Source organism: Aristolochia californica, unplaced genomic scaffold, assembly GCF_029961685.1.
Source record: "Aristolochia californica isolate CCGP_79_NKW_82.1479 unplaced genomic scaffold, dmAriCali1.0.hap1 SCAF_10, whole genome shotgun sequence".
In the NCBI taxonomy this organism is placed as follows: Eukaryota; Viridiplantae; Streptophyta; class Magnoliopsida; order Piperales; family Aristolochiaceae; genus Aristolochia; species Aristolochia californica.
Window position 1 is genome coordinate 5,189,829 of NW_027181771.1, and position 55,871 is coordinate 5,245,699.

At 38.0% G+C, this 55,871-nt stretch overlaps 3 protein-coding genes across 5 annotated transcripts in view; 2 read left to right on the plus strand and 1 right to left on the minus strand.

Moving 5' to 3' along the window:
• Positions 1-3,551: 3,551 nt before the first annotated feature.
• LOC137934422 (uncharacterized) lies at positions 3,552-26,020 on the minus strand. 2 transcript variants are annotated; one of them, XM_068778754.1, is made up of 11 exons: positions 25,842-26,020; positions 25,151-25,250; positions 19,821-20,848; positions 18,936-19,052; positions 18,683-18,847; positions 17,626-18,586; positions 10,819-11,292; positions 10,410-10,735; positions 6,638-6,748; positions 6,384-6,509; positions 3,552-5,988 (listed from the first exon to the last, which is right to left on the minus strand). In XM_068778754.1, the coding sequence occupies exons 1-11, from the start codon at positions 25,974-25,976 to the stop codon at positions 4,228-4,230; spliced, it is 5,304 nt and encodes a 1,767-aa protein (XP_068634855.1). In that variant the 5' UTR covers positions 25,977-26,020; the 3' UTR covers positions 3,552-4,227. The 2 variants fall into 2 exon arrangements, with proteins under 2 accessions (XP_068634855.1, XP_068634848.1); XM_068778747.1 differs by having other exon boundaries at positions 10,819-11,307.
• Positions 26,021-26,521: 501 nt separating this feature from the next.
• LOC137934436 (THO complex subunit 4A) lies at positions 26,522-31,474 on the plus strand. Its single transcript, XM_068778766.1, has 5 exons — positions 26,522-26,888; positions 27,083-27,238; positions 28,869-28,937; positions 29,031-29,218; positions 30,727-31,474. Exons 1-5 carry the CDS (start codon positions 26,727-26,729, stop codon positions 30,902-30,904), a joined length of 753 nt encoding a protein of 250 aa, XP_068634867.1. The 5' UTR covers positions 26,522-26,726; the 3' UTR covers positions 30,905-31,474.
• A 20,075-nt stretch (positions 31,475-51,549) lies between these two features.
• LOC137934444 (SNF1-related protein kinase catalytic subunit alpha KIN10-like) overlaps positions 51,550-55,871 on the plus strand; it is a 6,531-nt gene continuing 2,209 nt past the window's right edge. The window contains exons 1-4 of one of the 2 annotated variants that reach the window (XM_068778780.1): positions 51,550-51,730; positions 53,145-53,338; positions 54,705-54,889; positions 55,525-55,707. In XM_068778780.1, the coding sequence (XP_068634881.1) occupies positions 53,149-53,338; positions 54,705-54,889; positions 55,525-55,707 (558 nt within the window). In that variant the 5' untranslated portion in view covers positions 51,550-51,730; positions 53,145-53,148. The remainder of the gene's footprint in view (positions 51,731-53,144; positions 53,339-54,704; positions 54,890-55,524; positions 55,708-55,871) is intronic. The other variant, XM_068778789.1, reaches the window with a different exon arrangement.

Sequence of the window (55,871 nt, forward strand, 5' to 3'; positions counted from 1 at the left end):
TTTACCTTCCTACTTCCTCCAATGATTTCATTGCCCTGTGCCTTGTTCTTCTTCTCTCCATTAAGAATTTTTTTAGCTAATAGTGTTAATCTTAAAATTTGTTGTTTATATAATGAAAGAAATAATAGTGTTCTCATGAAAATCATATTTTCTAGAGGGAAAGTGTATCTTATCCTTTTTTAGGCGAACACTTCAATGAGTTTGAAGGTCTTCATACTTACATAAAGTTAAAGTAGAAAGAGGTTGTAATTTTGTCTTCCTTTGATGTCATGAAGAAAATAACTTGGAATTATTTTCATATAATGTTTATTAAGTTTAAATTTGATGGAAGTGCATCGGGTTGTTTTCATTCAACTGGTATGACAATCTCATAGTATGAGAGCCATTCCCTCTACAATACTTTCTACAAGAAAAGGATTTAAACAAGAACAAGCACACTAGAATTTTCCATATGCCAAATGAGCACATAAATACACCACACTTATGAGTTCCGAGGATTTGAATATGATTTTTGATATTGTAAGCATGTGCTTCAACAACTGTTTGAACAAGAAAAGATTTATGAAATGGAAGTGGGTTCAAGAATGTGAAATCTCTTGGTCCCTTACAACCTTTAACATGAAGCAAGGTTTCCTTTGCTATGTGGAACAAGAGTAGAGGAATGAGAGTTAGTTTGAGAACTTTTTGAGGAGGTTAGTGATGAAAGGGAGAAAGTGCATATCCTAGCATGTTTGATCTCATTTGTTCATCATCCTGTTGATTGAGTTGTTTGACAAAAAAAATAGGATTAGCCATTGTTGGTCTCAAAATCTCCATTCTCATATTTTGATGCAAATAAACAACTTGAAAAATAAATGTGATTAAAAAATAATAAAATAAAATAAAAATAATAAAATCTCCTTTCTCAGATTTTGTGGCACTATTTTGGTGTCCTCGTTATGGTATCTAGAAGTTTCTCCTACTTCTAATTTCGTCTTTTCTTCCATAGGAAACACATTTTAAAAAACCACAAAATCATCGAATTCTTTAATAGCATTTATGAAAATTTTTATGTAAATTTGAATGTATTACTAAGAACCAATGTGCATGATTGTTTTTTGTGTACCCTATGAAAGTTGTATAATAGGTTTCAGGACTCAGTGTTTTCATCTTGCTAAAGTTAATTTTAACTTTAGGAAGGCAACCCTAGACATTATATTGAAGATTAGGTCTTGTACCCAACCATAACACATATGGTGTTTTCAAATTATCCTTGTAAGGTATGCAATTAAGTACTTTACATGCGAAAGTAAAGTTTCTCGCACAAATTGTTGGTAACACAAAAACTACATAACATGGAGTTAATCTTATCTAAAAGTGCTCTATTTTTCCTTTAGAGACTCCATTGGACAGCGGAGAATAAAGAGACGTGGTCTCATGAATGATACCATGTGCCTCAAAGAATTTTCCAAATTTATTCTCCTTGTCTATCTTATCTAAGTCTTTTTATGGTTTTTTGAGTTTGAATTTCAACTTACATTTCATAAATTTTAATTTTTTTTTTGTGTTTTATCTTTAGTCTTGACTAAATACATGTAGCAGTATTTTGACATAGCATCTATAAAGGTAATAAAATATATTTTCCTCCTCAGGTTAAAATACCACTCATCTCGAAGATTCACTATATATAAGCTGTAATAAGTCAGAGACTCTACTAGTTGACTCATGTTGTTTTTAGGACTCCATTATCTATGATCTTGAGGCTCACGTATGATAGAGGAAAGGAAGAAAAAGGAGAGAATAAAGAAGAAGAAGAAGGAGAATTGAAGAAGAGAAGACGAAGGAAAAGAGGGGACAACTAGAATGGAGAAGGAGGAGCACATAGAGGAGAGGTGGGAGAGAGATTATGGCTCGTTGGAATTACGTAATCCTCCCCCTTAAGCTCTATTTATAGTAGTCAAGAATACAACAAGTATACTCTTCACCCTACAAGGTGTGAATAAGTGATAAAAATAAAGGGTTATTACATTAATGCCATTGAAGCTAAACCATATCTTCTAACAACTTAAATGGTTCTTTAGGTTGTCTCAATTAGAGACACCTTTCATAGTTATTTTGTAAATAACTAAAGCCATGTTATTTTTAATAATTGATCCAATTTCATCATTCTTTTTTAAAGTATTCATATTTATTTGTCTATGTCTTCCATGTCACAAGTCAAAGAATCTACTAATATGACATAGATGGAGTTTAATTAACATTAATACTCTTGACAAAAATTATATTTAATTTAAATAATCCATAAAAAACATAGCCCTCTACAAAAAATCCACCATTGATGATTACAACCCTGTTTGACTCAAATGCTAATTTTTAGCCTAATTGACTCAGAAGGAAACTGTTAAAGAATTTTTTTTGTGCTTCTAGCATGTAGTGCACATTATGGAGGGTAAGAATATTCTCAAATGTAAATTTTAATTCTACTTGTCCTTCACTGATTACTTGAGCAACACTGGAATTGCCCATTGTCACAAATCTTCCTTTGACCACATAGTAGAAAGAAAAAGAGGAAATATCACAACAACATTTGTGTCAATCCACCAATCAGTTGGGTTAAATGCTATGTTTTACTCTAAGTTAGTTGTAACTAACCTGTCATCGGCTCCAACTGAGCTAATCCCAATTATCATGTTCACCTAAAGAGTCATATTAGCACCTTAAACATTATCTTTACCTTTTTTGTGTTTATATTGTTTAGTAAAGTGACCCAATTTTCCATAGACATAGCAAACTTTCTTATTTTGTTCCTTCTGAATCTTTTATTTAGGCTTTCCAATGTGTTTCTTGGGTTTGCTTTCTTGGTCTTCTTAGATTCTATCAAATTTGTTTTACTCTTAACTTCAGAGTCATTTCTATGTTTTTCTTAAATCTAGATTAAAACCAACACTTTGTCTAACAAGGGAAGTTCTCTTTTATGCTTCATCTCGAGTTTAAAGTCTTAACCAAGAATGATAACAAATACTTGAATTTTATCATCTATTAGATTACTCTTGGTGATGATCTTAGGAACAATGTTTCGAACCTCATGTGCTTGATCAATTATTGATTTTCCATCTATCATTAGGTAGGTGAAATACTTTCCTATAAAAAAACTTCTATTCTAAAAACTCAATTATAAAAAACATGAATGCTTACACGGATGACATTCTTGTTCAAATTGCAATAATGCATCTTGTTCTTAGTGTAGCAACCAGATTTGGTGGTCTATTCACTAGTTGAATGCCAAAGATGCCTTTTAGCATAAAGTAATCTGAAGAGAATGTTTACATGAAATAGCTTCGAGTGGTTGAAATAGATTTAAAAATCTCTATCTGATATTACATGTATATAGTATAGTATGATTATCCCACCATTAGTATTCAACCCTGACATCATATGATTATCTGATTTATCCCCGTCAAAGAAAAGAAATGCTAGTTTGACTCACATAGGTTGTGTCGATATTCCCCAGTTACGTGTTGGATCATCCAAGTAATTAAATAAACAGAGGTTAAGATCATAGAATTAAAAAAAAAATAATCCAATTTGAAACTCTCTCGTCATGCTTAGCAGCCAGACGACTTGTGAATTTGAAAGGATAATAGTGAGCTTCAACCACGTTATCAACTAACAAAATTACAAAATTCAAGTATTAAAATATTCCTTTACAACTTTCCCTCTAACAGTCTAACCTAATATCCTACAACCATCCCAGACCTAAAAATGGGTTATCAACAAACGACACCATTTAACCCACAATAGCCAATACTAGAATATACAAGATGAAGCCACACAGTACAGAAAACCCACCCTACTTACAAGCAACTTGGTGCCGTGGATTTGCACTACTCTGTATCAGCAGCAGTAATTACGAGTTGTGAGTCTGTACATGCCATTCAGTAAATCTTAGAAGTGCACAATTAGCTTCCCCAAAAAACCTCATCAATCCCACTATTAAAATCCAAACTTTGGGTCCAAAACTTTCTCTTCCTTCTTGTATGTCTCTCTCTACCAAATTCCCATGAGAAATCTCTCAGATGTGACCGAAAAATAAGGCTCCTGAGCCTCAGAATTTGGTTGCATGCAAGAAACACCCAGTATGATCTCTCTTATCCTGGTGCGACATGTCGAGCCATCCTTTCCTGGATCCAAAGAACAAAACCTCATTCCAGCTTTTGCATCTGGTTTCTGAAATAATTTCAGAGAAAATCAACCCAAGATGATGCCTCTTTCTCTAGCTGCTTCTATAATAGAGTCCTCGTTTCCACTTCTCTTGCGAAATTTATAGTAAGATTGCCACAGCTTCACAGAGAAAGGATATACCAAAACAGCCAGTTCATGAAACTTGTCAGGAAAACTCCCCATGTCTAGCCTACTTAAAACATCAGCAGCCTCAACCCAAACCTGCTCTGGCGCAACTGGGATGGCCTGAAAGATCGAGTTAACCAACAATGAACTTAACCAAAATTTAAAAGATGCAGAAGCAACCCCAACAAATTTCTGACTTTGGATCAACTTGCACACTGACAGACCTAACCTGTAGTTGGCCGGTAGAATTAACATCAAGGCCTCAACAACATCAACCAAATTTTCAAGTTTATCGAAATTGTCAGGCAACAAAGACGGGCCATACAATATTTCCAGCATTGAATTAATTACAGAAGAGTCAACGGATGCTGGACCCAAGAAGTTCTCTACTAGGACTCGATTTCTAGACCTTTTTATGCTTCTCAGGAATCTTCTAGACAACAGTTCATATTTAGCAGAAGCTCTTGTATCTGTCAAGTAACCAATAATAAAAGCAGGATTGTCCTTGATCAAATCAAATGCATAAAAAATTTGAAATATGGCACGTGCTTTTATGCAGAGGATAAAATCCACCCCTAGAGCGAGTTTAAAAGCTTTATCCAGAGCCACTTGCGCTTCGGTTAGATTGTCGTGTAAAACCTGATAAAGAGAGAGATTGAGAAGCCCAAACATCTCATCTCTCTTCATGAAGTGAAAGCCACTACTGTGATTTGCTAAGGAAGGTGCCACTGATGGTCCATCAAAATCTTCCTCTCTCTCAATAAACTCTTTGTTTTCTATATTTTGAACTGTGTGGAAAGTTTTAAACCAGCGAACCATCAGATTTTTAACCAAAGTTACAGTTGCATTCTCCAGAGCAAATTCTGCATACTGATTCCAGATACACTGGATGCCAGGCTCTCCTTTAGGCCAGTTCTGGAGAACTTCTTCAAACCCTTCAAAACCTGCAACCTGTTCCAAGCAATCTTTCTGCATACGGGCCCGCATAAGTGAAAGTTCAAAGCAAGTTGGGTACAACTCTATATATCTGACCAACAAATCCTTAGAGCAACAGAAGTCTTCAAGAGCAGCAACACATCTAACATGATTAACAGTCAGCAATTGCACTGCCCAAACAGCAGCTTCTTCAACATTGTCCCCCGCACTTGAGCCACCATTAACTGACACCACTGAGTGCACCGCCTTTTTCATCAAATTTAGAGCCTGACCCTTCTCCTCTACTGTTAATTGAATGGGAGGCCATTCTATCCCAGATGGAAGTTCTTGCTTGAACTCAAACTTTTGCAGAACTGCTTCAGGCAATTTCTTGTACACCACTAAGTAGACCAAACAGACCCACAATGTACATTTCTCAGGTACAGTCACACAATCAAGGATCTCGGATATCGCAGTTTGACTAGAGCTATCGCTTGGTGCCGGACAGAGGAGTTCATTAATTCTCAAGATGGCTTTGTCCACATTACCAGACATGCATAAGAAATCAAGCATTTGTAGCATTAGGTCAACAAGGCAAGAACTAGTGTGTTTACTGTCTTTGGAACTATGTGGTTTGCTAATAAATTCTTTAAGTGCAGTATCATACGCTTCCAACCGACTATGTAGCTGCATGCGACTATTAATGTACAAAAGCCAGAGCTCATAGGAATCGCCATTATACTGTATCTGGAGGAACACAAAAACACAGTTTATCAAACTGATACAAAAATTCTAAACCACCAGCAGGTGGAATAAGAAATTGATTTTTGTTAATATAATAAGAAGAGTGTTTTTAAAAAAATTTCTTTTAAAAACAAAAGAATTTGTCCTACTAAGCTAAATGCAGCAAAAGAGGACACTTGATTATTAGTAGCAGTCCAGTTATTCAACTTTTGAAATAACTTCCCTTTACAGTGATTTATTTAAGAGAGATGTTAGAAATCAACAAACACACCAAATTGAACCTTTTATCGCCTCAGATCCAAGGAAAAGAATGAAATACTCTCCTCTCGGAAAGCAACAAATCCAATTGAATCTTTCTTCACCTTAGGTCCAAGCAAAAGAATGAAGTAGCAACATACCGCAAGTTGAAACATATCATCCTTCCCTAAACTCTTTCCTTTCCTATAAAACATATGCAGGTAAACAACCCACAGGACTACAGATTTCGGATCAGCCTCCAGACATCGTGATAGAACAGCTAAAGCCTGTAAAACATGAGATGGTGAATAACGAACAATTTTGGTATTGAACAACGACAAATTAAAATACTAGCCATGGAATAAAATTGAGGACCAAGGCCATGTATCATCTGGACAAGTTTAACAAGAATAACCTTTTCCTTTTCCTTTTCCTTCTCCTCAAGTTTATGGGCACTTTTGTTAAACATATCAATTGCCAGCTCTAAACATCGTTCAGAATCGTTTGAACCTTGCATAAGTTGTTTCTAGCAAAAAAAATAACATAAGTGAGAAAAGGTTGCATGTGAAAATCAAGATGTAACTAGATAAGTAAATTCAATACATCCTGAAATGTGAAACAAGATGATTAACTTACAATTTATCAGCATCGCTGGATAAAAAAAACTAAATACATGTTAAATAACAAAAAGCTAAATACATTTTAAATAACAAAAAGCTAGAGAAGCATCAAAGTTCATTAGTTACCATGTTACAAGTTGCTAGAATTTTTTATTTTATTTTGACACAAACAATATGCTACTTTTTTTAACATAGAAAACGATTATCATTTCTAGACTTATTCCATAAGCAAGGAGAACTTATCTAAGAAATGCAAGAGTTGGCTTTCTCTGTATCATGGTGTTGTGGAAGAAAAGTCAACACTATGACAAAACAGAATTTCACGTCATTATTCAAAGCAAATGCAGTTTCTGGCCGAGGAAGATTGTAAAAGAGAAAAAGGTGTTAAAATAAAAATCCAGAGGTATTTGGGTCATTTCCCATATTCTCCACATTACATTTTTCTCTTATAGTATGACTATTAGATAGAGAATGTCTTATTTTATCTATAGTTAAATTTTCATTCAATTTAGACATGTATTTTATGAGATATGTAATTTTGAGTATAGAGGGGCATTTTTGTCCTTTTATAAAATTTCACTTAAACCATGATTATAAAGAAGCTGGACAAGCTTTTCTGGCTTGGATCCCAAGGGAGCAAAGCTGCTCCTCTTCCAAAACTCTTTATCCTCTTCTATTTTCTCCCCAAATCACATAAAAGAAGGGAAAGAAAGAGATGGAGAAGAAATGGAGAGCTTTTTGGAGTCCAGTTTCAAGTTCAACCCCCTCTTGCCTTTTACTCTACATAAATAAACATGAGTGTAGGCTTGCCTTTTATTATACATAAATAACATGAGTGAAGGACATGAATGCCCTTCTGTAAGAACCAAACAGCAAGGAGTTATTAAGTGATGCGAGTTAATTGCCCCTTCGGCAGTATACATGTGTAACACTCCCCTTCAAAGTAGAGCATTGATATTATAATGGCCTAATTTGGAACAAGCCTGAATCAGTAACACCAGAAAGCATAGTGCAAAAATCTGTCAGCAGTCGCAGGAAGAAACATGGATATCAGTACCTTCTTGATCAGGATGTTTCCTCCTAGAAAGTGGTAATCCACTTCAATATGCTTTAGCCTTCTCATAAAGAACTAGATTTATAGCACTATGAATAGTTCTTCTATTTCTCATACTCAGATACTCTCCCTCTAGCTGATGCATATAGATCATAGATGCCCTGCTTCTCACGGATTGATGATAACTAACTGAAGCTAATGATTTATAAAGACATCAGCTATCTAATTCTAGGATGAAACATTGTAAAGATGACTTTGTGCTGCTGTCTTGTAGAACAATGGGCACCAGTTGTTTAAATAGAGTGTTACAGGCTCTACAACAATTCTGGGTGCAATTTTTTTTTTTGTTTAGAGAAGGCGAATTTTATTCAAGGCAAGTCAAGAACAAACACAAACAATACCCCAAGTCAGTGATGGAGCGCTCCTGATACAACAAGCGATTGAAGAGAGGCTCTGTGCTTGATTAGGGAATCAGCAACAAAATTAGCAGACTTAGGTACATGAGACCAAGAACAATTCAACAAAGAAAAATGTCTACAATTTCATGAAACACAGCCCAATGGTGCCAAGAAGGGGTGGACCGCAAGGAGCATCATCCAATCACTACTTTACAATCCCCTTCAATGACAGAAGTTTATCCTAAATGACCTCTGAAGATGGTCAACCTGTGTAGAAGCGCCTAAAGCTCGGCAGAGGAAGAGTAAAAAATCCCCAATGGCACAGAGTAGGTAGGAATGGTTGTGCCTTCACTATCTCTAATAACTCCTCCAAACCCAGCCTTGCCCAGGTTACCAAGAGCACTACCATTGAAATGAAGCTTCAGCACACCATGGGGCGAGGGAAATGTTTGCGGGTTGATCCTGAGGCGGGTGGGTTGATGGAGAGGGGTCAGTTTTTTCCAGCGGGGGGGGGGGGGGGGGGGGGGGGGGGATGACTTGGCATTTTTCTGGTGATAGGCCTTGGGGTTATTTCCCGCAGCAGATTGCTGGAGAAGGTTAACAATCAATATTCGGAATTGCCTCCATCCCAAACCAAAGTTTGGGCTTTGCGGGAGGAAAATCATACCCATGATTTTGTTTTCGTGCCTCTGAGTGATCAAACATTCAAGCTTGCCTCCGTGAAACTGGGTATGGATCTGGAATTCCAGCTTCCCAGTGAAGACTAACCGACTGAAACTTCGACCCGTCTTGCCCTCCCAAACTGTTTCCAGAATGGAGCGAATGCTTCCACCGCTTGAAGGGGGATGGATATGAATGACTGCTTCGCTCCGGATCGAGAGGTGATTCGCAGATATGGTCCATGTTTGTCTTTCGCTTTTTGGAGGGAGATGGAGCCGATGCCGTTTCGATAGTGTAGCTCTACTGGGTCATCAACCCTAATCCTCCTTCGAGATGTTCGGCTAACAACGGTTTGCCATTCTAGTTCATCTGTTGCATCCTTGAGATTGGTTTTCTTCTCGCTTTCCTCTTGTTGTTGCTGTTGCGTCCGCGCTGTGTCGGATTCCACCCACGAAACTCGGGGAGGTGGGGTAAGAGAGTCTCTTGTGGTGGGGGAGGAGTGGCGAGGTGGACCTCCAGGGGAGGCCAGTTCTTTCCCCTTCCACTCCATTCTCACTCCAGTTAATGACTATTCTCAAATCAGAAGCTCAAAATCATGTAAGAGAGTTTAAAAACACATATGATACATGAGAACATTGTTGAGAATAGTCCCACGTCAGTTCCAAAGCCACTCACAACTTGCATATGAGCTCAGATCAAGCACCCCAATCAAGAGATGTTCATTTGATTTGGGTGCTTTTTTTAATTGAAAATGAGTTGGCAGCATTCTTAAATCACACAAAGGCATAAAATCCCCATTAGAAGTTTGGGGTGTGACCAAACTACCCCTACACGACCAACAAGAAGGAAGAATGATAAAGGGAAGTAACAAGTAAATTCCTAGAAAGAAGCCACAAAGCATTTTAGTTTTGTAAAGAAAGAGAAATATAAGAGGGGGAAAAAGTGAGAGAAAAGAAATAAGGTACTATTGGTTTTCAGATGACTAGCAGAATTCGTCAAACAGACAATTAATTAGTAGAAGTTTCAGTACAATAAGGACTACTAAGAGACTCAGAAACAAAAAGTAATTAAGATTCCTAAAGATAATTTACTTAAACTAAGTAATGTTTTCCACTTAGAATAGGAAAAATAGCTCATCTTGAATTCTAATTCTCATCAACTAAGCAGCTGATTACAAACCACTTCGTGAATAAAAAATACAACTCATAACTAAAGTATTATTCTTGGGTGACACAATCTTTCGTACTTCTAACAGGTTTTAATTTAGAGTAGAAAAACATATTCAATTATCAACTAAAACATAGCAAAACATAATACAAGAATAACAGAGTCATGTACACCCATAGAGTACAAAAACAGTTGTCATGAGACCAGTTGGGTACCTAACTATCAATTTCGAAAACTGATCACTGCAAGGCTAAAAAAGAGGAAATATACTAAAGATAATAAGCAAACCATTGAGCCATCTTGAATTTGATTGTAAAAAGACTGCCCCTTCCAACTCTTGTGATTGCCAGCATGTCCATCCCTAGAGCACAAGCATGGGACATCTGGAGGCAGAACTCTCTGCATCAAAAAGGGCATACCGAAAAAAGTGCAGAAACCTGATTGGGAGTATTGCCAAACACTTCGAGCAAAAAGACATCCTGATGAGAAGGAATCAACTTCAATATGATGCGGGCCGATCCAGTATGTAGGAACTGCCAAATAATTCTGGTAGTAAAGAATGCTCTGTTCATCAGCAGCTTTGCAATGAGACAAAGCGGGTTCCACCTCCGCATCTGAAACAGCAAATACGTATTACAGGAGCAAGCATGAATTGAGATTCACAAAAAAGGTTTTCAAATATCGGAGGTAAAGATACCTGACATAGGGGATAAAATAAGCTTTTTTGAGTTCTTTTTATGATAATCTCTAGCATGTTGCCATGGACACTTGCCATCATTACATATTCCTCGGAACTCGAACATGCAAAGTGGCCAGAAGGGATTGATTGTGGGGTCATGAGCAGAGGAGACCAAGCTTTCTATCTTTGATTTTGTTGCAAGCATTTGGACAACATCATCTCTGAAACCATTCTGCTTTGTCTCTATACGAGGAATGTCATATTTCCTAGTCAGGAATATGTCACAAATGTCTGGAACAACATCCTTCAAATGTCTAAATGTGACCTTCAAATTAGGAGAAGGTAAAGAAAACATAGAGGTATAATTTGGCCCATGAAATTCTTTCAGGGAAGAAGTGCTTTCCTCAGCATCAATACTCCCACGGGACCCATAATCATCACAAGACCTATCAAACTGACACTGACCAGATACCCTTTCAGACCCTTCTTTACCTGAAATGCAACATACTGAAAGCAGAATCATAATGTATTAAAAAATTGACAACATTAAACATTCTTGAAATTCTTATGATCAATGCATTAGCCACATCTAACATCAAGCACCTGCTAGCTTTTAGAACCTGAAACCACCAAAAAGAGTAGTGTAAAACTAGATTTGTTTGTGAAGAGTCCTACCAGTTAGAATATTTTTTACTATTGTAATCCTTTATTCCATTGCTGTTTAGATACCTTAATATGGAAGGCGCTAGAATTCCTTCCCAGAGTGGATCCAAGTGGAGACTCAATAATGTTGTCAGATACTTCTTCAACACTTGAAAATTTATAGTTGAAACAAAGGTTGTTCCTTTCTCTCGATAAGCCCCAAGGAATGTGAGCAAGGCAAGCCAAGAGGAAGATTTTTCCAAATTGGGGGAGGGGGGTCCCGAGCAACAACTGACAAGTAGCGGAGAGATCACTTGGGAGGCAAAAGTGAAGGCAGATCAGGTTGATCAAATGTGCCCACACCCTTCAGGCAAAATGGCAATGGAGAAGAATACGGGAAACACTTTCCACGTCATCATTGCAAAGGGGACAATTTCTTTTGAGAATGATGTAATTATTATTAAGAAGAAATAGAACAATACAATCAAATCAAGGGAGCTCTCCTTGTACAATATGGTTTAGCAAGAGAGTCACTAGGGAAGCGAGACGAAGTACATGTGAGAAGAGAAACAATATAAAAAATGTCTTGGAACACCATCTAGTGATGCCAGGGCAGATCCTTAGGCGAGCACCAGCCAATCACAACTTTTGAATAACCGTCAATGAGAAGAGAGATGATCGCGGAAAATGAGAAGGCTCTGAAGGAGTATGAGGAGCTCAGCTGATGCAGAGTTGGAAATTCCTATTGGGCCAGTAAAAGAGAAGAAAGGGACTCCCTCCTAATTTTGGATGACTCCACCAAAACAAACCAATCCAGGGTCGTTGATGGCACTTCTATCAAAGTTGAGTTTGAGAACACCAGCAAGAGGAAGCTGTCAAGCTTCCATGCTAGGAGGTTGGGGAGTGGCAGACATTTGGCCATGGCATGCCAATTGAAGTGAAGGGGATGTCTCTGTGGCAATGGGATTATTTTCTTGTGTAGGGCCAAGAGGATATTTGGCCAACAATCGTGTCTGAGACCTCCACATTTCGAAATTTTCAATTGAAGCAGTGGTTATTTCTTTCTTTCCAAATGCACTAAGGGATGTGAACTTGGGAGCAAGAGAGGAAAACTTTACCAAGCTTTGGGATGTTTGCTCCCAACACAATGAGAAAGGCGGAAGTGAGGTCCTTAGGGATGCAGAGGTGGATGCCAATTCAGTTGAGCTGATGGGACCAAACCTTCCATGCAAATGGGCACTAGAGGAGCAAGTGGTTGACGCATTCCTCTTCGGCATTGCAAAACAGGAAAAGGGTGCAAGAGTTAAAGTTGTCACGCTTTTGAAAGTTGTTTGTCATTAAGATTTGATGAGGCATGTTGCCTAGAAGAAGAATTTGACTTTTGACGGGGCGGATAATCTCCAAACGATTGCAACATCAATGGGGTTTGGGGCTGCAGTCCACCCTTTGAGATAGGTGTATGCTGAGGAGACCAAGAACACGCCATTAGGGTGGGCATCCAGATCATCCAATCTGGAACGTGCATGCGGATCTTGAGTAAGCCCAGGTCCTCAATGAGATTGCAAGCATTAAGAGCTTTGTCAAGATCAAAGCAGTTTTGGGCCTCTTTGAATTAGCGTTTGGGTAGAAAACCTCCCTCATCGGATTCAATGTTGGCCATGAGCTTCTTGCAGAGATGGCGAATGTATTTGGTTGTTCACCTACTAGCCTCCCAGCAACGTACCTTGGCCTCCCCCTCTTCAATGGGCGTATATCCCAAAGTCTATGAAACCCGGTGGTCGAAAAAATGGAGTCCCGATTAGCAACTTGGAAGGGGCGTCTCCTCAGCAAAGCTGGTAGGCTAGTCCTCCTTAAGTCTTGTATTGCGGGCATCCCAAATTATGCTTTGTCCTTTTTGCCTTGTCCTTCTTGTGTATGTTAAGCCATGGATAAGATGAAAAGAAAGTTTCTCTGGAAGGGATCAAGTGATACATTTAAATATCACCTGGTCAGATGGGATGAGGTTTGTCTGCCAAAGAGATTGGGTGGACTGGGGATTCGGAAAACAAAAGAAATGAACCAAGCTTTGCTCTTTAAATAGTTATGGAAGTTCAACACTAATTCTTCTAATCTATGGAAGGATATGGTTTGTGTCAAGCTGGGTTAGAACTCTCCATGGTGGATGTCTGGCAGAAATTAGAGAGGATTGTCCTCAATATGGAGATCATTGTACCCACTTCTCCAGAAATTTTCCTCAACCAATAGATTCTATGTTGGAAACGGTAAATCGCTTAAATTTTGGGATGATTTGTGCATAGGGCAAGAGCCTTTGTGGAATTCCTTTAGGAATCTATTCCTCCTTTCTACACAAAGGGAGATGTCAGTTGCTGATGCTTTTGGGGGGGGGGGAGTCTGAACCTGCACCCTCGAAGGGGGCCTTTCAGACTCAGAGGCCTTGAAAGCAAGTAGTTTATTGGACTCCTTGAATTCTGTCAGAATGAGACCTTCTGATGTGGACAAGCTTATTTGGTGGCCTGATAAAAGCGGCACATTTCCAGTTTCATCTGCATACAGTTACAATAATGGTTGAGATTCGACGCAAAGGGAGCATGATATCTACTTTGTATGGCATCTTTGCGCACCTCCAAAGATAAAATTCTTCATGTGGAGCGCTTGCCAGAATAAGATTCTCACGCTGATGTGCTTAGTAGAAGGGGTCACCCATCTATCAACCCCCTTTGTCCTTTTTACAACACTGAAGCTAAAACCACCAGTCATATTCTTCTACATTGTTCCTTCTCATGGAATGTGTGGACCTCTGTTCTATGCAAGTTGGGGTTGCAATTCTGTATATCAGCTGATTTGATCTCCTTTAGCAAGTCAATCGTTGGCTTCCCCCTTCCTGGTCTCAGAAAAGTGATGATCTCCACCTGTGCCAGTTTCATACCATGGGGGCTTTGGAATGAACGCAACCGAAGGCGGTTCGATGCTAAAAGTGAATCAGAAGAAAGAATAGCGAACAAGGTGTTGGGGCAAATATCCTCTTGGCTTCTAACTAAGAAGTCTTTTTCCTCCTTCAAAGGAACCTCTATCTGTGATAACTGGAGTATTTTGGCAAGGATGCACTTTGGGATCAAGGCTCCAGCAATGCAAGAGTGGACCCCCTAGGAAGCTGGTTACCTAAAGTTGAATTTTGATGGCTCTTCTCTAGGCAATCCGGGGATCGCTGGTTTTAGGGGAGTTATTTCGGATCCGTCTGGCAATCAATGTCTCTCTTATGCCGGCCCGTTAGGCATTTATGATTCTACGTCAGCTGAGCTCTATGGCCTCCTCAATGGGCTTCGCATTTTCAGAGACAATTGCAGTGGTCCCATTCACATTGAAAGAGACTCAAAGCTAGTCATTGGATGGTGCGAGCGTGCTTCCCCTCCACCGTGGCGCCATTGGGACATCTTTCGGGAGATTTTAGATATTACTTCACTACTCTATTGTATTTGGTCTCACATTCCGAGATCTCCAAATTCGGCTACAGATGTGCTAGCCAAACAGGGAGCGTCCTTGCAATCTGTTAATGTGAGGGATCTACTCCCTCTTCGTTTATAATTTTCTCTTATTAATATAAATACATCTTTATAAAAAAATAAAAAATTAAGAGCTTTCTCATCATCAAGCCCACACCGGAAGTGGAGATTCCAGCGTCCATTGGGGCCCCAAAGCTCAGCAATAGTTGTCAAACGATGCGTAGTGATGCTCAATAACAAATGGTGGGAGGTCACAAAGGGACCAGTTCCTCTCCATCAATTTGTCCAGAATTTGGTCTTCAACCTATTGCCAATGAAGTATTGAATTACAAAAGAAAATTTCGGAAGGAGGGGGAGAAAAGATCTCCATAGGGGTGAGAGATTTGGATGGCATCCTACAACAGTCCACCAGCTGTTGTCCCACTTTAGATTGGTTGCCACCATGTTGTCCCACATTGAATACTTGGACCCAAGTTACCTCTTCTCCAAAAATTATCAATTGTCGGAATTCTATTGTGAAGAGCACTCCAAATAGAAAATCTAACTTTGGGTTTTTTTTTGTTTTTTTTTTTGGGGGGGGGGGGAGGGGGGGTTGGTGCTGAGAAGCACCAAACAATCTAGCCCGAGATGTGGAAATAGGTTGAGGCAACCGTAAATTTATCGCTATCAGCATATCTCCAAACCAGTCTATCATCGAGGTGACTCCAGATTTTGATAGAGCTGAGTTCATCAAGGAAGGTGCAAACCTCACAAGCTTCAAATTCGTTCAAGCTGCGCCGACAACGGAAGTTCCAACTGGTGCTAAGGCCCCACGAATCAGCAACGGAGATTGATGAGTGACGGCTAAGGGTTAGCAAGGCAAGGTAAAAATCTTTGAGAGGCTCAGTTCCTCCCACCAGAAACTCCGAAACCCGATGTGGTGGCCATTCTCAACATAGAATATCACAGTAGCCGCAAAAGTGGAGAGCAATAAGAATAAGGAGTCACCTCCTCCTCCAATGTGGCTTCGCCTGGAAGGTCTGGACTTGCATGATTGACAACATTGGGCTTAGCTTCTGCATCCCGCTCGACCTGAGCACCATGTGTCGTTTCTCTTCTAGGACCCGCCTTCCTAGACTGGGCAAGCTTCTGCTGGCTGCCTGCATTGCTTTCGTTCCTTGGTACATATGGAAGGAAAGGAACTCCAGACGGTTTGACAGTGTTTTCCACTCTGCTGTTGAGGTTTCCTTCATCGCCACTGGGCTCATATCTACCTAGATCCGCACTCGGAAAGAGTTTTCCTATCTCTCTTGCACCCCGGTCCGCACCAATTGGAAGATCATTGCTTAGATGTTTGTCCCCTCTGCCCCCCGCCGAGTTGTTGTTTGGGAGCCTCCACCCTCCGAATATTATAAGCTAAACTTTTACGGTAGCGCCTTTGGGAACCCGGGTGTGGCTGGTTTTGGTGGAGTGATTTTTTATCCGAGGGGCACTATCATTCTCTCTTACTTTGGCCCTCTCAGAATTGCTGACTCCACCACAGCTGAGCTCTCCGGTCTCCTTCACGACTTGCAAATTTTTTAGAACCGCTTCAGTGGTTCCCTTATCATGGAGGAAAACTCCAAGATCGTCATCGGATGGTGCTCCACTTCATCCTTCTCCCCATGGCATCATTGGCAGGTTTTTCTTGATATTTTGGACGTTGTATTCACCATCTCCCCCCCCCGCCCCCCCTCTCTCTTCAATCTCTTGTTGTCAGGGGAGGTCTCCCTTGATGTATCTTCTCTTTCTTTGAAATAAAATTATCAACATGTCAAAAAAAGAGTGTAAGGCTAGCAAGTTACTTAGAGTTAGCAAATCTACAAGTGAGACTTAATAGGAAATTCAGTTTTAGGAGCTGACTACAAATATGAGGATCATGAGAATACCATAACTTGGTTTTGTGATTGAAAGTGATAAAATTCCAGAGCATTTTTGGTTCATGTTTTAATTTTCTTTTTTTTCTGTTTTTTAGTTTAGTTTGCTGAATTCATTCACAATCCAACTCCAGCTTCTAAGCTGCATCAGAAATTCAGAATGAGTTTCAAACTTGAATCCAGATTTTGAACCTTGAGGACAAGGTTCATTTTCAAGGGAGTAAAATTTTAGACCCGCATGATTAAAAGCATTTTTTATTGTTGTAATCATTATTTGTCTCTTTTGATACTTTAATATGGTGGGGCCAGCGATGCTCTTTTTATAGAAGTAAAAATACGGATGCTAAGTGAGGCAGCCATCATTGCCTCAAAAACTGGTACCCTATCTCGGGAAAGGAGCTCCCCCAGGTAGCTTTCTTCATACTATAGCAGAAGACCACCTACAAAGCACTCAAATAAACCATTTGGTTCATAAAATCAGCTGCAAACCCTGGAAAGACTACTTAAATGATCATTCTTAACATGAGTACAAACAAGCATTCCAACGAATATTACGAAAGCAGAAGGTATAATTCATTACTTTTTTGAAAAAAATAAAAATAATAATATGAAAATAACGCATTGTTTTTATCTATAATGAAGGTTATATGCTTTTGAAAGACTTAAAAAGTCCATAACCATATTATGTAAGTGGTATTAGTACCACTGTTGCGAGATCAAAGTTGTGATTTAAAAAGCCATAATAAAAGCCAAAACACCACAGTGAAGCACAAGATAGGATGAAGTACCTTTTGCATCAGCCATTTGACTCTGGACCAGTTCCATAAAGCCCTCATCAGATGGGATAGGTAAGTTTCTAACCTTAATATCATCTTTATAATTGTTTGCATTACAGTTAGCCACTCTGTCTATGCCACTGTTCAAGGCCAAAGTTCTCCCTCCTAGCCGTGCAAAAAGTTCATACCTCAAGGAAGCTTCAAGTGATACTAAATCTTGCATATTTCCAAAGGCAGATTTTACAGCCAATTCCTCCCTTACGCCTCCCACCCCTTTCTTAAAGCTATCCACCTTGGTTTCACTTGCCAAACTGGAGCGTAATTGTTTCCTTTCAGATGGAAAAGTCTCCTCATCTTCATCTGCAGATAGAGCAGGAAGATTTGAAGGAGTGGAGACAATATTTGCAGCATATTGAGTTCCCAATTCTGATGTGCTGGCATCAGGCTCACTACCTGGGGTAGATCCCTCAATCTGTGGGCCAGTCAAATACTGGAAAGGCATATCAGACGGGTCAAAACCTGTTTGCAGGACGTTGGCTTCAGATCTCTCCCGGTCCAAAATTTCATCACAGTCAACCTGTGCTTGGCAGCTTAAATTGGGTAGCTGGTCACCATCAGCTTTTGAATCTTCCATGAAGGAACCTAACTCAATTTCCTTCTGCTTGTTCAGCCTGGAAGACCATGAAGAACTGGATTCATCCATGAGAAGAGCTCGTAATTGGGCAGAAAGTAATTCCCTTTGGCAGTAGAGGTAGTTGCACTGGTTGTTAGCATCAATCAAGGCCCTTTGTGCTTTACGATAAGCTTTGAGAGCAGACTTTTCCTCAAGCTCACACTTACGCCTCAGCTCCTGTGCATCCTCTAGCGCTTTGTCCAGCAGCTCCTCTTCCTTTGTTAAAGATTTCAGTCTGTTATCAGTTAAGACGTGCACATGATCCATATATTTGAAGAGGTTTCGATTGTCTGCCGATGCCTTTAAGTTCCATAAACAAAACAGTATTCATTCAGCAGTAGACAGAAGAGAGAGAGAGAGAGAGAGAGAGAGAGAGAGAGAGCAGCTGTAACTTACATCAAAGGCCTCAGAAGTTGTGCACCGATATTTACTATCGCCAGATTTAACTACATGATGCTTGCTGGATCTAAGTAAGCCATGCTGGGAGTTAGATTTTTGTAGAAATATAGGAGAAGTATTGGTGCCTTCCAATGTTATAGGAAGCTGCTGTCCTTCAGCACCCTGTCAAAGTTCGGTCAGGAGGATGTTATAGGTCTTAATAAAAGCTAATGCCATCAAGAAAAACAGAGCATATCAGCCCAACAAGTACCTGTAGAAAATTACCCATGACTAATTCGGTGGTGGCATGCTGGGAGTCAGATTTTTGTGGAAATATATGTGTAGTACTGGGGCCTTCCAATACAGGAAACTGCTGTCCTTCAGCACTCTGTCAAAGTTCAGTCAGGAGGATGTTATAGTTCTTAATAAAAGCTAATGCCATCAAGAGAGACAAAGCATATTAGCCCAACAAGTACCTGTAGAAATTACTTATAACTAATTCAGAGGCAAACATAAAAATCACAGGAATAACCGGTACACCCAAATCTAGAAATGCAAAAGAATGAACTATATCAATTTGTATTACTTGGCTATTTACCCATGGGCAATAACCACGCCAAGGTGGTGTAATTTGATTAATCCTCTGAGGCTACAATGCTGTGTGTATTTTTGTTGAGTACATGAATACTTTCTTTTTTGAACTGATGATCAGATGAATTCTAAGAGCCCAAGTAGAGCAGTATGCCTCGTTTCTTTGTCCATAATTGATAAATGACACAGACAGCAAAAATTTACATCTGATGGCCTCTAAAAACAAATTATCCATAGAATGTTTATCTAAAAAAGACCTGCAAGCCAATGCCTCTGATACAGCAGACCACTTTCCATATTAGATATTAGACATAAGGAACAACAAACCCCAAGTCAAAGAGGGAGGTAATTGCAAAACAGAAAACCTTAAACAAAAGTGTAAGAAAGAAAACTTGCATTGAAATAGTCCAGGCATGAACATATCAACAAAATGTGCGTCATAAATACCAAAAAAAGGGTATCGAAAGGCACAAGTGCCAGAGATATTTTAACAAAGGAATATTACTAAACATTTAGCAATTTAAGTGGAGTAACATCATAAAATGAAAGTTCAATGAGAGCTTACAATTTTTTTAGCTGAAGGTATTCCTTCCAAGCGAGCAATTCTGCCATCAGTGCATGCTGTCTCCTCTGCAAGTTTTGAGCTTATATTTAACTTTGCGCCATGTTTAATGTAACCCTCACCCATGCTAGCCCCCAGACAACTGTTTCCACCCTGCATTTCTGTACTGGCAAAGTTTGGAAGCTTGACCAATAAATCTGTATATTTACCTTTATCCTTACCGTCCATGACTTTCTTTGTCAATTCTACATTAGATTTATCCGACACTAAGAACCGTTGTTCGCCATTCATGTTCAACTTACAGTCAGACGGTCCTTCCACTTTTTGACGTTTGTTATTTAGTTTATTATGAACTGATTTTAAAGCACCAACAGAAGCAAGTTTGGTGGGCCTAGAACCATCATCTGAAGTAGGACCTCTTTCTTTACCTTGAGGAACATTTTTGAGCTTTAATTCATTTTCACGAATAGCAATCCGTTGTCTAAGATTCTCCAACTCATTTTTGGTTGAATCTGCAATTCGGATATACTCACGCTTCCGGCTGGCGATTGTCTTGTTGAGGGATTCATGCTTTTGAAAGTAGAGATCTCTCTCAGACAAAGGAGCTTGGAAAGTCCTTGAACAGGGATTTTTTATTTGGGAAACAGTTGAAATGAAAGCAGGGGTTGAAGGTGTCTTCTTTGGTGTCATTCTCAGTCGGTTATTTCCTGCTAATGATACAACATTAGATTTTGGCAGTGCTGGTGCTTCTGGTCTTTTACGTCCAACAAGTCCCGATGTTTTGTCTTTAGTTTCCAACACCACTTTAGCTTCAGTTGGTTGACCTTCTTCAGAATCACTGTCAGATTCCTCTGAAAAGTTTATAACCAAACTAGCATTTGAATCTGGCAGTGCATGTCCACCAGGAGCAGGATAATTGCTAGGTTTTGATAGCAACTGCTTCTTCTCAACATGCTTATTATAGTTGACTGTAGTAGGAAAATGAAGGGCACCAAAAGAGCTAGCAGGATTATTTTTGGGAAGGCATTTCCCTGGAAACAGTAAACACAATTGTTAGATGCAAGTTTGCTCCTATGAATCATCTTTATATTTCTTTTTCAGGAATGCAACCTAATTTGCTAAGCACTGGCCATCAACATCACAGAATACAAACAAACCAAAATTGGCAAAAACCTCCACAGCAGAAGTTATATTTAGAACATGTTGTAACTTTAAAAATAAAGGTATTGTCCCATACATATACCTGACTCAAAGTTCTACTAATCATAAAGGGAAAGTAAAAGAATAATAATGGAAAGTTAATAGGAAAGCATGTCACAAGCATACTATAGGAGTATGGTTTGCTGGGAGCAAAGCCCATTGAGACACCCACAAAAGTAATCTTAATATTCATGAAGATGATAGTGCAACAAGGATAAGACCATGTATAGAAGGTTAGTGAGCAGACTTATTTATGTGATAGTTACTCAACCTGACATCTCGTTTGTTGTGAGTATGGTAAAACAATTCATGGAGCATCTTAGCAAGATCCATTTATAGGCTGCATATAAAATATTGAGATATCTGAGAGGAGCACCATGTAAAGGCTTGTTGTATGAACCTCATGTTCATCTGCAAATTGAGGGTATTCAAATGCTGATTGTACAAGATACAAGTTGGACAAGAAGTCCACCATTATTTATTTTGTATTTGTTGGAAAAAAACTTCATCAACTGGAAGAACAAGAAATAAAATGTGGTGGCCCGTCTACTGCAAAAGCAAACTAGCTGGCACTGGCTCATACAGTTAGTGAACTTCTATGGGTGAGATTAATTTTGCAAGAGTTAAGCTTCTCCACTAATGTGCTATGGTGATGCATTGTGACAACTTATTTGACATCTTCATTGGTAGTAACCCTGTATTTCATGAAAAAACCAAGCATGTTGAGATCGACTGTCATTTCATTCGTGATGGTGTAATGAATGGTGTAGTGGTCACTGCATATGTCAAATCTACTGATCAGCTTGGTGATGTTTTTACTAAGGCCTTAGCAAAGCTAGATTTTAGGAATTTTTGTAACAAGTCAAGGCTTCTTGATATCCACACTCCAAGTTGAAGGGGAGTGTTCAAATATACAAAAAAAGGTGTTTAAGTCTTTTTACACTTATCAGATTGTCCCTCCAAAGTAGCAATAAGTTCATCTTTGTAAACAAGTTATATGGTTCAATTTTTGTTTTATTCCGAGATGTAATTAGGGAGTTGCAGTGTTTTTAATGTAGAGAAACATTTATGTACTTTTGATTTATTTTAATTTAAGTGAGTATTTAATAGAAGAAAGGTCATTTTCTGACCTCTCAGCGAGTGCTGGAAATTGTCACACCCTTCTCCCTCTCTTGTGCCCTCTTCTCTCCCCTTTTTCCTAATTTCTCACTTTTACAGAAAGAAACAAGATTCTGCTTTGTATCAATTACAGATTTGACTTTGCACTTGCACAGCCAGGATACAAATATATACCCTTTTTTGTTTTCCAAAGCAGGTAATGAGTCAAGTACATAGTAAACATTCCTAAACCCTTCATAATATTCAAGTTCAGATAAGCCTGTAGACTATGAACTTGGCAACATCCTTCTTCTTTCTTCTAACAAATGGCTAGCCATTACCTTAAAATATCCTCAGAAGACCTTTCTTAGAAGGAAGTCATGAGGACTGGTAAAAGGCATGATGAAAGTGTAGACCGCATTCTTCTTGTTATCAATAACTAGGCATAACAAACGTAAGGTCCACATTACACTTTTAAGAAGCATTTCCTAGGCCACCATACAAGGCCAGTGTGTTGATGAAAGATAGACTATGGAAAAGGCCTATACATCACATTACACTTTTAAGAAGCATTTCCTAGGCCACCAAACAAGGCCAGTGTGTTGATGAAAGATAGACTATGGGAAAGGCCTATACCTCAAAACAGCAAGGCCTTTGAAAACATAGTTGCGAGGAAGAAGCACATGCTTCAGCCTGAGAGGCACATCAACCTCTTGCTCACATATTTTTGTTTGAATATGACAGAATTTCCAATAGTAGTCCATAGCGCATCATTTCAAGAAAAATAGTAGTCCATAGTGAAACCAAAAGCCATCAGCTTTAATAGCCTGTAGCATGAGATTACGAACATAATATCCTTCACCCTCTGATGCTATATTTCTACTGAAAATAGACTCATGTCATGAAGAAATTCAACGCACACGAATCAAATTATTAGTATTCTATAAATCAGTATAATCATCTTTTCAATTCTTATTAAAAATTTTAGCACTTCTATATATAACTAGCTAAAATATTTAAAAATTCATTCAAACATCCTCTTAAGAAACCACAAATAAATTTATGGAAAGACCGAATTTCAGACCAGCAAAAGCCACTGAACCAAGACATCATATAGCCCTAACCACATATTTGATAAGAAGATCACAGATAACATGTCTACTGTTAAATATCAAATAGTGGGGACTATCTGAAGCAAGCCATCGTCTATACAGAATTTGATTGGATTTAAACTTGATCTAATCCTATTTACATCACTAAAAACCAGTAGTTGTAGTTACAAGATCAAATAATCTAGATTGCCAAATTTTCTCTTTCACAATGACCTCTTGGATATCGTTTGAAAAAATAATAACAACAATTGATTGTTTCAGTTCAAATAAATTTGAAATTTAAAGCAGAACTTTAAAAAGTAAAAATAATAACAATTAAGTTAGTAAGTAAGATCATAACAAAAAAGAGGAAGAAAATGAAGTAAAAGAAAGTGGGCGCCATAAATATTTATACGCATCATGTGCCTAGTGCAATTCTCATTTCTCAGAGGCAAACTTTTTTTTTTGCGAGAAATGCACAGATGTATGAGAGGCCAAAGGCAAAAGAATACATCAAGAGGGGGGGACCACAAACAACGAGGGATTCCAGGCCACCCCCCTCATTGGCAAGCTTATCAGCTAAGCTGTTCACAGATCTGTTTACAGAAGAGGAAACATTTTTAGCAGCCAACATGGAAATATCATCAAAGCTGGGCCATGTCCAAAGGAGTATTGATGGTCTTCTTACACCGGCTGATGACAGAGAGGGAATCACCCCCAACTTCTAAAAGATCAGTGAAAGAATCGCTCTAGATCCTCAAACCGTAAATGGAAGAAAGCTAGCAATTCTGCACTTGTTGAGTCAGATATTCTCAAACCACATAGGAAAGCAGGATATCACCCTTATAATTCCTGAAAACTCCCCCAAACCTGGATAGCCTTGGGTTCCCTTTGGAGCATCCATCTAAGTTTAGCTTAATTCTTCCAACTCTTAGAGCCTCCCAAACAACATGAGCACGGATAGAGGGGCCCCACATGCTAGAGATAAACCTCCAATTGCTTCTGATCTAAATTGCCAGAAAGGCCTCTGGATTCCCCGAGGGTACAAGCCCAGGAGATGACTGCTGGTTGACATCTTCATTAGTCTTTCAACAGGTTTAGAAGCTCCTTTAATTGTCTTCACGTCCTTTCTTTCCAGACATTCCAGGACCTCCAGAGAAGTCTCCCCAGCAGGGGAATTTGGATAGAACTAAGCTAGCTGATAAGCAGCTGGAAGAAGGAAGGAAATCAACCAGCTGAATCGAATTTAATGGGAAGTGGGCCTAAATGATTCTGGTTACACTGCAGTCAATTAACAGGTGGTCCACCGTTTCAATTTCTAGGCTACAGAGCAGGCACAGCTGATTAGATACCAGAACCTCTCAGAAGTAAACTCAGTTGCCCCAAAACATAATCTTGGATGCTTTTTTGTCTAAATTTTCCATATAGGAAGCGTTCTGGCTGAATAACACAAGCTATGACCCACAAATCCAACATGAGCAATTTTTTCACAAAATACTTTCTCAACTACAAGGACAATACAAGCCCTATATGATAGGAGCAACTCTCATCCTAGTAAACTTCTCTTGCATCCAAAGCTTCCTTCGAGTATCAGAAAATATTTGAACAACCAGGAGACAGCTTTGAAGAAGCAAATGCAAGACACCTCTCAAAACAGAACATACAAAGGGATCCGATCAGCTTCCATCGATGCTCTTCCAACAAATTCAGGAAAACAACATGCAGTTGAGCTATACATATTAAGTAATTGGTGGGAGTACCAGCTACACAAATCTGAGACAAGGCATGAAAAAACTGAATTCAATGATGAAGCCTTTGTGCGTCTCTTAGCATGAAACGATAACAAATTTTACGATATTCTGAACTGTCACTGCATCCATCATACTTAAAACAACAAATTCAACTAACAAACACTTCCAAATCACATATGAGACTGAGAATTACCAGCACTGGAACTTAGACCAATTCCACTTGTCATACCCACTGTGTGCGTCTCGGCAGCATTTGAAGTAGCCAATGCTATGCATTTACTCGTGATCAAAGCCTTTGAAAAAAAAAAAAAGGATTCAAGGGGTAGACAGAAGAGTGTCATACAAAAATAACCACAGCAGCCAGCACTAAGAGAATTTCCAAAACTAGGCCCATCAAAATAAAGAACTTCAGAAACAACCAAAGGCCCATCGAGATGAGCTCCCAAAGGATACCAATGTAGGCATTATTAACAGATATAAATATTCTAACCTATCAAATATTTCAACAAAATATGAAAGAAGATATAAGTAATATGAGAATACTTTGGAAACTGTTAAAATTCAACACCAAGTGGAGAAAGAACTTATTGTTAAAAGATTTTGTCCACGGTACCTATGACGAAAATACGTCCCATGAAAAATAACTAAATAAGAAATGTGAAAAACAAAAAAAATGATAAGTGAGCTATCCATCACAATGCTATAAAGGCAATCGTAAATAAGGGAAAATAGAGAAACAACAGGTAGGGAAAGTGAAAAGGAAGAGTAATCGGCGACTGATTACAAAAGTCTAGAAATTTGAAAAGTAGCTGCAGACTCAGAATTCATACCATCCGCTACACAAGAAAAAATAATTTCATGAGAAACAGATAAAGAAAACTCACTTCATCGTCAGAGGACGAGAGCTCGCCCTCTTCCTTGCTTTCGTCGACCTTGCGACCATCGCCATTAGGGTTAGGATTGGTAGCAACAGGCATGGAGGCAATGACTCGCGCCCGGAGCTCGTCGATCTCCCCCATTCCCTAATTCGCACAAGTCCAACTTCTTGCTACAGCTGTGACGGTCCCCCTCCCGCCCTGAGCTCTTTGCCTCGACGTGGCGTTAACGACAGAGGGGAGAACTCGTTTTTGTTCAACTTTTTTCTTCTGGTCAATTACCTCAACCCCTGTAAATGTGGAAATTACACTCAGCTCCTCTAATTATTTATAATTATTTATAATTAATTAAGAAGGGTGTAAGAGTAATTTTTAAGTTGTGAGGGAGGTGAAATTTTATACTACACTTACTATTAACGAAGGTAAGCCAATTGTAGTTTTATCTATGTAATTATAGATATTCGATAAAACCTAAGGGTATAAAGGTATTTACGCTAACCCTTACTTTCTGGTGCCGGTGGGTCTCGGTCCGATGGTTCAAGATGTCGAACCGGTCTGAGTTTTATAAAAATGAAAGAAACTTTATTATTAACTATTAATATTGAATATGATTTTTCATAATAATAATAAAAAAAAGCTCTTAATAAATTGGAGTTGTGAAGGAAAAGTGGTGACCGACTTTAGAAGCCCTAACGCGTCTTCGCGCATATAAGATCCTATCGGCGACCCGCGGTCTTATCAGGTTTCGGCCTCTACCTTGAATCTTCTTTCTTGTTCCCTATTCTCTCTCTATACTTCCCTTGCAAAACCCTAGTATTTTTTCTACAAATCACTCGCTTAGATCTGTTTCCTAGTTCTTCGTTTTCTTCTGTTTGGTGACTTGACCTATTCAGAATGTCGAGTGCTTTGGACATGTCGCTCGACGATCTGATAAACAACAACAAAAAGTCGTCAGGGGGCAATTCCAGGGGCAGAGGCAGAGGGTCCGGCCCGGGTCCTGCGCGTCGATTTCCGAATCGCGGGGCGAATCGAGCAAATCCTTACTCAATGGGAAAGGTAGGTTAAGGTTTCAATCTCTGTTACCCGTATTTACTCTTAGATTTAAGGTTTTGCTATGTTGATCGATCAATTTTCGTATCTGCCATTTGCTAGATTTTGCTATTTTTTTATTTTGATCATAAAAAAGATTTTTCTATTTTTTATTTTGATCATTGCTAATTAATATTCCTTTTCCTTGGTGCGGAAAACAGCCGATTCAAGCGCCGGAATCAGCTTGGCAACACGATATGTTCTCGGATCAGGTGTCTGGCTACTCCGCTTCCAGCGGGAGAGCGCCAGCAATAGAGACGGGGACTAAACTCTATATATCTAATCTGGACTACGGAGTCTCTAATGAGGACATCAAGGTTTGTCTCTCACTCTTCTCTCTTCGGTTATTGGCTCTGGATTCGCTCTTTGTAAACGAGAAACTGTTTTTTGGGTTCTGCTCTACCTGCTTCCGTGGTTTATGTATTTGCGAAATCTTCGATGTTGTTGAAGTGCTTAAAGTGTCTGTAAGCTGTGCGTATCAGTTTTGAGGATTTATTTTCATTAATTGCTCGTCACGATTGGATAGAAACTTTGGGAGTTAAAACCAAGGCTCCGACAGAGTTATAAGTTCACCAAAAGAACTCATTGAGGACGTGTAGGTCCTACTCTTCTGACAACAAAGATGATTTGTGAATGTCTGTTTTCCTCCAAGTGAACAAGCTCGTATATACATGAAAAATGAAGGAAACATGTGTGGCAATGGACATGGCAAGTAGGTTGCATTTCTCTTATCTGGTAAATTTGGTAACTAAAATTTATAAATTGAGATTGTGTAGGTCATGGCTGATCAAGTAGTTGGCCACTCTCCGTTCAGGTTAAGGGCTAGGGTATTTAGTTCATTAATGGTGGAGAACATATCCGATACCTGACATGGCCAGTGTGTTGTTGTTCTCCATTAGCGGCAGAGGTACATCTGGTGGTCGATGTTGGAATCCCTAGCAATTCTTATATCAGAGGAATTATTCTGAAGTTTGGTGCTTGAAAAAAGTTTACTCCTGTGATGCTTTAGTTGGTATTTGTCTGGATTTTCCATGTTCTTCTACACGATAAGTTTAATGTGCATACGTGGGAGTGAAAGGTGGAAACAAATTGTGAGAAATCTAGTTAGAATGGGTAGTAATTAACGATGGCTGATTAGTACACTTTCCGGCTGGTCATGGCAAGCAAGCTACTGGAGGTGAGTCTGGATGTTCTTTCTAGGAAAGCAAGGGTTGGGCTCCTTATTCAGTGGGGGATGTGGCAAATTAATTAAGCAAACAAGTGTCCGATGGAGTCATAGAACGTAAAAATCTACATTTTTATTTTGAAGACTATGGGTTTCATAATGAGAGGATCTTTCCACCTCTCTCCCTCTGTCTCTCTTTGTCTTTCTATCTATAGTGGTCATGTGGAGAAAAGAAAAAGAACTCATGGCTCATCTTATGGAAGCTGTCTTCATTCTGATCTCCATTCTCTGGGGAAAAAATTGAACTTGAAAATGTTGATTTGGGAACTGTCATATTATGTAAGTTGCTTATGATCTTCAAGTGTTATTGGTAGTGGCACCTTGATTTGATGGATGTTATTGTCTTTTTAAGAATACATAAAATTTTATTTGTAGCGGGAATTTCTATATAAAATTTCAGATGGTTGGTGTGCAGAGGTTTTAGGATTGTCAGTCAGCCTGACAAATGCTTTTTAAACTGACGATGATAATTTGTATTTCATCTCTTGTACTTGGTATCAATGTATGCATTGCTATTTATCATGATTTCTGCTTCAAATAAAAAAAAAAAGAGGATGATAATGGGTTCATTTTGATTCCAATTAACTGTATTACAACAGAATTTAATTTTTCATTCTCTCATGTTATTAAGGTTGAAAAAAAATGTTGAAATCAACTTTGTTCGAATACACAGTAGTCACACTTCTCTTTTTTTAAATTGTTCGGTCATTCTGTTTTGACAGGAACTTTTTTTAGAGGTTGGTGACCTGAAAAGGTATTCGATCCATTATGATAGGAGTGGAAGATCAAAGGTATATTATATTAGCAACTCTTCCTTGTTTGATTGGTTTATCCAGATTCATCTTCCTGTCCTTAGATTGTGAAAAGTGGTTCTATTTTTTTAGGGTACAGCGGAAGTTGTCTTCTCACGCAGGGGAGATGCTGTAGCAGCTGTTAAGAGATACAACAACGTGCAACTGGATGGGAAGCCTATGAAAATAGAGATTGTGGGAACAAATATGTTGACTCCAGCTGCTATGCCTTCAGTATCAAATGGCACCTTTGGTAGTAATCCAACTGGTGTTCCCAGGAGGTATGCTTTTCATTTTGTTAATTATCTCTTTGTACTGTTACACTACAGGTTTTTCTTGAAAACTTGTTGGCTAAATTGCTACAGATAAGGCGGTCAGTTGTAAGAGGGTGATGCCAGGATAAGACATCCACCATTTCCCCTTAAAATTTCATTTTATGTTATTTCTACTCTATTTGATGAGGAAGCATTTTCTATTATCATAGTATCTTACATGTTAGCTTGGTCAAAATAGAAGCACCCTGTACTGTCTTCTGTGCTTTGGTGTGAAATACTGATCATATGGTTCTAATTTTGTGGCGAGGTTCTTGTAGTGCACTAGTGGTTTCCCACTGTCAACAGGCACAATTCAACTGCATTAGCTTGTTTCTCTTCCATGTGTTATGAGTTTATCTTAGTCATTTGAAAAGAAAAAAAACTGCTTACTTGAATTAGGCATGATCTTCTATGCCGTAATGACATTTTACAATTTTTAAGCCAGACCTCTTCTGAAGTGATTCTAACCTCTGGAGTTGGCATCACATTCCTACAGCTGTTGGGTTGTTAATCCATGCTTGTAAAGTTTGACTTCTGCTGAACAGTGTATTTCAAATGTTACAGACTGAGACGAGAAAGTCATTTGTGGCTTGTCTTGTCTTGCTTAGAATAACTTCAGCAGGTTTCATTTTCAATCTTGAAAGAGTATTTTCTAAGAGGTTATGGATGGAAAGCATCCTAGAGTTTGTTCCGTTAATAGCTATATGCTACTGGATTGAGAACACAACATATGAACTTTCTTAAGGGGTTGATTAATTTTTATTTTACTTCTCGTTGTCAGTGTCGAAGGTTCTTAAATAATGGACTGGAATGTGAATATCCACCATGTTCAGTTAACCTGTCTGGTTGGTATATTGCAGTTTGCTCTGGATGGTTCACCTCCTCTGAGTGTGCTGTCCTATATATAACAATGTGACTGCAGTGTCAATTTTAGTTGCACTGAAAGATACTGTCAATTGTTGTTTAGAAAGAAACAGATCTTATCAAATGACTTGTCTGGTATTTTGTTACTATGAAACATTTAAGTTGACCCATCTAGAGAAATAGAAAGTTGACCTGTTTTCGTCCTTTGTTGTTGAGTGTAATTAGAGGTCCTAGTGGATTTGTGGGGCTTACTTTCTACTCTGTGCTTTCTTTCCCAGTGAATCAGAAGCTTGTCAATTTTTTATATACATTACTAAAATTGGTGTACCTTTCAATTTATTTCATGTGAGCTCTTCTGTGATTTCCATTTTCAAAAACCATCAAGACAAAACTTGTAAATTGATTTTTCCTGTCGGTTAGGTGCTGCAAGTTGACAGCTTCCTTTATTTGTTATCGAGAGCTCTGGAGTAGTAGTCTTTTTTTGCTTTGTACTTTTAACATTGTTGCATTGTACTGATTTTTTTTTCTTTTTCTGCATGCATTGTTTGATAGCAGTTGAGGTTGTGTCACTAACTTGTTGCTGATCTTCTTTTATTATGTTTTGGGTGCAGTGGAATGCAAGGAAGGGTTGGGGCTATTGAACGACCTCGAGGTGGCGGAGGTGGTGGTCGTGGATGGGGACGAGGGGGCCGTGGGGGGCGGGGAAAAGGCCGTAGTGATCCAGTTTCTGCAGAAGACCTCGATGCCGAATTGGAAAAGTACCATGCCGAGTCAATGGTAGTAAATTAAAGAACCATTTTGTTGGTCACTGCACCGTGTTCTGTTATCAGTATAGTATGTCCCCAGATACTTATGTATTTTACTGAGGCTGGCTTCTCTTTGGAGGTGGGGAAAACACAATTATCAGACTGTTCCTGGTTTGTGGGGCTTGGGGTATTCTATAGTCTTTCAGATTCAACACCCGTTACTTAGGTAAATGTGAAGGCTTTGGCGTGTAACATTCGAGAATCTGTTTTTGGTTTCTCTTGTATTTTGGTATTTTGACAGACAGGCAGCCCAAGCAGAATATGCCTCTCTTGATCAGAGAAAAAGCGAGGTTGACTGCTTGGGAAGGCTTGCAGCACCGTTGTGGCGGAGAAAGCAGCTTTAACTGATGTCAAGACAGAATTCGGGATGTTAGGAGAGAGCGCAGAGGACATATGGCCTTTTGTTTAATTCCAGTTCGTAAGTCAAAACATGTTTTTGTTTAATTCCAGTTCTTAAAGTCAAAACATGTGTGCTGTTGCTGACTTTTAGTTACTGTAAATGTTAGGCTGCATTAATCTAGCTAGGTTTTCAGTAGGGGTTGATTTCTTTCTAGCTTGTCTATGTTTTGTTGGATGTTCCAAGAATGTAAGTGGAGGTGATCACTCTATGATCTTGTGTCGTCGTCTTGAACGCAGAACTATGTGCGCTAGATGCGTTACCAAAATGTTCAATCTGAAGCTGTCAAGCTGCGTCGTTGTGAAGCCTTTTTATAGGGCTGGGATTCGGTGGTTGGACGCAACAAAATCTACCTGTTTAACCTAATGAATGAAATGGAGTCTGTCTGCCTAGCGAGTACAAAATCCGCCTATATTTAGAGCTGCTTGAGAGGAGTTAATCATGTAATAAGGAAAAAGAAAACGAACAAGAGAACAGAGAGAAAAAAGTTGAAGACGAGAAATTTGTGAAAGAAGGAAGTTCCCCCACATTACATAGGGGCAGCTCCTCACACGTTGCATTATTATAATCAACTTCTAGGTGCCTGGTTTTCTTATGAAATATATGATTATTTGCAATAAACATAAAAGTTCTTATGAAATATATGATTATTTGCAATAAACATAGTAAGTTTGATTTACACAACAAATTCATAGGTAATGAGACCTTCACATCAATTTTAGATAATAAGGAATATACCAAACAAACTCATATGTACTATATGTTATGGCCTATGTTCAACTTCTGCACTTGACTAAACATTTAACTTTTGGTTTTTACTCCTCAATGTGACAAGATTGGCACTTACAAAAATATGGAACCCACTTGTAGACTTCCTTTCAATTTTGCATCTTGCATATCAACATTTAAATATCCAAGTATTTTTGTATTCCCATGACACTTATATAACGATAATTTGTTCGGTGCTCCTTTAAGATATTGAATAATCTTGTAAATAGAATCTATATGAATTTTTTCTAGGAGATTCAATAAATCGGTTGACCAATCCTGCTGCATAAAGTATGTCAGGATGAATTATACTGAAATAAATTACTTATCCACTAAGGACATCTTCCCTAAAGAAATCTATATTCATTTCAAGAGGTGAAATAATGGGTTTTAACTCCTAGAAGTCCAACTTTATTTAGAAGATCCATAATATATTTGTGTTGAGATAGAATAATACCTAACATATTCCTTTCTACCTCAATGCCCAAGCAATACCACAAAATTCTCAAATCCTTTACTGGACAATTTTTTGAATAATGTTCTTTGACTTCTAGAATGCTCAGATTCACCTCAAACCATCCTCACAAAACAAGAAGTCATCATTGCATGGTTGAATTATCAAACAAAGCTTGTGGACTTTCTTTTAAGGCAATAAATAGCCTTGCTCAGTCTAAGTACCATCCCATACTCCCATTGAGTAACAAATCCAGGAAGATGCTCCATATAAACTTCTTCAGTTAAGTTGCCGTAAAGAAAAATATTTTTCACATCCAGCTAATGCATTTGTTACCCCACATTCATAGCAAGAGAGATCAAAATTCTGACAAAATTTAACCTGAGTAAGCAAGAAAAAAGTCTCACCTTAATCTACTCCATATGTTTGAGTGTAGCTCTTTGTGACAAGATAATCTTTATAACTCTCTATAGAATCATATGTTTTGCATAAGGGGGTGGGCACGTGTCCATTCAGGGTGGGATTTTTGGGATTTCCCTAAACCTGTACTTGACCCCAAAAATTGAACCTGAAAAAATCTAAAATGTCAAACCTAACCTCTTTCCAATCACTGCTCAGCAACCTCGTGCATGTCCAATCCCCATAAATTTGATTTAAACTTGACCCATCTCCTACTCATCCCCGTGTTGACCGAGCAATGACTTCCTTCTTGATTTTGATGATAACAAATGTAATTCTAGTATTTTAGATATATTTCCTTCAAAAGACATTAAATTCAAAGGTCTAAGCATTGAATCAACACAAGTTTCTCGAAGACCACAAGCTCCATGGAATATCTAACCAGTTTAGAAGAAACACCCTAAGGATAAGAAGAAAAATTGAAGACTAGAGTTTATGAATCATTGAGAAATGTCAAAACTCAGTTTAAGGAAGAGAACATTCATATTTTTCCAAAACTTGAGGTACAATACAAATTTTGGAGCTTTAGGACATACTTTGTATTCAAACATGTTTTTATAAATACACACACACATTTCATACATGTTAGAATCACACATTCTCACACTTTTAAAAATTCACATAGTGAATTGGCATTGGAATGATTGATCAATATATGCCGATGATCAATCAACTAGAAGTGCACAAGCCTGAAACATAAAAAATGATCGATCAACCAAGGTCGATTGATCAATCATCCAAAACATGATGAAATTGTGCTATAAAACATGATCGATCAATATTGTCCAGGCGAAACAAATTTCTTACTGATTGATCATACAGAACTTTGCCAATCAAAGACACAAAGCATGATTGATCATAGCAAAATCATTGATTGATCATATTTGTTATGCATTGTCAACGAGAATTTTGATTGATCGATCAACTTGAAATGTCAACCCAATGGACAAATATTGATTAATCATACCATCGATCAATAAGTCACATCTTGATAGAAAAATAGTTTTTACACATGATTGATCAATCAACCACTTTACACTGATTGATCAACGTAAAATCAATTTTTTTTAAATGGTCAAAAAATGACTAATTTAGCTTGGATTTCATTTTATTGCATACACATTAATCAAACTCCTACATTCTCCATTGTGAAGGCTGGAAGCTTGAAACTCTCAAAGGAGAAGGGTATCTCTCCAAGTACAAGGGTGTAACTTTTACCTTTCTTGTAATTTTTCATTTTCTGATAGGTTCTTCTAGAACCTTGATAAATCCAGATAGAAATGGCATGCTAGATCTAGAATCTAGCTAATCTCTTGGGGAGATTAAGTTGTAATAATGTACTTCCGATTACACGTGGCTTGAAGGAGAGTCAAAATCTCTTTCTTTTAATTCCAAGTTAATAGAGCAATTATCAGTAGAATTTCCCAATCACACGTTTTTGGGCAGTGAACACCAATAGGGGAATATCGATAAAAAAATATTTAGTGTTCAATTTGTGGTGTGTGATTTTTTTCTATTTTGTTTGCATATTTTTTTGATTTAATTCTTGCACACCTTAAGTTTTAAATATGAAATTCTCAATCTACCACCCTCTTGAAGCCACTTGGGCCAACACCCAGCCCATCCCCGACCCGTCCTACCCCATTTTCTATCCCCATATCGTCCTCGCAGGTTAGGTCAAGTTTATTTTCCTATATACTTTTGGGACACTTGTAATTTCATCAAGACTATAATATAAATTGAAGGGAAAAGAGTTAATCCATTAGAACCCTAAGGGTGAAGCTCTCTCTATACTCGTTCTCTTCTCTTTCTTCTCCTACTTGTCCTCTCTCTACACTCGATTACATCTCCTCTCTCCTACTTTCTTCTTCTTCTTCTTTTCTTTTCTTCTCTTGACTACAATGAATTAAACCCTAGCATCTAACATGGCCTCATAATAGGGATTCCAATGTTGAACTTCTAATACTGCTAAAAAATCTCATGCAAAGCTAAGAAGGTTGACCTTATGCCATGCAAGCTCTCAAAGCAGAATTTCAAATTAGCATACACTAGTGATTGAGAAATCTCTTTTTCAGCCAAGATATGTTTTAGTAAATTAAAGTCTCAATGTTTTGTCTTAATTCATTCATTAAGTCTTTCATTAAATTAAGCGAGGTTCTTGTTGTAATTTTGTTCATTCACATGGGAGGTATTCACTCTCAAAAGCTGAAATTTCTTTCCTCACCCAAAGCATGCCAAAATCGAGCTTGTTGATCATTTTTACATGGCCCTTTGATTTTCAAAAAATCCTCTAGGAAGGTACTTAAAAGTATCCTCCTAGTTTGAGAGTGTTAATAACTTTTTGTTGGCTGAAATCCTAATTTATGGTTTGGTATTTTTCCATCCATTGTATAGTTTTTTGTAGCTATTGAAACTTCTTATATCGTTGGTCTTTTGAATTAAACTTTGACCACATATTTTACTGATATCAAGATAAGCCATTTTCACTAAAGAAAAGAGATTTTTTTGTTGCTTTTGAGGTCTTTGAATTCAACATATTCATATTACTTTTGCTAAGATTCTTAAATTGCTGACTAAGAAACTTATTCTCTTAAGTTGTGCCAATATAAACTTGCTCTTGTTCTTAATTGAATTCCTAAATATCAATTTTAGTCATGACTATGAGTTCTCATCCTTCCCATGTTTTTTTTTTTTTTTGAAAATAATTGTCGTTCCCTTAGAAGGTGTCTCCAATTATTTGCCTGAGTCTCAATCTGTCAAGAGATTTCCCATCATTAGTGACTGGGATGGTCACCTAACCATGTCACATCTTCTTTTAAGGGACTAGGATGTAAACTACAAAAAATTGTAACAAAAGATGACACTATAGTAATCACTTGGCTGATCAATAGTATGGAAGAATTGGTGGGACACAATGTGATTTGTCTTGAAACCTCTAAAATTATTTGAATACTTGTTTGAAACTTTATTCTACCACTGATTGTCTCCAAAGATTGTATGATGTTTTTCAGGCCATGTATAACATCAAACATTTAGGTAATTTTAATGAGTATTTTACCTGATTCAAAGGCTTCTTGCAAGAATGGATGTTAGCTCATCAACACTCCATAAATGATGTTGTTCAAGAAACACAATGGGAAGAACTAATTGGAGGTATTTGTCATGCAAATCTTTAGCCTTATCTTGAGGTTGACAAAACACAAATTTTGAGTTCTACTATAAACCCCACCTTTTTATGATATTTCTGCCACCATGAACCAAATTCCAGCCAAGTCACAAGAACCAAAGACAAAAATTGTTGTCTTTGGCGATGGTTTCTCAAGATAGAGGATAATTCACTTTAGGTAGAGGCCAAAGTAGAAACAGTGGCAAAGGCTAAGACAGATACCAGAGTTTTGGAGAAGCCTCTAGAGGTTCATCTACTTTTTGGAATTGCTTCTATTGTAGATTGAATAACCATTTGGTGGAGAGGTGGGAAGCTACACGGGAAGCGAACTCACACGAATCAAGCCTTTGTTACCCTATAAAACAAAGAAGTTGGATCCTCACTATAACCAAACAAAAAAAATCTCACAAAGAAGATTGAAGTACTTTCAAAGTTGAAGCAAATGCAGGCATCGTCCACCAATCCTCCTCTTGCCATTATTGCTACTATAGGTATGTCATTTTTTTTCATGCTCTAGCACTTCACCTTGAATTATTGATTCAGGTGCTTCCTAACATCTTATTGGGAAACTAGGTAATTTTTCGACCTTATCTCCAACTCCTATTGATCAATTTGGTTTCTATTGTTGATGGCTCTCAAACCAAGCTTCAAGGAATGGGTTCTTCAACACCTTCCCCATCCTTGCTTATGTCTGATGTTTTGTTTATTTCCGAATTTCCCTTGAGTCTTATGTTTGTTAGTCAAATCATAAAAAAGACTTAATTTTTTTATCATTTTTATCCCTCTTTTGGTATTTTTAGGACGGCTAGACCAAACATGTTGATCGGTAGAGACCATGAAAAAGGAGGACTTTACTTTATAGATAATGGAATAACTTTAACAATGACCGTTGCACCTCCACATACTCTTCAATAAACTATTCAATGACACAATAGTTTGCGGCATTTCTCTTTGAGAAAACTCCACTCTTTAGTTTCTTATTTGAAATCTATTTCTAATTTATCAAGTGAATCTTGTGAGTTAGGCAAGCATCATAGTAATATTTTTTCTTCTTGGTATGAGAAGGTTAATGTTGATGAATAGGTATGGAAGAGTCTCACATGACTCTCACAACAAGAAGTTTTACATAGTTAGAATTATTAAAGAAGGAGGTCAGACAAAAGAGTTTCAGTTTAAAGGTGTTTTAGTTATATTACTATTCTATTTACGTTCAATTGTTCAATTTTTCTAGGACTTATCTTTTAGAGTTTAACTTTGGGTGTAACTGGGATAAGGGTAGTTTAATTGTGATTGGAATCTACTTGCTTCCTCTATTATAAATAGAGGTTCATATACTCAAATTACAAGAAGTTAGTGAAGTTTTTCCCTTTTCCATAAATTCAAGATGGTATCAAAGTGGGTTATGTGAGTTGACTCAGTCAACCCACAAAGATAATGTAATCATTTTCTGATCTATCATGTCAAGTAGTTTAGGTTTGTATTCAATCTTTTTTCTTTCTTTCCTATTCCAGTACCCATTTTTTCTCGTCATTCGTACCTCTATATTGAATTTTTAATATTTTCAAAGGAAGACATGTAAGTCTATTTTCTACCTTATGAAACTAATTCTCAATATGAGCTTTTGAGAGGGAGATATCAATCTCACTAGGGTCAATGGTCATGCTAGCCAAAGAAGAAAAAAACTCACTTCAACTATATTACAAAGTCTAAAATCTATCAAATTATTTCTCTCAAAATAAATATATTTTATTATGTTATAATTGGTGGAAATATGTAGAAGTCTATTTTCACAAGGATAAAATTTCATGTCAATCTGATTTATATTTAAGAAAAATTTTGCATCGGTCTGCAAAAGTCAAGATACAAAACAAAGAAAATCAAGAGGTCATAAAAGATTCAAGAAGAAATTTTTTTATGTCAAATTACATATCAAATTAAATCTCTTTGACTCTAGTTTCTTGATCAATAAACATTTTGCTATTCTGAGCTATAATTTTGGAGATATCAATATCCGACGTAACAAAGGTTAGTTTTGCCAAAAATCTCTCTGTTTCCTGTTTTCTCTCCTTTTATCTCTGTTGAAATATATGATGTAATTAGGGTGGCACCGATGTAATTAGTTTACGTTTCTTGACTCTTCTTCACTCTTATTAGGGTGAAGGGTATACTTATAATATTGGTAGTTTTGATACCTATAAATATACCTTATTGGGGAAGGTTTGGATCAAGTCCATAACCTCCAGTTTTCTCCCAATGGTGTCTCATTTTCAGGACTCACATCTATGGTTTTCCAGGAATAAAAAAAAAACCATTATTTTTTTATTTGCACATATTCTATTTTGTTTTTCGTCATTACTGAAGTCCGTTTCTGTTGCTGAGTTTTTTATATTTCTGTTGCTCGGTGAATGAGTTTGTAAAGCATAATCAGCCTCTTCTCTGGTGTGTTTAGTGTTGCATGAGTTTGTAAAGAAGATCCCTTATTACCAGAAGAGAAGAAGACATTGTTGCTCTAGTGTTTGCTTTTCTCTACGATTGTGCCTCATTACTCAATTTGGGTCTGTTACAGAAGATCAAATGAATTCTCCATGGAGGGAAGAAGGCAATTACAAAACTAATTGTCTACTGGTAAGTTTCTTTTTTCCGTTCCACAACTTCTGCCTGTTTCTATAAGTTCTGGGACTCAGAAACTGTAATGTCTTGTTTTGTTCATGCAAGCTTCAAAAGAAAGCTTAAACAGCATAGTTTCCAATTTGGAAACAATGTTGAGAAAGATTGAAAAAGGAAAGCCTTTCTGAAGGGAAGGTCTTATTTTTTTGAAAATTTTATATGCGTACAACCATTGTGGTTCTTCCATTCTGGAATTCAAAATGAAAAGGGTTTGTTGTTGCTGTAAAAGAAGTAGTACGATGTGTTTGTTGCTGAAATATGTTGGTTTTGTTGAAAACTATTGAGGCTCTAGCTGGACGATGAGAGTCTTTGGTCATATTGGCTAGTGGTTAATCTTCATCCTCTAGTATACTGCTGCCATGGCTTCGTTGAAGTTATATTGATTCTCTGGTATATTGATTTTGTTATCCTCTGGTTTTTGTCATCGTCTCAGGGATCATCTCTATCTTCCGTAGTGCCTCTATCTTCCATGTCTGATTTACTGAAGGATTCAGTAAGGCGTATTCAATCTACCAAAGGATGAGGCCACACCTCTATCATCTAGAATTTTTGGAAAGTTCAGCCAGCTATCCGATAAAATATTTTCGTTCAGGATTTTATCTACATCATTTCTGGAATTCTTTTTGTTGGTATTGTGATATGCCCGAATCTAACATAGGGAGGAAGACGATGAATAGGAAGGATCGTTGTGAGCTTTTGAGCTTTTGAAGGAGCTCCACCCTTAGGCCTCGTGAGAGAGAGAACCCGATCACATTTACAACTAGCTTAGACTAATGATCAATGCTTCCTCTTACATTCAAATGACACCCTTATAAAGATCAGGAATGTCCCTTACACAGCCAATGTAAAGTCATAGTTCTAAAAGGAAATTACATCAATGCCACTAAGAGAAAATAAGAAAATTACATAAGTCACCCTCTACGTCTACCTGCTACTCTGGATGCTATGGAGACCATAACATCACTCCCCTCCTAGAGAGCAAACTTGCCCTCAAGCTCGAAGGTAGATGTGCGGACGTCGCCACCCATGCACAAGTGGCAACCTAGCCAATACATCCCAAAAGACCGGCCTGTTAGGAGCAGAAGGCATAGGTACTTAACCCCAGGACCATAACATCACAGCCCACCTTCGCGAGCCGACGTCCATGATGGCTTAACACTCAACGACGGGGGACGGGTCAAAATCCCATAATCCCTTACACCCACCACGTCCTGGGCTCAATACACCCGAGCCGGGGAACTCTCCTCAGGGATAAAAACTCGGGACGTGGGAGCCTGCTCTGATACTAGTTGATATGCCCGGATCTAACACAGGGAGGAAGACGATGAATAGGAAGGATCGTTGTGAGGTTTTGAGCTTTTGAAGGAGCTCCACCCTTAGGCTTCGTGAGAGAGAGAACCTGATCTCATTTACAACTAACTTAGACTAATGATCAATGCTTCCTCTTACATTCAAATGACACCCTTATAAAGATCAAGAACGTCCCTTACACAACCAACGTAAAGCCACAGTTCTAAAGGGAAATTACATCAATGTCACTAAGAGAAAATAAGAAAATTACATAAGTCACCCTCTACGTCTACCTACTACTCTGGATGCTATGGAGTCCATAACATACTGCTATTATCCTATACACTCACGGAGGAAACTCAACGGAATCAACAGCTAGCACTCAAATTGATGTCCGTCAAGAAAATAGTGAACCAGACAACCATGGTTCATATTCTTCCCTAATAGCTCACATAATTTGTTCGCTACAGCTTCTCTGGGAGATATCTCCAATGCTATTTTGGAAACTCCTTTGTAGATTGATCTTTCGTCCGCTGCTTCTCCGAGATCTCTTGCCGTGATTGTCGCCTGAGATCTCTCGATCTCTTCGGCGCCGAGGAGACGCACTGCTATGATCGGAAAGTCATCTTTTGCTGCTATCTTCGGAAGTATTTTTTGAAAACTCCTCTCACACACATTAATCTACTGGATTGCTATTATTCGAAAAATTTCCTCCCAAAGAACTCTTTGCTTCCGGTCACTCTGTTCGGAAGTCAGGATGAAGACACTATTCATATATTTCATGTTTCCTAAGCTAGGAAACATGAAATAATCAGTCGGGTCGCTCTGTTCTGCCGAGACCTGGACTCGCTTGAGTCAAGCTAGCGAGCCAGCAAACTAGCCAACCTGCCGACCCGAGGGTATTGTTTTTGCACCAGCCAGACCGAGTCAACTCGAATCGGGTCAACCTGACTCGGGCCACTTATTTTTTTACCTCGATATATGTGTCTAGGTCCCGGGTTCTAATTTGATTCCTCCCACAATTCGGCTATATTGGTCTATTATTTGACTCGGTTCAACTCGGTTCTCTTTCTTTGATTGAATTATTATCTTGGATTTTTACTCGGATTTGGTGCAACTTCCTTCTTTACTAATGGACTCGTTGCATACTATTTCATGTGTTCTAATTATTCTTAAAGACCTCTATTATTTATCGGTTATCCGCTACTATAAAATTGCACATATGGTGCATGTTATTTGGGCATTGACCTATTTTCGTTGCTGCTATTGTGTCTCTTTGATTGAGACATTATTTTTGAAGAAGAATTCCTCGGTTGTTTGTCTTGGGTTCATTATTTGCTGATTGTTGTTGGCATTGGTTCTTTTGATGCAAAATTTGAATTTCTTATAAAAAATAAATCACATGGTGGCCTTAGTATTGTATCTTTCTCTTTACCCATTACCCATTACCCTTTGGCAGTCTTTCTCCTACCATCCTTTATTTGACTCTCACTTACCCTTATTGGCCAACCCTTTTTAAGGCATTGCTTTGGTTGTCACTTTTATTCATATGGGTGTTTTAAGTCCATTGAGACTTTTTATTGGTACCCATGGTCTTTTATCGTCGTCTTGTGAATGACAAACATTACCCACTTTAGTGATTATTGTCACTATATTCGTTCAAAATCCTTCGAGTTTGGTTTCAACTTTTGTTTTATCACCCATTTTTATCTTTTGAGAGTTTGTGTCCAGTTTCGTACTTATCTTTGGGACACCATGATGGAGGAGATTGTTATTACATTTATGTTATTTGGTTCTAGCTGGGATCACTGCCATTACCTCCCAAATTGAGGAGGGTGTTGGGATATATGATGTAATTAAGGTGGCACTGATATAATTAGTTTACGTTTCTTGTTTCTTCTTCACTCTAATTAGGGTGAAGGGTGTCAGATCTAGGTGGTTCTGGTCCACCTGGGTTAGGTTTCGTCCTCCCCTAGTCCACATGGGTTAGGTACTTGACTTTCCGCACTTAACAGACCGGCCTGTTGAGTTGTATTGGTCAGGCGTTTGACATGGTATCAAAGTTGGGCACCACATTCCACGTTCAAATCTCGGCGGAAGCGGTAGGGAAAGGGACCAGTGGGTGTCAGAGCTAGGTGGTTTCGGTCCACCTAGGTTAGGTTCCGGCCGCCCCTGGTCCACACGGGTTAGGTACTTCGTTTTCCGCACATAACAGATCGGCCTATTGAGGTGTATTGGCTAGGCGTTTGACAAAGGGTATACTTATAATATTGGTAGTTTTGATACCTATAAATATACCTTTTGTGGGAGGGTTTGGATTAAGTCCATAACCTCCAGTTTTCTCCCAATAGTGTTTCTCTCATTTTTCTCCATGACCTAAATCATGGAGTCCTGAAAATCAACAATCTCTCCAGGCATTGACGTGAATTGTATTTTCGTTTCTCCTAAAATCCGAGTTTTTAAGCCAAATTTGTCTTCTAATTATAGAGTTTTGGTCGGACTTAATTACTTTGTGATGTGTTCATTGAAGATAAGCAAGATCTTGCATCAATGTTGTTTTCTAGTTTTTGTGTTTTTGTTACTTGTTGTATATCTTCCGCATAGTTCTCCGAAAAATTGTGGTCTCCCAAAAAAAAAATTATACTTGGTCTAATTTATTCAACAATTTCATTAATACCATTACAATCTCCTTTTTATTAAGGTGGTGGTTATTTTCTCTTCCTATGATTTCCCATGAACCTTTTACTTGGCAGTCCTTCTCCTTTGTGGAAGAATCTACAATTAAGAATTCCATGCATTGTAGTAGTCAAATTTTATGTGACTAGAACATCCAAGGGGGAGAACAAGATGAGAACAAAAGATGAAGTTTTTTGTATCTATGAAGAATTGTATATGTGAAGATTTTTTTTAACAAAAGATTCTTTTCATTGCTAGTTGAAGTTATAAACTTCAACTTGAGGGGGAGTGTTGAAGAGCAAGTATGGAAGAGTCTCACATGACTCTCACAACAAGAAATCTTACTGAGCTAGAATTATTATGGAAGGAGGTCTCATAGAAGAGTCTCAGTTTAAAGGTGTTTTACTATGTTAGTCATCTATTTATGTTTAGTTGTTCAATTGTTCTAGGACTTATCTATTAGTGTTTAACTTTGGGTATAACTAGGATAAGGGTAGCTTAATTTTAATTGGATTCTACTTGTTTCCTTTATTATAAATAGAGGCTCTTGTACTTAAATTACAACAATTTAGTGAAGTTTTTCTCTTTTCCATAAATTCAACAGTTAGTTCTAGTCCTTTTTCTTTGGTACATTCAGATGTTTGGGGTCTTGTTCAAGTCCCAATATAACTCAGTCAAAGTATTTTTTTGTCTTTGTGGATAATTTTATTTGAGTTACTTAGTTATTTTTATGAAAGATAGATCCAACTTTTTCTCTATTTTTGAGTTTTTTTTATTATAGGGATAAATTCACTTGAACAAGAAAATTCAAGTATTTCATTTAGATAATGCAAAAGAATATGTCTTGTCTGTTCCACTCTTTTGGAAATAAAAAATTGAATAATCCACCAACCCACATGCCCATATACACCTCAACAAACTGTAGTTACCGAAAAAAACCAACATTTCTTCAAAGTTGCTCAAGCCTTACTACTGCCCATGCATATGCCACATTTTTACTGGCCTTATATTGTGTTGATATCCGATTAATTGTATGCCTTCTACTGTTCTTGGACCAGAAAATATTTTTCATAATTTCTACCTAATGATTAAATTTTTCTACTTCCTGCTAAAGTGTGGGTTGTGTCTATTTTTCTCATAATCTTTTACTTGACCAAAATAAATTTGGTTCAAAATCCTTTAAGTGTATTTTTGGGATATTTTACAGTATTAAAAAGGGTATGTATGCTACAATCCTTCTTTGTGAAAAAAAAAAAAAAACTTTGTTTATGTTGACATCACCTTTTTTTAGGAACAACTCGTTTATTTCAAAGGGTTCTCCCCACTTGGTTTTGAAGTTTCTGCAAGTATGCCCAAACCGGTTGAGCCTTTGGACTAGCCCATTGCACAACCACATGATCAATGGTGAAACCAACCAGTACAAGCTCCTTCCTCTCCACTAGTCGAGCAATCACCTGCCACATCTAATGATTTTGAATTTAGTAACTCTCTTTCTTCTCCTGCTATATTTTGGCCTCCTTTTGATACTCATCCTTTTGAGGTGTGTATGGGCATTTTGTAAAGAACCTTGCTCGTGTGTTCCTCAACATGCTTCCACCTCTTATCCTATTTCTCATTTTATATGCACTCACTAACTCTCCTCTAAGTGTTGTTCTTTTCTTGGTCCCTTGTCCTTTGTTTATGTTCCCAAGGATCATTTTAAGGCTCTGAAAAATCAAGGCCGGAGAGCGGCCATGGAGGTGGACATGGCTTCCATATATAGTAATCAAACATAGGAATTGACTTCATTGCCCCTTGGTAAGAAAGTTGTGGGTTGTCGATGGGTGTTTACAATAAAACACAATTTGGATGGGTATATTGCTCGGTTAAAAGCATGATTGGTTGTTAAAAGTTTCGCTCAAACATATGGCATGGATTATGAAGAAACATTTTCCCTGGTAGCCAAACTCAATTTTGTAAGACTTTTTATCTCTCTTGCTACAAATGGCATGGATTATGAAGTAACTAGTTTTAAGAAAGCCTTTCGTAATGATAATCTACACAAGGAGGTCTACATGCTTCAACCACCTAGTCTTGTGGTTGAGAGGTGAAGGTGTGTAGACTTACAAATCAATTTATAGCCTCAAACAATCTCATTGCGATTGGTTTGGCGAATTTAGTAAAGTTGTTTGTAACTTTGGTTTTAAAAAGTGTGAAATGGATCATTCTATTTTTATTAGACTTACTAACAATTGTCTTATTCTTTTAGATGTATATGTGGATGATATCATTCTCATTGGGAATGATCAAAAGGGATATTCACTAGGTAAAGAAAAACTTGCCCAAATTTTCTCAAACTAAAGATCTTGGCTTCTTGAAATAGTTTCTCAGAATTGAGGTGAATCTTGACATGGAATTGTTTTTATCTCAAAAGAAGTACGTGTTGGATTTACTTGAAGAAACAAAAGTGCTTGGTTGTAGGCCTCTTTATACGCCTATGGATCCTGAATGTCAAAATTGTGTGTAGAATCCAAAAATGAGGTTGATGCTGGCAATTTCGAAGCTTGACTAGTAAGCTGATTTATTTGACTTTTACTAAACCAAATATTTCTTTTGTTGTGAGTGTTATCAGTTAATTCGTGCATAAATATAAACTCTCTCATTAGCAAGTACTCGAAAGGATATTGAGTATATGGAAAAGAATGAGGGCAAAGATTACTATATAAGAACCTTGGGCACTTTAAGGTTGAAGGAATTACAGATGCAAACTAAACAAGTTCTCTTTATGATAAAAAATCAACTTTTTGTTTTTATACAATGGTTGGTGAGAACCTAGTGACTTGGCATACTTAGAAATAAAGTTTGGAGCATGGTCTTGTGCAGAGACCGAACACAGAGCTATGACACATGCAGTTTGTGAGATGGTATAGCTTCAATATTTACTTATAGAGTTTTGTCTTCCAATAGAGACTCCTATGCAACTCCACTTGGACAGTCAAACAATCATTCATATTACTAAAAACCCATTATTTTGAAAGGACAAAACAGATTGAAATTGATTGTCATTGTATTCGTGAAAAACTTAATTAGTACATATTATATTCTTTCCAAAAATCAGCTTGCAAATATTCTCATCAAAGCAATGACAATAAGTCCACTTCAACATTCATATTCCAAGATTGGGGTGTTTGATATTTATGCACGACAAGCTTGAGGGGGGTGTTAAGAAAGTATGATGTAGTTTAGCTCTTAAGTTTATGCTTGTTTATTTTCTCTTTAAGTGGCCAAGGGGGAACTCTTCTAATTTCATCAAGATTATAAAATATAAATTGAAGTAAGAGGAGCTAACTCATTTGAACCCTAAAGGTGAAGCTCTCTCTACACTTGTTTTAGTCTCTTTCTTCTCCTACATCTCCTCTCTCTTCGACTACTTCACCTTCTCGCTTCTTCTTCTTGTTCTTTTCTTCTCTTCTCTTCTTACCATTAAGGATTAAAATTAACTAAATCCTATAATCTAATATATTTACTCTCTGGGCTATGGCAAGAATTGATTGTTCGTTTGAGGGAAGTATCTAGAGACATGTGGGTTTCTCTAAACTTGTTTTGAAACTGTTTTTATGGGAAACATGTTATTTTCTAAGTTGGTGCCAACTAAGGAAACCAAAGATAGAAAGTTATTTTTGTGTGTGACATAGAGAGACTTGAGGAACAAGACTAGGACTCATTGGAGTGGAAGTGCTCTAATAGGATGTGGGGGCTCTTGGCTAGAATGGGAAACTTAGGAGTTGGAAATTAATAGGTGAGTTTTTGAATTTAGACACAACTCGTGGTCACACTTGGAGAAAGACTAGGACACTTAGAATAGGACTCATGGATGTCTAAATGGTTACACAATGACTCTTAGCACTTAAGTATGCTCGTGCAAGAAACTTAACTTTGTGAGTCACTTCTTTAATGTGTAACTCACTTAGATAAGCATCACTCAGACACTAGCAGAAAGACTTTGGACTCGAGACTAGGGTCGACTATAATCTTGTGAGAGCTAAGATAAAATAGCAAAGTTAGATTTCACTTCACAAGAACACCTCTCACACATAATCTCACTAAATCAACTAATATCTTCATAGCTATATTTCACTTAACAAGAACACCTCTCACACATAATCTCACTAAAGCAACTAATATCTTCATAATATTATCGCAATAACACTAGATAAGATGTGATTCTAAACAATAAAAAAACTAGGACGAACAAATAAAAAATTGGCGTGGCTTACCTTTGCCAAGGATAGAACCTCCTCAAGGAATGGAGGAAGTTGGCAAGACTCCTTAAATCAATAGACACCATTTGATCCGAGGTTAGTCAGCTAAGTGACCTTTAAATCGCCCATCAAGATGCCTTGGTTTTACCAAAGCTAGATAAAAAGAAACTTATATTAAATTAGACTATTTGAAAGCTCAAAAAACTTACATATATATAGTGCTCAAGTAGCAAGCACTCTTTTGTTTTTATATATGTGGGACTAATAATTCCCATGATTTCCAATGATAGACACCAAGTAAAGTATCTTCTAGAGTCTCCTACTCTCTTCCTATCTCATATGGCTTTACTAAAGAGTTAATTTCCTCTTCTTCAAGCCTTATATGTGCACATTCCTACTTTAAATACAATTCCAATTGTAAAGAAAAGACTATTGCTGAAAGTAAAAGCCTACTCTTACTCATTTACTAGCCATCCTCTAGAATAGGGTTGAGCCTTTAGAGACTGAGTCTAGAGCCGAGTGGAGGGTAAATCAAGGTCTAAGAGTTTGGATTCATGACCAAGTGAAAAGAGGAGATGTTACAGTTGAATTTATGGAAGAGAAAAAAATATCATTAACTTTTATTTTAATATGAGTACATGAACCCCTATTTATAATAGAGGAATGTAGTAGAGTCCAGTTACAATTAAACTACCCATGTCCCAATTACACCCAAACTCTAACACTTAAACATGAGTCCTACCATAATTAAATAACTCAACATAAATAAAAGACTAATATAACTAAAACACTTTTAAACTGAGACTCCTGTAAACCTAACTTCCTCCAAAGACAACTCACGCCAACAGTCCCCCTCAAGTTGGTGCGTATACATCTCTGATGTCCAACTTGCTAAGTGAGTCGTAGAAGTTCTTGCTGCATATTGTTCTAGGTCTAAGACAAAATATGTCATATATCCGCTCTTCTTGAGCACTCCATTGGGTGCGGTCAACGGTGGTCTAGTTCATGCTAGAGACCCTTGAGATTATTCTAGACAATTTCAAGATAGTCACTAATGTCACACATCACCAGAGATCATACACTTGGGAGGTGTCAATGACATCAACATATGTAGTAGTAATGTTGATGGTCTGGCTCGTTGTTGAAGTTTTGCTTAAAGCTTCAGTTATTCTCGTGGTCAACTTGACCACGAGAAAGGAGATTGCCTTTCAAATACCCTAGTTTGTCTTTGTCGAAGATATACATTCGACAACCTGGGTGTTATGGTTTCTGACCATGGACCAAGTGATTCGACAATGGGAGATGTTTTCTTGTGAATCGAGGGCCGAAGTAGGAAGTCGGGATCTTTCTGGCCAACCTATGGTGGCGGTTTAGTGAGGAACAATGGAATTGAGAGAGAAGGGTGAACGTGAGGGAGGAGAGGGAAATCAGACTTGTCGAAGGGAAGATACACCTTGGGTTCCAGGTTAACGCCGACCCTAGTTCGTTGAAGGAGAACTCAGACCCTTTGATTAATTTTCTGCTTGCCTTCCTTCCCATTCGTGAGCTCCTTTAAAGCCTAATCACAACAAGGCTCAAGATAGGAGTTTTTACCATAATGTCATTGTTGGCTTACATGCTATGAATTACTGAAATAAGAAAACATATAATGCCTAAATAACTTGACTGTTCCACTGAGTCACCACTCATTCACGTCACCTCTGGTTGACTCGTCCTGCTATGGAGTCCGTAACACTGGGATAGGTCCAATTCTGGTCCAACTCGAGTCCAATCCGAATCTGGTCCAGGTCGAGTCCTGGACTGAATCTGGTATGAGTCGAGTCCCATCCGAATTTGATCTAGGTCCAGTTTGGTCTGATCTGGATTGGTCTGAATCTGATCTAAGTTGGGTCTTGTCTGGTCTAAGTCTGGTTTGAGTCGAATATGGTCTGGGTAGAGTCTGGTCTAATTTAGTCCGGTCTGAATATAGCCTAGGTCGAGTGTTATCTGGTCTGATTCGAGTCTGGTCTGAATCTGGTCCAGGTTCGAGTCTAGTTCAGTCCAATCCGGACCGTTGGGTTGATTCGACTTCGAGTCTAGTTTGTCCAATCAGATCTGGTTTGTCTGATCTGGTTCGATCCAATTCGGTTTGGATCGGACTGCTCATTCCAATTAAATCCGCCCAAGTAAGGAAATAGTTTTTATTGGAAGGTTGTCGTCGTCCCTGATGACGACCTCTAAACAACATCAAATGAGAGTGCTTCTATGGGAGGGCTCCCTTGAACCGCATGAGATGGGAAGGCTTCTGTCATCTTCGGAATGCCTTTCCGCCCATCGGAGGTTCGGCCAAAGTCAGCGTTTACCGTGACCATTGATCTATTTTTTGCTATCTTCGGAGAGGATGACTCCCTACAACAGGAGTTTCTGATTCGAGAGAAGGATCCAAACCTCGATGGAGATCTTTTATCGAGTCATCGTCGACTGCCCAACGTAGGTCTCCTCCCCGAGGCTGGACCATTTGAGGATCTTCTCTGGAACTCAAGCGTCGTCTCATCAAACCTCTCTTCTCCAAGGTCACCAGAGGTTGAATTAGGTAGGACATTGTGAGGTGCTCCCTCCAACATCTCATATTGCTCCACCAGCTTCTCGTCAACTGACAACCTGAGTTGGTCGTGGATGTCGCCGACTGGAATACGTCCCACCTCTACAGTAGCCATTGCAAGAAGCCTCTCTCCTTCGAACCCATCTTTCACAGAGGACTTGTCGGCTCCACGGCTGAACGGTGAGGCTGGACGAGGTTCAGAAACCTCTACGCCAGGCTTTTCCTTTCATCTAGGTATAATTTCATCCAAGAGAGAAGCTCCTCCACAGCAATCAAGGACTGGTGACGGGAAGCCATCAGTGGCGGATCCTTGAGGCACTTCAACCTCTATACAGGTTCCAATGGTTGGGTGTCTCCTCTGAGCGATCACTTCCACCTTTGTGGTAAACACTTCTTCACAAAGAAAGAGAAGATCTCTTTCGGTGACTAGCTTCTCCAACCTGCTGATATCGACTGACTTCGATCTCTTGCAAAATTCGATAACATCCTTGCCTGTCCAAATAATTGAATCACTTGCACGCTCAGAAAGTCTCATGCACTTGTAAAATCCCTCAAGTCCTTTATCTTCGCCGTCAACAAATTTGATGGCAAACCTCCAGCGGAGCCTCTATCGTCTAACGCTGTGAAGTATTCATGCCCGAAGATGACCGCTCCGGGCCTTAGTATCGCATATGCCATATTAATATCTGACCATGAGTGGAAGTCGTGCCTCACATTCACCTCGAATCAGATCGTACCATGTTGAATTTTCTGGAAAAGAGAAAGAAAAAAAAATAGATACAAACCTAAACTGCTATAAATAATAGGTCGGAAAAGGATCATATTATCTTTGTGGTTTGATCGAGTCAATTCACAGAATCTGCTCTGATACCATGTGAAATTAGTTCTAAGGCCCATCCCATAATGACTAGCCAACTTAGGAAGCTGTTTTCCCAACTAATAAACTCAAGATCTTTGTACTCACTAATCCATAGAGGACTATTCCTTAACACTCCCCTTCACGTGTAGGCCCTCTTTTGTGGCTCTACAAGTGGATAATTTGGGTAGAGGTCCACTTATGGATACTTGTTCTAATATCATGGTGAATTTATAGAAGGGAGAAATTTTTCATTAACTTCTATTTTAATTTGAGTACATGAACTCCTATTTATAATAGGGGAAAGTAGAAGAGTTCAACTACAATAAAACTACCCTTATCCAAAGACGAGTCCTAGCATAATTAGATAACTCAACCTAAATAGAAAACTAATATAATTAAAACACTTTAAAACTGAGACTCCTGTAAACCTCACTTCCTCCAAAGACAACTCACACCAACAATTCAAACCTTTTTAGGCTTCTAATGGAGAGGGAAAGGAGTATCCAACAATGGGAATAAGGGTTTGTTGAAGGAAAAAGAAAAAGATAGGGAGGTTTGAAAGAAGAAACACAGACAAAGAAGGGTTTTTCTTTGATGCCCTCCTCAATTAAAAAATTTCATTGAATAATTAGTATGGAATCAAACGCCTGTGATTAGCCTTTTATTACCAGACAATATTTTCACTCAACCATTGCTTCCTGTCTTTTGATTTGCTTCAATTCATACCGAAGAGCTCGAATAGCCATATTTCTTCACAAAATCCTCCAGACAGATACAGTGAGACGCACCTCAAGGCCAAACATAGGTTTTTTTAAATTATTAATAATATTATATAAATTATGATTCATTAATATTTAAAAGAAAATACAACCGATTGTAAAGGCATTTTAGTCCAAAGAACGACGTACTTATTTCATAAATAAAAAATTAAGGCTTCTTATGCGATTTTATTTTTCTGCGGCAACTGGGCTATAAGTCGCGTCTAATGGCGTCTCACCTAAAGCAATCGTCACCCTAGCTTTTATTTGCAGCTCCCGAATGCCAAATCTCTTCGTCCAAGCATTCTTTCTTTTCCTTTGACACCGAAAAGCATGGTCTGCATCCCCTCCTTTGCACACCTCCCGCGAGAAATAGAATAAGAGGGGAATTCCAATTGTTCTCGGTGCATTCCGCAACTTCGAGCACTTTGATTTGATCTACTACGTCTTGCTTGTATGTCATCCTAGCTGAATTTCAGGTTGGAGAATTTGAGTAAGTGGGGTTTTGGATTTCTTGTTTCCTAGTTTTGTCCTCTTTTTGGTCTTATGTCGGTGGCGAACTTTTTTGGGTTTTATGTAGATTTTCAAGTTTATTAATTCATGAGGATGGTGAACTTTTTGAGTCGTGTCTGTGATTTCGCAGCAAGTTGACAATCAGTTTCTCAATGTATTTCTTTCTCAATTTCGTTTGTCACTCTTCTTTTCTATTTTATTTAGATGGTGTTCCATCTGGCCGGTTTCTTGGAGAATAATTTACTTCATGCTAGATAACGGATCTAGGGTTGTGTTTGCTCATGCTTTAAAGTTCTATTTATGGTTGCATTTAGAGTCGCATGCCAGAGAACATACATTGTTTATTTGACATTTCATTGATGTCGATTCATCGACGTTAAAAGAAATGTAAACTCTTCATCTTTACTCTCTCTCTCTCTTTTCAGTAAGACGCCGAAGTTAGTTTTACGATACCAATTTAAGATTTAGATATCCATTTTGATGGGATGACATCTTTAGAAAATCTTTTTGGTTTTTTTTTTTGCATATATTGATATTCAAGTTTGGCCATTGGTTATGTTGCACAATTCTCCTCGAATGCTTGGATTCCCAAGTTAGTATCAATTCCTCGCTCTTATCATGTGACTTTCAGGCTCAATGTTTTATACTGTATTTTTCAGCTGCCATTGGATGGCCAAGATCTTATATTAATCTTGTTTTAAACTGGGCTGGCAAGAATCCGTTAGAGCATGCTGAACTATTGGTTCGACGTAAAAGTGAGCTACATGCATCTGATGGACCGTAGACCTTGACCATATCAAACAGAATTAATTACTCTGAGCATTCAATTGACTATCATTCTACTTCTGCTTATCTTAATTTTTTTTTTTTGTATGTAAATGGCGTTAAATATAAATGAGCAAGTATCACTGGAATAGGGTCAGCTCTTGTCTTCATCTTCTTAATGCCTATCACTTGAGAAGGATGTGATATTGTGATACCAAAAGTTCTGATTATGCTGGAATGGGTGGACAACACAATTCAATTGGAATTTATCTAAGAAGAAACAAAAGTGAAAAAAATATCACAGTTATTGAACACTATAACATGAGGGGGAGTCTGTTTTAAGTGGACAAGGTCACTTTTATTTCGGCGGGATGTGAAGGATTCAAACCCCAAACCATGTAGGAAATGGATCTATCAACTCCTTATAAAGTTATAAGCTGGGGGCTTTCTTCTTACATTTCAGTCAATTTTGTAGTTTGTGGATTGGACCTGTGTCTCAATGGCTTTGGGGTGAGGTTTCTAGTGTGAGGTCCAGGGTTCAAGTCTCACCGGGATAAGGATTCAACATTCAAAAAAGAAACTTCTGTAGTTTGACAAATGGTTATTTATCTCTTTGATTATCTTTGTAGGAAGATGGAAGGACCAGTTGGTAGAGGTGGCAGCAGTGCTGATATGATTTTACCAAACTATAAACTTGGGAAGACCCTTGGCATCGGTTCATTTGGTAAAGTCAAAATTGCAGAGCATGCACTTACAGGGCACAAAGTTGCCATCAAGATCCTTAACCGCCGAAAAATAAAGAACATGGAAATGGAAGAGAAAGGTATTTGATTTTGAATTATCGTTGACCGAAACACATTTTGGCTGTTGTTTAAAGCTGATAAACTATTCAGGAGTTGTGCAAATCATAAATTTGGAATATCAACAAACAAATTAGAAACAAGAGATGTGAAAAGCCTGAAAATATGATCATACTTGCAAATATAGTTTTTATTTCTTTTTTTTGCTTTATTTTGTGCTTCCCTTTTTTTTTTTTTTTACGCCTGTCCAGCTCCTTTTTTTCATTCCTCTTTCCACAACTAAATTGTCACCTTTTGTCAAAGAATAAATAATTTTTTGGTTATTCTCCGTCAATGAATAAATAATAATATTAGTAATATTAATAATAATAATAATAGTAACAATAATAATGCAAATGTTGAATATCTTTTTAAACATGATGGGAAAAAAATCTAAGAAAAAAAGGTACATGGATTGGGTCTTTGGTTTGATAGCTATATGGGGAGTTTTCAAGTGTGAGATCTCGCATTCAAGTCTCAGCAGGGTATAGGGTCTAATGTATGTGTGTGTGTAATCAACGTCCAGCAAAGAAAGTGAAGGATACAAATACCCAAGCACAAAAAAGGAAGAAAACAACAAAAGCAAAATACAAACTAGAAAAAAAGCTGTAGGACTACAGGGATAAAGAAACTGAAGGAAACATACAAAGAAAGAATTGATGAACTAGTTGATATTGATATCATTTTCATGGCTTACAATGTCTGTGTTATTTGATAATTGTTTATGCAAAACTACAAGTTCATGGCTATTTAAAATGTGGAGCTTTCAGTGATGCTTTGGCCAAAACAATGCTTCAGTGTTAGGTTTGAATTCTTGAAACCATAAGCTTTTCATACATTTGCTGATTTATCCATGTCTATTCATATTTTTATTTCTTTTGCAGAACAACTTCTATTTTGGTTATCTTTGTCTGTTTATCATTTACCTCTTGAACAAATATTCCTGATCAAAGAAATTCAGTTGATAGTTGATTTTGGTATCAGGGTTCATGTCCATAGGCAATATATATCTCAACTCAAAGACATGTATCTGGGAACTGTTATCTTAGTTGTTGTCTGCATTTCTGCTGGCTACTGGCTTATTCTGTACAGATCTTAAATTCCACTGGATCTAGGTCATTAATGTTCAAGTATATCTTTATTTGGCTTGTGGTTCTATTCTCTGTTTGTTTCTTACCTGACACATCCAAAATGAAAACTGTGGGCACTTACTGTCTTTATGTGCTTCATCTAAAATTTGAGTTTTGGTTTGTCTTTGATGCAATATCTATTTTCTTTTTTTTTTTCTTCTTTATTTTGAATGTATGAAAGATCTATTTTCTGATGTGTAATCATGTGTTTCTGTGACAGTGAGACGGGAAATCAAAATATTAAGGCTATTCATGCACCCTCATATTATACGTCTTTATGAGGTAATAGAGACTTCGACGGATATTTATGTTGTTATGGAATATGTGAAGTCTGGGGAGCTGTTTGACTACATAGTAGAAAAAGGTAGATTGCAAGAGGATGAGGGTCGCTGTTTCTTCCAGCAGGTGAGTTTTTTGCCCTGTGTTGTTAGCACTTTTCTCGAAATGTGTTGAACCACTGTTTTTTTTTTTTTTTAGTTAAAAATGATATGCCACTATTAAGGGTACATGGATCTCTCTCTCTCTCTCCACAGGGCAATACACACACTCACACATTAATTTTGGTAATCATTCTTGACTTATGGAGGAGAAAATAGGGAATGAGTCAAAATTTTCAGCAAATTGTGTAAGTTCTTATATCAGATGGAACTATTGCCACCAAAATATGGTTGTTCATCGGGACCTTAAACCAGAAAATTTGCTCTTGGATTCCAAATGCAATGTTAAAATTGCAGATTTTGGGTTGCACACACACGCACACATGTTAATTTTGGTAATCATTCTTCACTTATGGAGGAGAAAATACGAAATGAGTCAAAATTTTCAGCAACTCTCTCTCTCTCTCTCTCTCTCTCTCTCTCTCTCTCTCTCTCTCTCTCTCACACACACACACACACACACACACACACACATACACACAACAATCCCTTAATTTTGGTAATCATTCTTGACTTATGGAAGAGAAAATAGGGAATGAGTCAAAATTTTCAGCAAATTGTGTAAGTTCTTATATCAGAGATGGAACTGTGCCTTTGCAACAGATTATATCTGGAGTTGAGTATTGCCACCGAAATATGGTTGTTCATCGGGACCTTAAACCAGAAAATTTGCTGTTGGATTCCAAATGCAATGTTAAAATTGCAGATTTTGGGTTGAGTAATATAATGCGGGATGGTCACTTTCTTAAGACGAGTTGTGGAAGCCCAAATTATGCTGCACCTGAGGTATGTGCCAGAAACTATCTACCCAAAATATTTTAGACAAGTTTAATAAGCTCCTGGGGAAGGATCTATGCAGGAATATATGGAAGGAGCTCCTGAGGTACTTAGGAATGTTCCTCACTGAGCACTTCTACTGTGATGCTACAGATAGCTTGCTGCTACCTTTT

Coding starts and splice junctions, on each gene's coding strand:
- LOC137934436 (XM_068778766.1), top strand. CDS start 26,727: ATGTCGAGTGCTTTGGACATGTCGCTCGACGATCTGATAAACAACAAC. Junction 26,889..27,082: donor ATCCTTACTCAATGGGAAAG/GTAGGTTAAGGT, acceptor TGCGGAAAACAG/CCGATTCAAGCGCCGGAATC. Junction 29,219..30,726: donor CCAACTGGTGTTCCCAGGAG/GTATGCTTTTCA, acceptor TTTTGGGTGCAG/TGGAATGCAAGGAAGGGTTG.
- LOC137934422 (XM_068778747.1), bottom strand. CDS start 25,976: ATGGGGGAGATCGACGAGCTCCGGGCGCGAGTCATTGCCTCCATGCCT. Junction 18,848..18,935: donor TCATGGGTAATTTTCTACAG/GTACTTGTTGGG, acceptor GAACTTTGACAG/GGTGCTGAAGGACAGCAGCT. Junction 6,510..6,637: donor AGGAAAAGGAAAAGGAAAAG/GTTATTCTTGTT, acceptor CATGTTTTACAG/GCTTTAGCTGTTCTATCACG.